This window comes from Schistocerca gregaria, chromosome 1 (assembly GCF_023897955.1).
Source record: "Schistocerca gregaria isolate iqSchGreg1 chromosome 1, iqSchGreg1.2, whole genome shotgun sequence".
Taxonomy (NCBI): domain Eukaryota; kingdom Metazoa; phylum Arthropoda; class Insecta; order Orthoptera; family Acrididae; genus Schistocerca; species Schistocerca gregaria.
The window spans coordinates 382,352,388-382,422,606 of NC_064920.1; the positions used below are offsets into that span (position 1 = coordinate 382,352,388).

Below are 70,219 nucleotides of genomic sequence, written 5' to 3' on the forward strand. Positions count from 1 at the left end.
AGTTGTAATGCTTTTTCATAAGCAGTACACACTGTGTGTGACCAAAATACAAATCTTTTAATTTTTTCCTTACCTCACTTCTGACAAATTGATAGTTTAGATACTTACTGATATGTGAATACTGTGTATTATATCTCTTATCCCAACAGTTATTTATTAAGCATCCTATCTCAGCTTATACAGAAGAGAGTTCCTTCATTATCAGAAGATTCCATGGTAGCTTCCAATTTCTCCAATTGTGGTTCCATTTAATTTTTAAATACTGCAAACAACTCAACATTCTTAGTTGTGACTTGGTCTAAATTATCCTTTGTCTCAACGAAAGCTTTTTCTAATATTTGTACTCAATGTACTAAAATACCTTGTACTGATTTAATAGTATGTAAAAGCTCAACATTGCTTTCCAACTCTTATTTCACCAAGTCTAAATTATCACCTAAATCTTGAACATGTTTTAATCGTAATTCCATTCTCTTTACCAGTTTGTCTTCTCCCACTTAACTGGGAACCTAAGCCAAGCACTTTACTGTCAATGTTAGAAAGTTTCCCATCATTTTGAGGGGAAAAAACCTCTAGTCCATTTGAGAAAATCTTTTGCCTGCCCGATAATATCCTCCATCCATTATTGCTGCCTGGTGAGAAGCCACCAACAGAATTTTTTTGAATGCTTCCTTTCCTTCCATGAGAATCATGGCCATCAATCTCCTCACCCATAATAATCATAAAGAATCACATAAGTGGTATTTACAATAATTTGGAATGTGCTTATAGCAAAAGGTACATGTTTATGTACTTATAGGAAAGGTACATGTTTCTTTATCTGAGTTGCTCGTAAATCAATGAAATTCGCTAAGCAAGTTCACTGTGTAAACTGACATTCATCTCAACAGGTCACTCTATACATTGAAATTAATAACCCGCTGCACAATAAAATGATATCTCAACCAACAGAAATCATCAGGTTTCAATGAAGTGATCCCCAATTAAAATATTCATATGCCAAGCCCGCTGCTCATTTATAGAGGTTGTGGGCACACAATCATTGCCGAATTCCCACTGCATTGGCTGGTCACAATGTGGGGAATGGCTGAGCACATATTTCCAGCAAGCAGGTGTACTATGGTCATTGTGTTCTCTATTGTTGCAGCCTCAAGGTGATCACCTGGACAATAAGCTATTCGTCTATCACTCAGTTAGTACAAGAAGTGTCTACGTATACAGGGTATTTCAAAGTCTTTGCACAAAATGTCTGAGGATGAAAGATCCCAACATGGGGCACAACTTTCGTTAGAGACAGAAATGTTTGTTGATGCTCCCTGACTGCTAGGCATACTTAAGTATTCACCAACCTTGGGATGACTAGATTTCACCAAACTAGGAGGGTCCATTAGTCAGGTGTGCTGAATATACCTACCACAGAAAATTTATAAGCTTGCTTTTCAAAAAGAAAACCTTAAAAATGAGTGTGTCTAAGCAGAGAAACATATTTTAGAAGCAAAGCAGTAACTTTAATTTTGCTGGGCATACCCAATTTCACATGGAGTAGGTGACTGGTTATAGGTAACAAGTACATGCTCTCTCTCTCTCTCTTTCTTTTGCAGACTGCCTACGTCCTGCTGCCTATCAGTGTAATAATGAGTGTTGCTGGAGTGTCAGTGAACATTTCGTCTAACAAAAGTTGTTCCCCATGACATGATCTATCACCCCTAGACTTGCATGCAGAGACTTTGAAACATCCTGTGTAACTCTGACTTTCAGCTTTTGATTCTTCCTCACTTTTCCTGTGCCCCCCTCCCATACATGTACCCCCAACTGTCTGTGTGTAATGTTATTAATGTGAAAGTGAGAAGAAGTTTTCTAAATGTTTGAGAATAATGTAATTGAAGTGAGAGATGGGTACCAGCCCACTGTTCATCTAGTTGGAAGCGGTGCTTTAAAATGATCAGCTATAGGGGAGTGCCCTGTGAATCCAATATTAATTAATGTTTAAGATCCAAATCATGAAGCATTACACAATTTCTTGATCCGTTAATTAGCTGTGAGGCTGACTTCCGATAACTGTAAACATTATATACACATATCCCACACTCCACTGAATCATGGTACTTCAATATCACTTGTAAATAATACTCCAACTCACTTTAGAAAGGAAACCTTTAGTCCAATCTTCAGTTTTATAATAAAACCCAAAACTATCACTAAAGTCTGCAGTTCTTTAGTTTCTGAGCCTTGATTACTGTACTATAGCACTTCCACATGTAATGAATTAGTTTGAATTTTTTAACTTCTTGCAGATTCAGTCTTCTTCACCACTATATCACATGAAAGGCATGAAATTCACAAGAACTCACTATTAAAAGATGTGCATTTTCTTTTAAAATGTCTCTTCTCCTTTCTGAATTTTGAAAAACCACCAATCATGTAATATTTTCAGATCTAGATCTCATCCGTTATCCGGTTTCTCCAGTTACTACAGTTTCATTTTCCAACATTTTTAATTTCCAGTTTCATGTTGGTCTTGCTGTTTTGGTTTCTTACTTTTCTGTTGTTATTAACTACATTTAACTTCCATCATTTTTAAACAACAATGAATTTTTATTACAATGTAAGTACAGGTATGTGGTTTGAGCAATTGCTAAGCTTGTACTCAACTAAAAAGTTTTACAAGAATTCATATTACATTTTTTTAATACCTCCTTTTTTCACATCCATGGAACAAAGTACTCTAAAGTTCTCCTTGGCATTCTACACAGTGTTGGTAGCTCCATACAGCACCTGCTGCAGCATATGGGTGTCTGCTGTCAAACTCCATCTGCTGTACACTGCCCAAGGAGTATGCAAACAAATAATAAAAATAGAAAACAAATATTTGAAAATATAAAGGATATCACCCACAAGCAAATAACATATTTCTCCGACACTTTGGTCCCATTTAATTATCATCAGAACTACAACATAATTAACCATATGCACACTTGCTCATTTATAGATGACATGGGTACAGAAAACGTCTTAATTAAACTAGCCTGACTTCTGTACCCATAACACATAGTACGTGTCATGCCATAAGGTGTCACCTATTGGTTCATAGTTGACCTGAAGCAGTTTGGTTAATATGACATACTAGCAATGTTCACTTTTCAAACATTTCAGCTGGCTTTCACAGCACCCATCTGCATGGTGTTTTGCTATTTCAGTTTGGTGTTTCTTGACTGAGGAATGAGTGTAATTCTTCAACCATTTCTCATTGATCAATGTGTGCAACAGCAGGAGAGGATATTGAGAGAGTGGTAGCAGAGAATGACCCTTTAGTAATGCCAACATTCATGATATATGGCATTCTCAACAGCTTGAGTCAGAAGTCGGGTAAGGATTTCACTTCTGGAGAAGGAAGTTACTAAGCCTCATAGCACACAGTGTTTTGGAATCTTCACATAAGAAGAAGAATTGGGGAGCTTATTTGTCAAAATTTTCATAAAACTTTTTTGTGGGGTTACATCAAGGATCATGTGTATACAACACAAGTCAATGTCACTGCTAACTTTCTTGCATGAATCAATGATGCAGTCAGAACTGTTCAAGCTGCTAGAACTCTAATTACACCTTGATGATGTACGAATGCCTATTAGAACTTACTTTAAAATTCTACAACAGAAAAAAAATTGAGAGTTGCTAAACATTTTACAACAAACCACAATGCTCTAATAGTTTCAAAGTTGTGATTTTTTAAAAGTGATGCTGGAACATTATAGACACCCTGCTCTTAACTCATCTCAATAGGAATTCAGATCCAGCCTTTTTACAGCCAAAGCAGTTGACAGCTTGGTAACAAAGGTATAAAACTCTTTTGAAAATAAAGATATGATCTGTGCAACTCTGTCAGATCAAGAAATATGTTTAATATGGTCTCCTACAATATTTTTACCAAAAGAATCCAGTACTATGGAGTGAGAGAGAATTCTCTATACACCTAATGCAGTCGTACATGGGCAACTGAAAACATTTAATGAAGATAACTAATCAGAAGTCAGAATGTCTTCCAGTTGTAAAAGTTCTGCTTCAGTGATCTGTTCTCAGACCTTTCCTTTTCATTATTCACTTGAATGTTTTACCTACAGTTGTGCCATATGAACAGTGGTATATGCAAATGACACTCAAAATGCTGCAGTGATTGCTTGTAAGATAGTGGTGTATGAGGGAAGCAAAAAGTGTGTAATTACCTACAAATACATGTATTTCCCCTTCAAAAATAATCCCTGAATGCAGGAGCATCATAAAAGAGTCTCCACTGCATTAAAAGTTTCAGTTCCTTTATGTATCCTGAAGCAGTTCATGTTCAACTGTAGTATGGGAGCCACTTTAGTTGTGAGATCTGTTTCTTTACATTTGGCTGTTTTCTTCAAGGAGAGGAGATTATGGCAGATGGAGAGAGTTACTTGTGTTTGCTTAGGCTTTACTGTGGCTATTATTGATATAGAATGAAACAAGTTTACTGTTACCAGTCACCATTTATTCATTTCCACGGTGCATTTCAGAGGTTTAAACCTCTATTAACAAGTGGGTTAATACAGTGTGTGTGTGTGTTTTATGACTTTTGGGTAATCTGTGGCACTATTTATAATGGTCATAGGCTCGTTTTCCTCCCATGCTACATCATATACAACATCAAACTTCGTGTCTGCAATCAGACTACAAGAGAGAGTACTATAAGTTACCTGAAATGTATAAAAGAACACATACATGCCATATGAGTCTACATAAGCCCACCTGATGTAGGTTAAACCTCCAAAATGCACCATGGAAATACATAAAGAAATACTGACTACAACAGTAAAAGCTGTTTCATTCATCATATGAAGTGTCAAATAAGTCAAAGCTCTGTCAGTCTAACATTAGATATTGTGGAGCTGTGGCTGTGCTTAATGATAAGCCTTGATATTTAATTTGGTGGTGGTAATTTACTATTGTAATGGTATGGGACAGACAGGAGTCCAGAGTTGTACTCAAGATGCATGTTGGAGCTAGCCAGTGTATCATTTTGCCATAGTGACAGCTTCTACATCTACATTTATACTCCACAAGCCACCCAACGGTGTGTGGCAGAGGGCACTTTACGTGCCACTGTCATTACCTCCCTTTTCTGTTCCAGTCGCATATGGTTTGTGCGAAGAACGACTGTCTGAAAGCCTCCATGCGCGCTCGAATCTCTCTAATTTTACATTCGTGATCTCCACGGGAGGTATAAGTAGGGAGAAGCAATATATTCGATACCTCATCCTGAAACGCACCCTCTCGACACCTGGCGAGCAAGCTACACCGCGATGCAGAGTGCCTCTCTTGCAGAGTCTGCCACTTGAGTTTGCTAAACATCTCCGTAACACTATCACGGTTACCAAATAACCCTGTGACGAAATGCGCCGCTTTTCTTTGGATCGTCTCTATCTCCTCCGTCAACCCGATCTGGTTCGGATCCCACACTGATGAGCAATACTCAAGTATAGGTCGAACGAATGTTTTGTAAGCCACCTCCTTTGATGATGGGCTACATTTTCTAAGGACTCTCCCAATGAATCTCAATCTGGTACCCGCCTTACCAACAATTAATTTTATATGATCATTCCATTTCAAATCGTTCCGCACGCATACTCCCAGATATTTAACAGAAGTAACTGCTACCAGTGTTTGTTCTGCTATCATATAATCATACAATAAAGGATCCTTCTTTCTATGTATTCGCAATGCATTACATTTGTCTATGTTAGGGGTCAGTTGCCACTCCCTGCACCAAGTGCCTATCCACTGCAGATCTTCCTGCAATTTGCTACAATTTTCTAATGCTGCAACTTCTCTGTATACTACAGCATCATCTGCGAAAAGCCGCATGGAACTTTCAACACTATCTACTAGGTCATTTATACATATTGTGAAAGGCAATGCTCCCATAACACTCCCCTGTGGCACGCCAGAGGTTACTTTAATGTCTGAAGAAGTCTCTCCATTGATAAGAACATGCTGTGTTCTGTTTGCTAAAAACTCTTCAATCCAGCCACACAGCTGGTCTGATATTCCATAGGCTCTTACTTTGTTTATCAGGCGACAGTGCGGAACTGTATCGAACTCCTTCCAGAAGTCAAGGAAAATAGAATCTACCTGGGAGTCTGTATCTAATATTTTCTGGGTCTCATGAACAAATAAAGCGAGTTGGGTCTCACACGATCGCTGTTTCCGGAATCCATGTTTATTGCTACAGAGTAGATTCTGGGTTTCCAAAAACGACATGATACTCGAGCAAAAAACATGTTCCAAAATTCTAAAACAGATCGACGTCAGAGATATAGGTCTATAGTTTTGCGCATCTGCTCGACGACCCCTCTTGAAGACTGGGACTACCTGTGCTCTTTTCCAACCTTCCATTCCTCTAGAGACTTGCGGTACATGGCTGTTGGAAGGGGGGCAAGTTCTTTCGCGTACTCTGTGTAGAATCGAATTAGTATTCCGTCAGGTCCAGTGGACCTACCTCTGTTGAGTGATTCCAGTTGCTTTCCTATTCCTTGGACACTTATTTCGATGTCAGCCATTTGTTCGTTTGTGTGAGGATTTAGAGAAGGAACTGCAGTGCGGTCTTCCTCTGTGAAACAGCTTTGGAAAAAGGTGTTTAGTATTTCAGCTTTACGCGTGTCATCCTCTGTTTCAAAGCCGTAATCATCCCGGAGTGTCTGGATATGCTGTTTCGAGCCACTTACTGATTTAACGTAAGACCAGAACTTCCTAGGATTTTCTGTCAAGTCGGTACATAGAATTTTACTTTCGAATTCACTGAACGCTTCATGCATAGCCCTCCTTACACTAACTTTGACATCGTTTAGCTTCTGTTTGTCTGAGAGGTTTTGGCTGCGTTTAAACTTGGAGTGAAGCTCTCTTTGCTTTCGCAGTAGTTTCCTTTGTTGTTGAACCACGGTGGGTTTTTCCCGTCCCTCACAGTTTTACTCGGCACGTACCTGTCTAAAACGCATTTTACGATTGCCTTAAACTTTTTCCATAAACACTCAACATTGTCAGTGTCGGAACAGAAATTTTCGTTTAGATCTGTTAGGTAGTCTGAAATCTGCCTTCTATTACTCTTGCTAAACAGATAAACTTTCCTCCCTTTTTTTATATTCCTATTAACTTCCATATTCAGGGATGCTGCAATGGCCTTATGATCACTGATTCCCTGTTCTGCACTTACAGAGTCGAAAAGTTCGGGTCTATTTGTTATCAGTAGGTCCAAGATGTTATCTCCATGAGTCGGTTCTCTGTTTAATTGCTCGAGATAATTTTCGGATAGTACACTCAGTATAATGTCACTTGATGCTCTGTCCCTACCACCCATCCTAAACATCTGAGTGTCCCAGTCTATATCTGGTAAATTGAAATCTCCACCTAAGACTATAATATGCTGAGAAAATTTATGTGAAATGTATTCCAAATTTTGTCTCAGTTCTTCTGCCACTAATGCTGCAGAGTCGGGAGGTCGGTAAAAGGAGCCAATTATTAACCTAGCTTGGTTGTTGAGTGTAACCTGCACCCATAACCTACTTCACTACAGGATAAACTACTACTAAGAGCGACAAACACGCCACCAACGGTTGCATGCAATCTATCCTTTCTAAACACCGTCTGTGCCTTTGTAAAAATTTCGGCTGAATTTATCTCTGGCTTCAGCCAGCTTTCTGTACCTATAACGATTTCAGCTTCGGTGCTTTCTATCAGCGCTTGAAGTTCCGGTACTTTACCAATGCAGCTTCGACAGTTTACAATTACAATACCGATTGCTGCTTGGTCCCCGCATGTTCTGACTTTGCCTCGCACCCTTTGAGGCTGTTGCCCTTTCTGCACTTGCCCGAGGCCATCTAACCTAAAAAACCGCCCAGTCCACGCCACACAACCCCTGCTACCCGTGTAGCCGCTTGCTGCGTGTAGTGGACTCCTGACCTATCCAGCGGAACCCAAAACCCCACCACCCTATTGCGCAAGTCGAGGAATCTGCAGCCCACACAGTCGCAGAACCGTCTCAGCCTCTGATTCAGACCCTCCACTTGGCTCTGTACTGAAGGTCCGCAGTCATTCCTGTCGACGATGCTACAGATGGTGAGCTCTGCTTTCATCCCACTAGCGAGACTGGCAGTCTTCACGAAATCAGATAGCCGCCGAAAGCCAGAGAGGATTTCCTCCGATCCATAGCGACACACATCATTGGTGCCGACATGAGCGACCACCTGCAGATGGGTGCACCCTGTACCCTTCATGGCATCCGGAAGGACCCTTTCTACATCTGGAATAACTCCCCCCGGTATGCACATTGGTTTTCTTCCCTTCTCTTGCTGCCATATCCCTAAGGGGCCCCATTATGCGCCTTCCTCAATAGCGATCCTAGTTCTCTAGGCAATGATCAGTCTTCAAGAAGTTTTGATGGCACTGAAGTATGTGGCAGTACTTGCCCTTCACATTAACAAGCCCTCATTTTCTGTATATATATACCCCTTGACCAGCCGAGCAGTTGATCAGTATGGCTTGGCTTTGCATCAATGGCTAACATGTGTAGATCTCTGCCAATAGGTCATTGGGTTGCTGACACTCTTCTGATGCAACTATCATTGACACAACTGATCTGCATCCCAATGACCACTGCCTGACTGCCTAGCCATCAAGTCACCTTTCTTCTGCACCATCTCCAAGAGACTGCCAGTGGGGGGAGGGTTCCTACCTCATTGTCCGATGTACAAAATGAGGTCCTCACAGCTACAAACTGCTGAGGGCTGACACTGCCAGATACAGTGCCCCAACCATCAGTCCAGGGTTTGTTATCTGGAATTCACTGACATATCCTGCTAAAATGTCCACTGACTCTATCACACCATCGTAACTCAACAGCAGCCAGTGGCTTGGAATGTGCTATAGTCGAGACTTCTCAGTACCAGATTTCTCTTCGAGAAACACTTATAACAGTGCGTCCACACCTGTGTACCTGGCTGCGCAGTTCAATGCCCAACATCTGTCATCTAATTACAGCATGCACACTGCACTATGTTTATAGTTAAAAATAAACAACTATTGCAACATCCAGCTGCCTTCGTCACCTAATCATCCAGCCATCTCCTCCATAGAACCATGTGTCTACTCTCTTCTCCCCAATACCATTACAATTGTTGTCAGAAGTTGGATGGCACAGATGGAGACAGAGTGCTGATGCAGACTGAGCTGGTAGTTCAACATGTGTGAAGCAATGAACGTAAGTAGCAGCAACCTCTTATATCACTTGTAGAGTCCTTGCACTTGTCCTCTTCCCATGTGGTAATCATCTGTCTGGGATCAACTCAGTTATGGTACTTGGGTAGCACCTGAGGGATGAACCAATGACACCAAATGTGTGTAAGCAATGTTATTTTTTTGGGCATGCAACCCCATGAGCTGAATCACACAACATGGTGCTCAGACAGAAAGAGCATTATCCTAGGCAGTAAACTGGAAGTCTGTGGCTAAGGTGAGGAAGGCCCTGCATACCGAGAACATTTAGGTGAATGCAAATAATAGGCAAATACAAGCAAGGGTAGTTTTAAATAGGGAAATAGAAATTTAGTAGTCTGTTCTAGTGGATATGATATGTCTATCTGAAATAGAATGAGTGCTATAAACAGTTCAAGTTTGTACTAGGAAACAAAATAACCAATAGCTTATCTAGAGCTAATAATCTGGTAGTACGACAATCATCACGATATTACTTAGCGAATACTGCTTAGTTCTAATAAGGTAGATGTGTTTACATAAAACAACATGGATCAAGTGTCACAACAAAAATGTTTAATGTTTCCTGTCTTTGAATCATGTGGCACTGACTCAAAGCAGCAAGGCACTGAGATATAAATGAGTCTTTGGTCATGATGTCATCAGTTAAACTACTCCAGGTCCTTGAGTTACAAGGAGCATGATGGCAGAAAATCCACCTCATATATATGTCCAAGTCCAGGAAATGACATCATGGGGGAATGCTTCAGATATTACGGGAATAATTATGAAGTATTGACAACAGCCTTGCTGAAGTCATAACAGCGGTTTCCTTCAGATCGCAGGAGTTAATTGCTGTTGGGCGTGGTTATCACTTGGACGGTTGAGCGTCCAGGTTGGCTGAGCACTATTGGCAAGGGGAGGGGAGGAGGGGTGCTCTCAGGCTGATGATGATGATATGACACTCGGTCAGAACCGTTGGGCCTTCTGAGGCCCATTTGGATGGGGTTAGTTGTTATACAGTATCATAGAGTGCACAGGAGGGAGTTGTTGAAAAGCAGCCCCCAAACAGTAAGTCATGTAGGACAGTACACTGGACAAGTGTCTCTGGATGAGAGGTTTTAATACATTGAAATTTTTGTAGTAATATGAGCCACAGAAATGTGGAGTTTTGATAGTTTCCCGGTCATTATGTCTGAGAATTTGACCATAACAATGTTACCAAAGACTCCTTCTTTCTGTAACTAATAATTACCCTTATTTGTTATAAGGCACAACAGGGCACTGTGAATATGGGTAAGTTTGTTCAAGCGAAGACATGCTTGCTTTGACCTTGAGTGCTGGAAGATTGCCAAATACTGCTTACTTAGGATAGCACACGGCATGGCTCTAGAAGACATACACTATGTGATCAAAAGAATCTGGACACCTAGCTGAAAACGACTTACAACTTCATGGTGCCTTCCATCAATAATGCTGGAATTCAATATGGTGTTGCCCCACCCTTAGCCTTGATGACAGATTCCACTCTCACAGGCATATGTTCAATCAGGTGCTGGAAGTTTTCATGGGGAATGGCAGCCCATTCTTCATGGAGTGCTGCAGTAAGGAGAGGTATTGATGTTTGTCGGTGAAGCCTGGCACGAAGTCGGCGTTCCAAAACATCCCAAAGGTGTTCTATAGGGTTCAGGTCAGGACTCTGTGTGTAGGCCAGTCCACTACAGGGACATTATTGTCATGTAACCACTTCGCCACAAGCCGTGCATTATGAACAGGTGCTCAATCATGTTGAAAGATGCAATGGCCATTCCCGAATTTCTCTTCAACAGTGGGAAGCAAAAAGGTGCTTAAAACATCAATGTAGGCCTGTGCTGTGATAGTGACACACAGAACAGCATGATCACACCATAACACCACCACCTGTGAACTTCACTATTAGCACTACACTGCTGGTAGATGATATTCACCAGGAATTCATCATACCCACACCCTGCCACCGGATTGCCACATTGTGTACCACTATTCGTTACTCCACACAATGTTTTTCCACTGTTCAATCACCCAATGTTTACGCTCCTTACACCAAGCGAGTTGTCGTTTGGTATTTACCGGCGTGATATATGGCTTATGAACAGCTGCTCGAGCATGAAATCCAAGTTTTCTCACCTCCTGCCTAACGGTCATAGTACTTGCAGTGGATCCTGATGCAGTTTGGAATTCCTGTGTGAAGGTCTGGATACATTACGACTTTCTTCAACTGTCAGTGAACAGACAAGGTCGGCCTGTACACTTATGTGCTGTATGTGTCCCTTCACATTTCCACTTCACTACCACATGGGAAACAGTGGACCTAGGGATGTTTAGGACTGTGGAAACCTCATGTAAAGACGTATGACACAAGTGACACTCAATACCTGACTATGGTCAAAGTACGTGAGTTCCGTGGAGCGCCCCATTCTGCTCTCTCATGATGTTTAATGACTATTGAGGTTGCTGTCAGGTTGAGTACCTGGCAGTAAGTGGCAGCACAATGCACCTAATACAAAAAACTTATGTTTTTGGGGGTATCCGGATACTTTTGATCACATACTATATACATTACTCTGCCTTCTTAGTGGTACTCAGAATAAGTGATGTTGAGAATGGCACTAAAAATGTGGGTATTGTTAGCGAGGTTAAAGTGATACAATGCCTCCAATTCTGATCCCCCCTTCTTACAAGGTGGAACAACAGAGTAGCTTACCGGGTTAAAAAGGGAGTGAGAGATGAAGCAGGGTAGTGTAAAATAGGACCCAAAGACTCTGTGTCTGTGCCTCGTAAGAGTGACACTCTGAACATAAAATAAATACAGAAATGGAAAAGAGACAAAGTTATAGTTTACTCAAGCATGATTCCAGTGGACTCAAGTAGAAGAATGCATACTGCTCTGGGTCTGATATCACTAGGAACAGTGCAGCAGCTTTCAACCCAGTGTTTGTCATCCAAATGTCACGACCATCTTTCACTACGCTATTCAGCAGGCTGCATTAACCCAGCCATCAGAGCCAAGACAGTGTCACACCATCCTGACTCAGCCACAGCTGCCTGACTGGAATACACTAGTAGCCAAGGCTGTTCACTATCGAACCACCTCTTTGAGAAAACACATACAACAGCATATCCAATCCAGTACACCTGGGTGCAGGGTTCAATGATTGTCGTCTGCTTAGTGTAGGCGCACTGCACTATGTCTGTTTGTGGTTAATAATAAAGAACTTTGACAAAATTTGGCTGCCTTCATCATCTCTGGCTCCACCCAGCTCTAGCAGAGAACCACTCACTCACTCAAGTCTAAACAATACCATTACATTAACATATGCATTCTTTCGCTACTCCGTGTTTACCTAATGTGAAGATTAATGTTTCTCTAACAGTACATTCAACTTTCACTGTTAACTTTGTTCAAGGCAAATTTGGATGTTTAATACCCACAGATTTGCCAAATCTCACCCAGCCTTGATCGACCAAGTTCCCTAATGTGCTCCCCACCTGCATTATCTATGGAACACACAGAGCTTATGAAATGTTATAGATACAACAAGCATTACTCACTCTTCTCAAATTATAGCTATTATCTATTAATTTGAGTCTCTATTATATTTCCAACTTTTGTGTAATAACATTGGTAATTTATATTCTGACCATGCAAGTAGTAAAAATGCCTTGTCATGAGGCTTTTTTCTTACACAAAATGCCTGTGGTAATAAACAGTATGAGAAACTTCCTTACACATTAAAATAGTGTGGAAGATCAGGACTCAAACATGGAACATGTTCATCGCTACGAGTATGAAAATTCAGCTTACAGGGGAAGCACAAGACAACTGATCTGAAAATTCTTTGAAGCTGCTGACTTACATCGCTACGAGTATGAAAATTGAGCTTACAGGGGAAGCACAAGACAACTGATCTGAAAATTCTTTGAAGCTGCTGACTTACAGCACACAATACTCACGACCTTTGGAAAAAAAAAAATGCAGTTGATAGTGCCTTATGGTACTCCCTATTAATGAATGAAAGCATATTTCATTTCTGCACTAACCTGTACCACATTTCTGCCGCCCCTTCATTTTTAGAAGAATGAATTTATGCACACATTGGCACCTGAAGTACAGAGAGACAATCTATGTGTTGTTGATGCAGTAATTTTGCTTAGAACACGGTGTGCAAAAAAAGACAAAACAAGGGAGGAAAAAATGGTAGAGACTGTAACACATATAAATTGATTGAAATACTACACATATACTAGACACTGCTCTGCTCCAAATACACTTTATTGTGAAGCACGTGAACACCACCACGATAATTTAATTTTTTAATTTTTTTATTTTTTGCACACACACACACACACACACACACACACACACACACACACACACACACAGAGTTAAAATTGCATCTCATTTACAAACCCTCTGAACACATGTTTTGCTTGGTACCAGTGCATGTCATCAAAATTCTTATCCACAGAGTTCTTTTTTAGGTCATGTGATACATAACTGTTTCTATGTAAGGGATTATGTCCTTCACTGTAAGGAAGCCTGAACTGTTCTTCACTATCTTCAGTCACTAAAGCACAATCTGGATAAATCTCTGCCTCTTGACCAGTATCATTATCCACATTACTGCTGATAGACTGTTCTTCACTAGTAGAACCTTTCAATGAAAATATAATATGTTGCCCCATGTTAGGTGGTTCATACAATCTTTTGGGAAGAAGCCATGGACTATTCAGCCCAGCTCTCTTTTTCACAAACAGATAGGTGTTAGTAGTGCTGAGTGACTTGGTAACAAAGTTCTGCAACTCTTCACAAGTCATAATGCCCCTGAAAATGAATAAGAAAAAGTGGTTTCAGAACAACTGGCATACAATGTTGAGATGTCTTTAATATTTTAAATCTGTCTATTAGTTTATGGTAAACATTCAGATTTACTCTAATCAGTAAATGCACCGGACAGCAAATTAAACTATGTTACTTAAGTAATTTGTGAAATAATAAAGTTATTTCCAAAATAGAAGTTCAAAACATAGAATCACAACAATCTTACTAATAATAGGGCAAAAGCAGGAATCACATGAATAGGTGGTGATCACAGTGCATGAATCCATAGACTGCATTCATCACCACAGGACAAAAGGCTTGGGGCTACCACTGTGGCAATGGTTCAAATATTTTTCGGCTGTAATCCTGACGATTTCAGATAACATGGCTTTTCAGAAGGTGTAATATCAATATGTTTGACACATTTTGATCCAATATAATGGTGAATCAGATAATTGTGATGACAGGTAAAGCATCACTCAGTGTGAAAAAAGTTGATAATTCCCAGGACAAAGAAACCAATTTCTCTGTTTCTCCTTAAACATTAAATTTCTGTAAGAGATTTGAAGCTGATAAAGAATTTTTAAATGCTGATCACAATGTACAGTAAGAAAATCAGCATTTTTTATCAGCTAAAGAAAATAAAACATTGTATGGGTTTTTACTGATACAACTGAAAGAGGGATAAAATTAATTCAAGACTTCATCTACAGTTTGATAATAAATGAAGAACAATGACAGTTTCTTTAACAGGCTCTCTAAACATAGACAATTTTTGCTGAATCTTCAAAAACTATCAAACCAAACCCATTACCAACTTAATCACAAACGTTTAACTTACATTGATTTAATATGTATACTGTACAATTTAATAATTCATTAGCAAAATTAATTTGAATGCCATTACTTATTTTATAACTCCCATGCTCCTCTTTTTTCCTATTTCCTTCATTTATAGTTTGTACATAGTAAAACTTACTTTTGTAAACTTTTCCAATTAATGATTTTGGACATACAAAATGAAAAAAATCTAGAGAGCAAATGCAAGTGGCTGATGTAATGGCATTTTCCCTTCCTAAGTCAATTAGGAATGTAACCAAAAGAAAGCGCTGGGAAGTTAAATGAAATGGCTGGAGGAAAAATGCAATGAAACAGGAAAGGAAAAGGTTGTCAGAACAGATTTAGCATATAGAACAGTCGAAATGAAATTAAGAGCAAAGTTGTCAACACTGAGAGTGTAAGAGGAATTATATTGTGAAATACACAGGATAGAGCAAAGATAGGGAAAGAGTGAACTGAGAGCTCCTGCGAGGAGGAGGAACTATCTGCTGACAATAGAACAAGAAATGGATGTTTCTCCAGAGGACATAGGGGAATCTAGTACTAGAGTAAGAGTTTGGCAGAGCTTTAGAAGTCAATCAAATAAGACAGAAAGTATAGAAAACATTAATACAGAATTGGAGAAATTACAGGAGAAAGTGTCAACCAAATGATTATTCAAGATAGTCTGTGAGGTGTATGAGACTGGAGATGTACCATTGGGCTGTAGAATACCATCATTCACTCAATCCTGAAGATACTCAATGGAGATAAATGTGATACATATTCCACAGTCAGTTTACTAGATCTTGCATCCTCATAAGAATAACCTACAGAAGAAAGGGAAAGAAAAATCGAGGAATGGAATGATCAAGTAGCCTCGATTGTGGGTAAAGCAGGTGGTAGGGTTTGGTTTATTGGTAGAATACTGGAGAAGTGCAATCAGTCTACAAAGGAGGCTGCTTATAAATCATTCATGCAATCCATTCTAAAGTATTACTCAAGTGTGTGGGACCTGTACCAAATAGAACTAACATGGGGTGCTGAACACATACAGAGAAGGACAACACAAATGGTCACAGGTTTGTTTGACCTGAGGGAGGGTGTTTCAGTGATGCTAAAAAAACTGAACTGGAAGACTCTTGAAGATAGATGTTGACTACCCCACAAAGTCTACTAACAAAGTTTCAAGAACCGGCTTTAAATAACTCTAGGAATACATTACAACTCACTATGTATTGCTCGCACAGGGATTGTCGAGGGCAAGATTAGAATAATTACAGCATGTGCAGAGGCATTCATTCAATCAATCATTCTTCTTGCACTCCATACATGCATGGAATTTGAAGAAACCCTAATAACTGGTGGATGTAGATGTGTTACATGACAGTTAGCTTAGCTTTAGGCATGGTAAAAGCGCCAGAGAGGCAACCATGATGATGTGCTTTTATTGTTGAGACTAAACTTTATAAAAATAAAGAAACAGTCATAAGAGTTGTCAACACAGGAAAAGCTTCAATAATGTAAAATGTTGTAAAGTGTTTAAATTCTCAGAAAAGTAAGCATAAGTTATAAAGAAAGATGGGTAATATACAATATATACAAGAACCAAGAGGGGGAAAATATGAATGGAAGACCAGGAGAAAAGCGCTTGAATTAAAAAAGGCAAAAGTTTTTCTCCATTACTGTTCAACTTGCATGCAGAAAAAGCAATAATGGAAAGAATGGTCCAGGAGGGGGAAAAAACTGAGAGTGAGAGAATATCAATGATAAGATTTGTTCATGATACTGCTGGTCTCAGTCAGGCTGAGGATGAATTATAGGATACATTGAATGGGATGAAGAGTCCTCTGAGCACAGAATAAGGACTGAGTAAACAGAATTGGGTACTACATCAAAATTGGCATCACAGCTCAATGAGTATGAATACAGACATTGTTACAGATCATTTAAAATACACCATGGAAGGACAATGCCCTTTTTCAAAATTTGGGACCACATAATAAAGAAAATAAAGAAATTCTACTAAACTGGAAGCAAAAGATCACACACCAAAGGAATCTAGTGGGAAGATGATGCAGACTAGCAGAAGAAAAAAAAAAAAAAAAATAGCATTCCTCGATGCAGACTAGCAGAGAAGAGAGAGCATTCCTCACTTCAAGAAATCTACCTGTATCAAATATAGGCCTTAATTTGAACAAGAAAGTTCTATGAAAGTGTTTTTAGAACACAGGGTTGTACAGATGGGGGAAAACAAAAAATAAAGATAAATGTGGTGTTACAGAAGGATGCTTAATATTAAGAGCAGACCAACAAGTTAATATTTAGCTTTTTCTTTGTTTTTTTCCTAGTTTAATTCTTTAAATTCCGTGCATGTTTTTCTATGTAAAAGCTGGAACCTCATTTTTTGTAACTGTAAAGTGTAGATCTGTGCAGTCTGTAGGTGAGTTTTCACTTCTTTTGAGCAACCATTTACACAGTTCAGTAGGAGTCAGCTGCCATTGGAGAAATGTCAGGAGGGCAGCATGTTGTATATCTACATTTCTCTCTGTACTTTTATAGTAAACTTCTCCAGTTAGTTTTACTAGGATGGGAAAGAGGTGTGCATGCTGTGTGCAGACCCAAGAGGAGCTGGCCATAGTTTGTAACAGCTGAATACATTTTTGGTTATGGTAGCTGTCTTGAAGATAATGCCTCAATATGTAGTTGTGGCAAAGAATCTGGTACATTGCATGTGACAACTCAGGTGTCGGCCTTATCAATGTACCCAATGCTGTGGATACACCCTCACAGCAGGGTGGGTGGCAGCTAGTAATGTGTTTGCGCCACTCAAGACGGAGGGTCAATGTGGAGACTGGCTGTCTGTCCTTGCCCATCCACTCTATGAATGGACAGGTGGTCACTCCTTCAGCAGTGTGTGATCAAGGTTGGTTGGTTGGGTGTGGGATTGAAGGGACCAGACTGCTAAGGTCATCGGTCCCTTGTTCCACGATAAAATCACACAAAATAAAAACTGTCAGTCGTTAAAAACGGAGAACTGAGAGAAGGGACGACACAATACAAGAAAGGCAGACAAAGACCAGACAAACGGAACTAAAATCGCACCGAGTGTGAAGGTGGTTGGCCGACCATGAAAATAAGGAAAAGCCAACCACCAAATGACATTAAAACCCACAGTTTAAAACCACAGGCCAAAGGCCCAAGTCAATACAGGAAATAAAAGGACAAACACTCAAATCATACGATAAAAACCCCCTGCCCGAATAAAACTCAACACGAGGTCCGCCATAGCATCGTCATCACATAAAAGGGCAGGGAGGGTATCAGGCAGCGCAAACGTCTGCCTGAGTCCTGTTAAAAGCGGGCAGTCCACCAAAATGTGGACCACCGTCAGAGCTGCCCCGCAGCGACATAGCGGTGGGTCCTCCCGGCGCAACAAATGGCCGTGCGTCAGCCACGTGTGGCCAACGCGCAGCCGGCAGAGGACGACAGAGTCCTTCCGAGAGGCCCGCATGGAGGAGCGCCACACACCGGTCGTCTCCTTCACCGCCCGAAGTTTGTTGGGCGTGGGCAGGGTGCGCCACTCGTCACCCCAGGCACCAAGCACTTTCTGGCGCAAAAGCGACAGGAGATCACACTCCATAAGGCCGAGTTCCAGAGCCGGTGAACTCACTGCCTGTTTAGCCAGCGTGTCAACCCGCTCATTGCCCGGGATGCCGACATGACCTGGGGTCCAAACAAAGACCACGGAGCGGCCGCAACGGGCAAGAGCATGGAGCGACTCGTGGATGGCCATCACCAGACGGGAACGAGGAAAGCACTGGTCAAGAGCTCGTAAACCACTCAGGGAGTCACTACAGATGACAAAGGACTCACCTGAGCGGGAGCGGATATACTCTAGGGCGCGATAGATGGCAACCAACTCGGCAGTGTAGACACTGTTCCCGGGTGCCAGCGACCGTTGCTCACAATGATCCTCTAGAGTAAGAGCGTAACCAGTGCGACCAGAGACCATCGAACCGTCGGTATAGGTCACGGCAGATCCGGGAAACTCGGCAAGGAGAGCAACATAGCGGCGGCGGAGGGCCGGAGGAGGGACCGAGTCTTTCGGACCCTGTGCCAAATCCAGCCGAATGCATGGTCGGCGCACACACCAAGGGGGCACACGGAGATTGGCCCGGAAAACAGGCGGGAGAGGAAAAAACTCAATCCCACACAGTAGAGCCCGGATGCGAACCGCGATCGTACACCCTGACCGGGGCCGCCTGTCTGGAAGATGGACGATCGAGTGCGGGAACAGGAGACGGTAGTTGGGATGCCCTGGCAAGCTACAAACGTGGGCAGCATAAGCGGCCAGAAGTCGGTCGCGCCGGATCCGCAATGGAGGAACACCAGCCTCCACAAGTAAGCTGTCAACAGGGCTTGTCCGAAATGCTCCTGTGGCGAGTCGGATCCCGCAGTGATGGATGGGATCCAGCAATTGCAACGCTGATGGCGACGCTGAACCATAAGCCACACACCCATAATCAAGGCGGGACTGGATCAGCGCTTGATACAGCCGGAGAAGGGTGGACCGATCGGCACCCCATCCGGTGTGGCTAAGGCAACGGAGAGCGTTTAAATGCCGCCAGCATGTTTGTTTAAGCTGCCTAATATGAGGCAGCCAAGTCAGCCGGGCATCAAATACCAGTCCCAAGAACCGATGCGTCTCTACCACAGCAAGAGGTTCACCGTCAAGGTAAAGGCGTGGCTCAGGGTGAACCGTGCGACGCCGGCAGAAATGCACAACGCAGGTCTTAGCGGCCGAAAACTGGAAGCCGTGCGCTACAGCCCACGACTGCGCCTTGCGGATAGCGCCCTGCAGCTGGCGCTCAGCAACTGCAATGCCAGCGGAGCTGTAGTAGAGGCAGAAATCGTCTGCATACAACGAAGCTGCGACGGACGATCCCACCGCCTCAGCGAGCCCATTGATCGCAATTAAAAACAGGGAGACACTGAGGACAGACCCCTGTGGGACCCCGTTCTCCTGGACCCGGGAGGAACTATGGGACGCAGCAACTTGCACGCGGAAGGAACGAGACGACAGAAAATTCTGAATAAAAATCGGGAGCGGGCCCCTAAGACCCCACCCATGAAGTGTGGCCAGGATGTGATATCGCCAAGTCGTATCGTACGCCTTCCGCATGTCGAAGAAGACGGCATCCAGATGTTGGCGGCGTGCAAAGGCTGTACGGACGGCAGACTCTAGGGAGACCAGATTATCGACGGCAGAGCGGCCTTTGCGGAACCCACCCTGAGACGGAGCCAGAAGGCCTCGAGACTCGAGGAGCCAACTCAACCTCCGGCTCACCATACGTTCTAGCAACTTGCAAAGAACGTTGGTGAGGCTTATGGGGCGGTAGCTGTCCACCTCCAGCGGGTTCTTGCCAGGTTTCAACACGGGGAGGACGATGCTTTCTCGCCATTGAGACAGGAACACACCCTCAACCCAGATGCGGTTGAAAACATCTAGGAGGCGTCGCTTGCAATTCACAGAGAGGTGTTTCAGCATCTGGCTGTGGATGCGGTCTGGCCCAGGAGTCGTATCAGGGCAAGCAGATAGGGCACTCTGGAATTCCCAGTCGCTGAAAGGAGCATTGTACGACTCCGCGTGGCGCGTGTGAAAGGAAAGCCTCCAACTTTCCAACCGCTCTTTCCGGGAGGGGAAGGCCAGTGGGTAATTCGTAGATGCGGAACACTGAGCAAAATGCGCTGCTAACCGGTCCGCAATCGTGTCGGAGTCAGGACACACCACTCCATTCAGCGAAAGCCCAGGGACAGAGACAGGCGGCCGATAGCCATGGAGTCGCCTAATCTTAGCCCAAACCTGCGATGCAGAGGTACGGACGCCAATGGTGGAAACATTGCTTCCGTTGGCGAATAAGGCGTCGGGCACGGGCACGGAGCTGTTTAAAAACGATGAGGTTCTCCAAGGACGGGTGCCGCTTATGGCGTTGAAGAGCCCGCCGGCGATCTCTAATCGCCTCTGCGATCTCGGGCGCCCACCAAGGCACAGTCCTCCTCCGAGGGGACCCGGATGAACAGGGAATCGCAGATGCCGCCGCAGAAACGATGCCGGTGGTGACCGACTGAACCACCGCATCAATGGTGTCAGGGGAAGGAGGTGCGATAGTGGCGAGAGAGGAGAACAAGCCCCAATCAGCCTTATTCAGAGCCCATCTGGAGGGGCGTTCAGAAGAGTGACGCTGTGGTAGTGACAGAAAGATGGGGAAATGGTCACTACCACATAAGTCGTCATGGACACTCCAGTGGATGGATGGTGAAAGTCCGGGGCTGCAGATAGAAAGGTCGATGGCCGAAAATGTGCCATGGACGACGCTGAAATGTGTCGGCTCTCCCGTGTTTAAGAGGCAGAGGTCAAGCTGCGAGAGAAGAGTCTCGACATCTCTACCCCGGCCAGTAATCGCGGCGCTACCCCACAGGGGGTTATGGGCGTTAAAGTCGCCCAGTAACACAAAAGGAGGAGGCAGTTGTGCTATCAATGCAGCCAACACATGACGCGAGACATCACCATCTGGCGGAAGATACAAACTGCAGACAGTAATAGGCTGAGGCGTCCACATCCTTACAGCGACAGCCTCTAAAGGTGTGTGAAGAGGTACACATTCGCTGTAGACAGAGTTAAGGATGTAGACGCAGACTCCACCAGATACCCTCTCATAAGCTGCCCGGTTCTTGTAATAACCCCGATACCCACATAGGGCAGGGGTCCGCATTGCCGGAAACCAAGTTTCCTGTAGGGCAATGCAGAGGAAAGGGTGACTGCTGATGAGTTGGCGAAGCTCAGCAAGGTGGTGGAAAAAAGCGCTGCAGTTCCACTGGAGTATTGCTTTGTCCATGTCTGAAAAAGGCGTGAAGGGGCCGAGGAGGCAGATCACGCCACTGGGTCACCTGCTGCCACCGATGGAGGACCAGTACAATCTGCTTCCATGGCGTCTGAGGGTCCGGCGAGATCCAGGTCCTCAGCGGACGCCCGGATCTCCACCTTATCCCCGGACGCAGAGCCTGTAGGGAGCAGTGGGGTGGATGCCACCGCGTGGTCCTTGGCCTTAGAGGTCTTCTTCTTCGTCTTGTCTCTCTGGTCCTTGGGTTTCATTGGCTGGGAGGGCTCCAGCGAGTCAGTCTCCGGGACGGAGGAGGAGCGGGAAGCCCTGCGATCAGCCGCTGGTCTGCTTTTCTTCCATTGGCTGACGTCACCCTTCCCAGAGGCGGAAACCTGGGAAGGAAGGGACCCAAGGGACCCTTTCCGTGCTATTCGAGCAGGGGAAGTTTGAGGCTTCCCCAGCTTAGAAGTGGGGACTGATGTCCCCGATGGTTGGGGGGTTGCTGCTCCTGAGGCAGGTAGTGCAGGAGCAGCAGGGAGTGAAGTGCCCCCCACCATCAAGGGGGCAGGTGTAGCATTCCGGCTCTGAGAGGTGGCAGTCTGAGGGAGAGCTAATGGGGCCATAACAGTAGTAGCCGCGGCGTAAGAGGCAGGCATTCGAACAGGATGGAGGCGTTCGAACTTCTGCCTGGCCTCAGTGTATGTCAGGCGGTCCAGGGTCTTATAATCCATGATTTTGCGCTCTTTCTGGTAGATCCTGCAGTCCGGCGAGCAAGGTGAGTGGTGCTCTCCGCAGTTTACACAGATGGGAGGCGGAGCACATGGAGTATCGGGATGTGATGGGCGTCCACAATCTCGACATGTGAGGCCGGAAGTACAGCGGGAAGACATATGCCCGAACTTCCAGCACTTAAAGCACCGCATCGTCGGGGGAGGGATATATGGCTTGACGTCACAACGATAGACCATCACCTTGACCTTCTCAGGTAAAGTATCACCCTCGAAGGCCAAGATGAAGGCACCGGTGGCAACCTGCTTATCCCTTGGACCACGATGTACGCGCCGGACGAAGTGAACACCTCGCCGCTCTAAATTGGCGCGAAGCTCGTCATCAGACTGCAATAGAAGGTCCCGATGGAATATTATGCCCTGGACCATATTAAGACTCTTATGGGGCGTGATTGTAACCGGAACATCCCCCAGCTTGTTACAATCGAGTAACCGGCGGGACTGGGTGGAGGACGCCGATTTGATCAAAACCGAGCCCGAGCACATTTTGGACAAGCCCTCCACCTCCCCGAACTTGTCCTCTAAGTGCTCGACGAAGAACTGAGGCTTCATGGATGTAAAGGATTCACCATCAGCTCTCGTACACACCAGGTAGCGGGGCGAGTATGGTTCGCTGGCATCCTTAGTCTTTCGTTCCTCCCATGGTGTAGCCAGGGAGGGGAACGATTTGGGGTCATATGTAGTTGCGTTGTATTGAGCCCTGGAACGCTTAGAGACTGCTGGCGGCTGGCCACCAGCAAGAGATGATGTACCACGCTTCATTGCGGGTCATCCGCCCTGATGCCACCTACTCCGACCAAGGGCCCTCCCCACGGGCGCCACCCAGCCTCAGCAACGACCACCTGGCAGGATGGCCGTTGCCGGGAGTCCCAATGCCCCAAGGAGATAGGCATCTACTCCTTGGCATACGTGGGGAGTTAACGGCGCTGGCATCAGCAGAGCGATCCCTGTGTAGTCAGGGGGCTACAACCAACAGGGTACATGGCGGCCCCACCACAACGGACTGGCTACCGTGCTGGATTTCAGGTGATGTAGTCCAATATCGTCATTGGCGCATAAAGCGGCACAGCATAGCAGACTGCAAGAAACCGCACCCAAGAACAAATCCACGCCCAAGAGATGGTAGGTGAGCGGGACTGCTAAGCGATGACGACAAACCTGGCTAGAGATGGTAATGCTTGATGGACACATCGCTCCTTGTAAGGCGCCCTTCCCCAATCGGCTCGCTCTTCGGAAAATTTAGAAGGATGGAGGTCAAACCCGTTAGGGGACCATCTCACAAGGCCAAAACGTTTGAGACTCCTTTTAGTCGCCTCTTACGACAGGCAGGAATACCATGGGCCTATTCTTACCCCCGAACCCACAGGGGGTCTGTGTGATCAAGCACACAAGGGCAGGGGCTTGCTAGTTATTGGGAGCTAAGCACATTATGGAGCCCCTTAAGCAAATAGCATTTGCGGCCAGAAAGAAAGTCAATGCAAACTCAGTATGCCTACTGGGTGGGGGGTGGGGGGGTCTCATCTGCGATGTGGAGGTGGCCTTGCCTGTGGCTATTGAGCACGCAGTGGGCAGTTATCTGCAAGTTATGACTTATATCATCACCAATGACACCTGTTGCTTGGGTTCTGAGGCCATCCCCAGTTAATATGAGTGGCTAGTGGGCAGAAGTGGTGATGGCTGTTAGTCTTGCCTTGGTGGGGGGGGGGGGGGGGGGTGCAAACTAAGCTCGCAATTTGCACTATGTCATTCTTGGCTGCAGGTTTCTGGATCAGCATGATCGGATGGAAAACTATAGGACTCCCCTTGACAGGTCAGGGATGCATTACCCACAGGGCAGCTTGCACATGGGTCTTTTTTAGCTATGTGGTAGGCTGAGGTATTGTGATGAACACTTACCAGTCAATACTCAGATAGTGAAATCAGACCACATTCAGAGTAAAGACACTTTGATTGTTAAAATTTTATCAGCAAACTGTCGTTACTATTTGTAATAAAGTTCATGAATTTACTGCCCTCCAGGGAATATACCATGGTCAAATTATTCTCGAGACTGAGAGCTGGCTGAAACCTTAAGTAGAAAGCTGAGAAATATTTAGTGACTCATGGAATGTACAGCGGGAAACTGATCAGATGTCATAGGAGGGGGAGTGTTCATTGAGTCTACAAAAAATATTCTCTCTATTGAGATTTAATTTGAGTGTGACAGTGAAGCTATCTGGACATGTACAGCAGGGTTAGGTGAAATCAAGCTAATTGTTGGATGTTTTTGCCAGCCACATGACCCCACTGCGGCAGTTTTAGTCATTCAAAGAAAGTTTATGCTCAGTGGTGTGGAAATGCCCAGACCATGCAATGTTAGTTGGAAGTGACTTTAACGAACCGAGTATCGACTGGGACAGGCAGCCTTGTGGAGTATGTTATAACATATCTGGTAGAAAGAAATTAGAATTATATTAATACCTTCAGCTGTTAACGGGCGTTGATATATATCAACGGGGACAGGTGAAAATGTGTGCCCCGACCGGGACTCGTACCCTGGATCTCCTACCTACATGGCAGACACACTATCCATCTGAGCCACCGACAGCACAGAGGATAGCGCGACTGCAGGGACTATCTCGCACACACCTCCTGTGAGACCCACATTCTCACCTTGTATGTTCACACACTACATTCGTACTGTACCACCCCAACACACTCATTACTCGTGGAAGACATGCTTACCAAGCCCTGTAAGAGTTCGGGGAATGTGTGTACATGCGCACAGGACGTGGTCATGGCCGATGTTGCCAGAACTATATATTTATATGGCTACAGCCACAGACACAGAATTCGTGCATCTGTAAAAATATCAATGAGCGAAGCATACAACTACCACTATCATACATTAGCAAAAGATGTTGCTAAGATCCTGAGAAAATTCTGGTCCTACATACAATCACTATGCAGGTCAAAGGCTTCTATCTAGTCACTCATTGAGCCATCTGTTGTAGCAATACAAGATAGCAAAATGAAAACTGAAGTTTCCACTTTCACATCTTAAAAAATTGTTCATGCAGGAGTATCATACAAACATACCATTATTTGACCATAGTGCAGACTGCCAAATGGAGGACAAAAAAACAGGCATCCCTGTTATAGAAGGCAACTGAAAGAGTTCAAAACAGATAAATTACCAGGTCCACATGGAATCCCAATTTGGTTTTACAGAGAGTTCTCTACAGCATCAGCTCGTACTTAGCTTCCATTTGTCGCAAATTTTCTGCCCAGCACAGAGTCTGAAGTGAACAGCTCAAGCAAATGAAAAAAAGTACAGGGAACTCTTGTATATAAGAAGGATAAAGAGCAGACCTGCAACATTGCAGACTGATATTCTTAACATGGTTTTCTGCAGAATTCTTGAGCGTATTCTTAGTTCAAAAATAATAAATTTTCTCAAGATGCGAAAGCTTTTGCCCACAAATAAGCGTGGATTTAGAAAGAATTGGTTGCACAATACTCAGCTTTCCCTTTTCTCACATGATGTCCTGTGAAACATGGATGAAGGGCAACAGGCAGATTCCATATTACCTGAAAAGTGTTTGACAAGATGCCCCACTGCAAACTATTAATCAAAGAATCGGCATATTGAGTAAGTTCCCAGATATGTAAGTGGCTCGAAGACTTCTTAAGTAAAAGAACCCAGTATGCCCCACTGCAAACTATTAATCAAAGAATCGGCATATTGAGTAAGTTCCCAGATATGTAAGTGGCTCGAAGACTTCTTAAGTAAAAGAACCCAGTATGTTGTCCTCAATGGTGTTCATCAGAGCGAAGTGTATCAGGAATGATTAGAGAAGTATGGTAGAACCACAATTATTTCCTATATACATGAAAGATCTGCCAGACATGGTGGACAGCAATCTGTGGTGGCTGGCTGATGATGCTGTGGTGTATGGGACGATGTTGATATTGAGTGACTGTAGGAGGATACAAAATGACTTAGACAAAATTTCTAGTTGGTGTGACGAATGACAGCTGGTTCTAAACGTAGAAAAATATACACTAATACGTATGAATAGGAAAAGCAAACCCATGTTAGACTACAGCATTAGTAGTGTCCTGCTTGACACAGACACAACATTTAAATATCTGGGCATAAAGCTGCAAAACAATGTGAAATGGAATGAGATGTGACTGTGATTTTCACATCTCATCTAAAATTCACTCTCATTATTAGCCGCAAAGACCATTTTGGGAAGAAATGCATTTGCCCATAAGTGAAAGAATCCTTATGTCCCTAAAGAGGCACCTGCAAGATATTCAGTTATCAGTTTTAAATAATACTGTTATTGCACACTTCTGTAGATTAAACACTTTTTTGACCTTAGTTGGACTGTGTCAGGTGGTTTCGACGATTATCACCTAAAACAAGTTATATAATCAATTTTTCGTTTGCTTGCTGATACATGTCTGCAGTCCTGGTACACATTGAAATCCCTGCACCACAGTAATGCACCACAGCAGTCCAGATGGCAAAACAAAATGGTGTAGTTCTTTAGTAAACTAGAGTATCATTTAGTAAGTTACTTTCTACATTTGAAGGCAAACAACACTGCAACAGTCCTTGCCAAGTTTGTGGAAGTTTGTCAATGCCGCACAACCATGTAACAGTGTTTAGCTGACACAGACACTTCCAGTGTGATCAAACAAATATGAATAGGGATGAACCAACTGGTAAACCATGTATCTCTGGAGAACTGGGATTTACAAGAGAAACCACCACTTGTTGTCACTCATTAGTAATGTTAAAATGCCAGATCACTGAACCACCGAGACTGTTGCCCCTGCAACTACTGTAGAGACTGCTGCCTCTATTCAGAAATCCATAGTTACCTTCTGTTGTTGTTGCATTTAAACTACGGCTATCTGTATCATTTAGGTGCACAAGCCATGCTGCAAGACCCATGGTTTGTGTGGGTATCACAGTTATTTACCAAGATATCTACTCGTTTCCCTTTACTGGACTCACACTTGCCAAGACTGTGTCTGCAACTGTACATTCAACTGTTAGAGTGAGAAAAACCATCTGTAAACAGTATATAAAATTTATAAATCACAATGCACTTAGGAGTATAAGCTCCATTTTCAGATGGGGAATTTGAATACTGGATCATCCATAGAGCGCTAAGGTTCTGAAACCTTTATTGACTGATATATAAAAATTTTAATTCCTGACTATGAGGTGTTTTGTTAGGGTAATGCCCTTAATCTGTCCTTGACACTGAAGCAACATTGCGTAAATCTCTATAAAAATTTAGCTCAAAGGACAAATCTCCTCCCAAATTGGCAAGAAGGAACTGTGCTGGGAAGCTGCAGATGAAGTGTCCAGTGCGGTACTTGCCTGTGAGGGTCATGCTGCTAAATATGCACTCCTGTGTGCCCATACAGCTATGTTTAGCTGAACAGAACTATGAGTGATAGTCTGTGTTAAAAGTACCACCATCACAGATCCTCAAATAAAAGATATCAAGGTAGAAATGTTAAGGATGGTAACTTCCTGTGCAGATGTATATTTTTATAAGACCTCACAATACACACAAATTAGCTTTGGTGAATTTCAACATCAAATGTTTCAATACGACAAGACAACTGGTAGCATATCGGGATAAACATCCACCCTATTACGTCCCTATGATTCAGAAGCCAATTTAGAAGGTTAAGTAAAGTTACCCTATCTGACACAAATGTTCTAATCTCAACCAAGTCAGTAGTGGTCATGGTAGATGTTCTGTAATGAGGAGATTGGGTATTCAATAAAGTGCTGGTATGGGTGTTGCGCAGAGGAACGGACACTGTACAACAATGTCCACACCATTCATCTGATGATGCTCAGAGATTTACATGAGGTGATACCAATTTCTGAAACCTGGCAGTGAAACATGATTTGTGATTATTCTGTAATTAATTTATGTCATCAACATAGCTATGTCCAAGCATGTTTTGTTAACTCACTGTGAAAAAAACAGATTGGGCCATTGGACTGAATAATGACAGGTGAGATAGTATGGGGCACCTACACTACTAAACAACTGAAAACAGTCTGTCCCAGTATAAGGTTGCTATCTTACGGCCCTTGGGCAACAAAAATCTGATTTTAAGAATATCATACAATTACTGACCAAATTAAAAAAAAAAAAATAAAATGCTTACATAATCTACTCATTAACAGGTCTAATCTTACAATAAAGGTTTAACACAATACATCAAGCATTGAAATTAAAAACTCTGTTTATGTCTTGATGCTGTGTAACTCACGACATGCAAATTACCACTATATTCATTCAGCATTTAAGAATGAGAGCACTTAGTGACTTTCAACAACATTTTCACTGTTCATGCAGTAAAACTTGAGCATCAGGCATGACATTTAAATTTATTGTTTCTTTACTATTAACTCTATTTGCAACACATTTTGCAGACAGTTTCCACATATACCACTGAAAGCAACTGCAAAATAATATTGTTGTTCGATACACAGTTCAGGAGATATCATACCATAAACAATGAGATGCATGAAAAACTAGGTTTTCCTAAAATGGAGTGTCTTCAACCATAAATGTTTTACATGCTTAATATCAAGATTTAACACATTAATTCATTTGTAGAGTAATCAGACATTTGAATATGTTCTATACATGGGACTTTGATTCTTTAAAGAATCAGAGTGGAGCTTTAGCGTTCACCTGATATTTGTGACAATTAATTATTTACTATGTGTTTGGCTTGTATGGGCTCCCAATGGCAAGGTCATCAGCATCCTTACAATTATCAGCACAAATAAATGTGCAAATGAACTAAAACTGTGTACCTGTGTGCACTCGAGATGGCCACGTAGTCACTCTATCTCACATGCAATGAAACCAATTAGGAGGGAAGGTAGCTAATCAAGAAATTAAAACACAGAGAAAACGAAACACAGAGGAGCTAAAAGAAAAGCACAGGGAAATGTGACTGGCTGACCACCACTGAGCCAGCCAACCTGTTGACACATTAAAAACATCTCCATAAAATCTTGTTAGAAATGTTGGGCAATTCACAAAACTTTAAAATTCAAACCACATTTGTTTCATCATTACATAAAATACACTGCAGGTCCATTGGAAATTCTTCTGAAGACAGCTGGTCAGCAAATAAAATACAGCCCAATAAAACGTAGCACACCATTACCTGCACACCACAAGCACCATACATTGGAGGGTCCTCTCACCGGAGTAAGAAGCCATATGTCTTAGGGCTGTTGCCTGTGTGAAGACGAGTAAGAAGGACCTCATCCCATCAACATGACTGGAAGGAAGTACTCCATGCCTGAGTTGTGGGCTTGATGACACGGAGCTTGTTGTCAGTCACTTCCAGCCACTCATCTTCCCATTGACACATCACTTTGTACCTCAACAGGGAGGTGATAACTTGCAGGAGGATAGCACTCCGAAATACTTGAAGATCACGACAGGCCTCCTTGGCTGCTCGATCTGCCAATTCGTTCCCCGCAATCCGCAAGTGCCCTGGTTCCCAGTAGAAAGACACCTCCTTCCCCAGTTGTTGTAGTTGGAGGAGGGCATCCTGGATATTTAAGTTTATTTTATCTGCTGGGTACAAACACTGGAGGGAGTAAAGGATGCTCAGAGAATCCAAACAGATGAGAAACCTAACACTGGGAGAACGCCTTATCTGCTCCAGGGCCCACAAGATCACATATAATTCTGCGTCGAAGATATTAAATACTGGAGGAGTCTGACGTCAAAGACATGATGTGGGAAAACAACAGAGCAACCAACGGAGTCCCCCTGCTTAGACACATCTGTAGAAACAGCTACATGGTTGTGGAGCTAAGATAAAATGTCTGAAAATGTCGAATTTTAAACAGGAGAAGTAGTGTAATCTCTCCCGTACTAATCCATATCTAAAATCACTCTCCAGTAACCAGGGTGACAGACCGTTAAAACTCTGGATTTGGCTTCACATCGAGTGACTCCAGCACATGTTCCATACGGATCCCAAATGGCATCGTGGCTCATGAACAAATAGAAGAAAGGTGCTCCAGAGGCGGACAAACAAGAGTATGGTGTGCGGGTGAAGTTGGAGCTATGAGGAACTTATGCGCCTGACTCACCATGAGGAGCTGGCACTGGATGGCAAGTGGTGGTTCTCCCTTCTCAGCACAGAGGCTGGGTATGGGACTGGTCCAATAAGCACCTGTGGCCAGCCGAATCCCTGCATGGTGCAGTGTCACTGACCCACAAATATGAGGGTCTCGCTAACACTTACACCATGCACCCGTAGTCCAGTTGTGAATGCACGAAAGCCCAATAAAACTGGAGGAGACGCACCCTGTCCACTCCCCGAGACCTGTGGCTAAAGCACTTGATTATAATCAGTGCCTTTACGGTTCTAGCTTTCAGGTCTTGCAAATGTGGCAACCAAGGCAATCTGGAATACAAAATCAGGCCCAGAAACTGCACTGTGTCTGTAAAATGTAGGATGGTGTCCCCCATAGTCAAAGCAGATAAATTTAAAAAAATTGACGATAACAATTAAAATAATGAATACACACACACACACACACACACACACACACACACACACACATATACACACACACTTCTCTGCAGGAAACTGAAAACCCATCTTTGCAGTCCACTCCTCTAACCTCCACACTGTAAGTTGCAACACTGGAGAAGCAAAAGAAAACAGCAAAATCGTCCACAAATAAGGAGTACTGTACAGGACTCCTTACCATAGATGTGATACTGTTGATGACTATGGCAAAGACGGTAACACTTCCTCAAAACACTGCCCTGAGGAACACCATTCTCCTCCTCAAATCGATCAGACAGCGTGTCACCAACTTGGGTCCTAAAAAACCGCTGAGACATGAAAGATGGTATGAAGATGGCAGTTGTGCGAGAAAAGTGTCTCCAAGTAGTATTGTATGCCTTACTTATATCAAAGAATATGCCGATACATTGAAGCTTATGGAGGAAAGCCTGCTGAATAGCTGCCTCTAGGAGTGTCAGATTGTTGACAGTGGTCCAAAATCTTCGGAATCCACACAGAGAGGCTAAGGGGTTGCCTGGTCTTTAGCAACCAGACCAGTCGACGGTTAACCACTTGCTCCAGGCTCTTTCCTACACAGCTTGTTAAGGCGATATTCCAATAACTGCTGGGATATGTGCAGTCCTTTCCTGGTTTGAGGAGAGGGATCAGAATTGCCTCCCTCCACGAGTTGGGGAAGTTGCCTGTCTGCCATATTAGATTAAAACATTCGAAGAGGATTTCCTTTGCACCGCTGGCAAATGTCAAAGCATGTAATACAAGATTTGGTCGTGAACAGATGCAGTGTCATAGTCTCAGTCAGTGCTGATTCAAGCTCCCACATGGAGAAAGGGGAATTGTAGGCCTCAGAACTGTTGGACCTGAAGTCCACCTTTTCCCTCTCTAAAGTCACATGGTAGAGACAAAACACCAGATCCTGGCTGGCATTGGCAGTAGTTTGTGCAAAATGCTCGGCCAGCATCTGAGCAATATCTCTGGGTGTTGTTTGGAGGCACCCCTGTTTCAGCATTGCTACTATCAGTAAACGGCTTCATTAAACGGCTTCGTTTACCGGAAATCCTTTGGATGGCTTCCCATACTTTTACAGAAGAAGTGGAATGATTGATAGAGTCCAGGAACACTTGCCATGACCTTTTCTCACTCTCCCTAATGATGCGTTGAGCCTTGGTCCTCACGACTCTTAAGGCCCAAAGGTCGCCTGCTGCCGGTCAGCATTTAAAATGTTGAAGAGCACTATACCCTTCCTGGATCGCAGAATGGCATTCACATGTCCACCAAGATACTAGTCACCTCCTAAGATGACCTGAGGACTGTGGGATGGACAGGTTAGCAGCATGATGATCACCCATGTGATGTGGTCCACCCATCTGTGGAAACTGCCACAGTGTTCGAACACAGCCAGCTGTCTGAAATGCATCCAGTTAGCCCTGCTGATCATCCATTTTGGTGGCGTAACTTCAGGTGGTGAGCAATTTAGTAGGTGACGGCAGACTGGGGCTGGTCACTGGAATGAAGTCTGTCAATGACCTCCCACTGAACAGAGTCGGTGAGGGTCAATGGCTGAGAATGGCCCAGTAGCAGTAGAGAAATGTGTGTGAGTACTCGTGCCGAGGATGCACAGCTCATGAGATGTCATGGGGGCCACCAAAACCTGACCCCAATCGCAAGTAGAGATTAAGTCCCACAGGACATGATGGGCAGTGAAGTCTCACAGGAGGAGGAATGGTCACGGGAGTTGTGTGATAAGATCTGTGGGAGCCTCAATGTCTATTGCATCTTTCAGAAGTAAATGCAATGAGCAAACAGTGATCCTCCAATACACATGAATTTGAACTGCAACTGCTTGCAGCTCAGTAGCCAGGGGGAGAGCAGAGGAGTGGTGCACATTAGTGACAAACACTGCGACACCTCCCTTGGCCTCTCCTGATAGGTCATCATTGCGGTATAGTGTGTATCCCTGTAGCACAGGGATGTCTGTATACAAATACAGGTGTGCATTTCTTGTAAACATAAGCACAAGGGGCGTGCCTGTGCTATGAGTTTCTGTTCCTCCATATTAGTCTGGAACCCATTCATGTTCCATTGTAGTATGGAAGCCATGTCATCGGTGTGGTTTTAAAATACCCATCTTAGTACCAAGGAGGTGAAACTTGAAGAGTGAGGGGAAGTGGAGGGGCTGCCTAGATCTGAGGCATCTAACTCCATGATGTCCTCCTCATCAGCCAAACAGGAAAGAATGGCGGCTGATGGTGGTCGGGACAGGTTTTATGAGACTTTCCCTGCAACCTGCCCCTTCGAGGATGATGGAGAAAGCGAGCATTGAGAGGCATTCTGCTATTCTTGCACCTTCTGTAAGCTCGCTGCAGACTATTATCGGTCTTTCCTGGTGCAGCTGCCTGGGTTGCTTTGTCCTTACTCTTTTCTCCTTGACATGTACATGTCAAGTAAAGGTGCTTGTAGTAGATACAAGCACACTTAAAGATGTCTGTGTCGAAGCAGCCGCCTTGGGAATAGGTTTGTTTTCCATGGAAGAATATGAGGTGGCAACGACAAAGGCTTTCATTGCCTTACATTCTTTTTTGGCTTCAGCATAAGGGATCTGCTTGGTTACCTTTATCTCCTGTATTTTGCGTTCCTCAGCAAAAGCAAGACAGTCTCAGCTCCAGACTGGGTGGTTCCCAGAACACTTGATGCAGGTTGCTGGTGATGGGCAGTCGGTCCCAGCGTCATGAGCGGTTTTTCCGCTGTTCCCAGAGATCACTTCACATCCACACTCATGGTCGTATGGCCAAAATGCTCGCATTTATAGCACCGCATAGGGTTTGGAACGTAAGGCCAAACATTAAGTCAACGGAACCCCACCATACAATGTTCAGGCAGTGTCGAAGAATTGAATGTGACAATAAAAGTGGCAGTCTTTTCAGTAGCTCCATTATTCCTGTGTGTTCATTGCTATACATCGACTGTTCCCTGGGATACCCATTCTTGCTTCAGTTCCGCTATGTCTATGTCCATGATATCTAAACACCTGCCCTTACTGAAATTGAGAGACGTGTGCATCTCAACAATAACATCACAGTCACCCAGTTTCTGCAATTTCTTAAGAAGTTCCACTTCCTTTGACTCGTTAGTTTCGACCAACAATAGGGCATTACGCAATCATTTCATAGATTTTAATGTTCCAGCATGGCCTTTAAAACCCTTAAGGATATAAAAGGAGAACAGTTTTTCAAATGTCCCCTCCTTCCTCTTTACCACCAGAAACACACTGTTATTCACGAGTCCATGAGCCCTGTTACTGCAGACCAAAGTATTCTTATTACCAGGATGACTAGCCTCTCTCATTCTTTTGGATGAATGGGTGTGAATACTCCCAGGCAGTACACCCTTCCCACTGAGAGAAGAAAATGATGATTTAGAGGCTTCCATTCCGGTCCCACAAGCAGCTAGGAGAATAAGGGTCCACTCACACAGAGCCCCGTGTGCCTGAGTAAGACTTATACAACTGAGGTGCGGCAGGTTTCCCAGAGGTTGCCCGCTAATGACTGTGCCACCTCAACAGCCATGCATCCCATCAGTGTGAAGCACACCTGAAGATTTAGGTTTTTTTAGAGGTTTATTCTGTCCTTGTGATCTAGGTGGTCAAGCCAAGATCCTCGTTCCATGAGACACACAACGTTCCACCGCTGCGCTGCACAGTGGTCACTGAAGTATGCCCAGAGCTTACGGTGACAAGGGCTGGCGGCACTTATCAGTCCCCAGCTGAGGAACCCCAGGGTCGCCAAGTCCGTATCTTGCAAATGAGAATGTTGAGACCCTGAGGGGTTTATTATTTATTGTCATTACTCTTGTTAGTAACTGCTGCTTCAAGAGATCAGATAAGTCTATATCATTATTGCTTTAACTCACGTCTGATAATACATTTAAAAAAAGGAACTGGGCTATAAGCTGTCTGGGAATGCTTCAGTGTTCTACATGCTACACAAATACTGTTTTGCTCCTGGGCTACTCATTTACCAGCCTCATCATCATCATCATCATCATCATCATCATCTACAAGAGCTGTTCAATAAGTAATACAAGACTTTTTTTTCCTCAGCCAGTTTCAGTCGAAGCAAAGTGAAGTTTGTTGTGGGACAGCATGGAATATTCCCATTTCAGCCCCTATGATTTCATGAAGTTCCAATAGGTGGCGGCGCTATATGTAGCCTTCAAATGGCATCTGCAACAGAGGTGCATTCCAAGCACAGAGCTTTTGGTAGAAACCAGAGCATCGCAGATATTTACAGGTGCTTGAAGAACATCTGCAGAGACCTGGTAATGAATCAATGCATGGTGAACCATTGGACGAGGGATCTGTCATCATCACATTGAGGTCACACAAACCCGTCCGATCACCTGTGTGCCAACCTGGAAGTGTAAGGCATCCTATCTCTGTGGAAGTTATTGATGAAGTTGCTGTTGCTGTAACTGACCATGTAGCAAAATTCCAAATTTGCTCTTCGGTTCACTCTTCTTTGAAGGGACTTGTGAGGTGTACTGTGACACCTGCACTTTATCGAGGCCTCCTTGTATACAGTATGTGATTCCTGTTTTGGAAGAGTGCAACTGTATGGAAACCACTGTATTCATGCAAGATGGAGCAACACCTCATGTCACTCACACAGTGAAAGATCTACTTAATGCAACCTTCCAAAAATGCATTACCTCCAGATGTTTTCCAGATAAGGTCATCTGATCTTAATACATGTGGCTCTGGGGTTATCTAAAAGAACATGTTCACCAGGAACACATTCAGCCTTTGGGTGATCTGAAGTCCAGTATACAGGAACATATTGCTCCGATCCCACTGGAACTGCAGTGAACAATTGTTGATTGCATCGTTCTATGGGTGTAGCATCTCATTGACAGCTTGAAGGCTCATACTGAACAAATTTTGTAACTGGTTGTTAGTAATAAAATCAAAATTATGACTTTCTCACTTGCTTCACATTTCCTGCTTACATCTTGTTCCTAATCCAATACATACGGAAACATTTCTACGCCTTTCTCACAACCACATAATCAGAATTGCACTTGTTGACCAACTGGAACTAGTTTTTTTTTCCAGTGTAAATCAATTCTGCATTACAAGATCTACCAAGTTATGCTGCCATCGATAATTACAAGCCAAAGAAAACCTCTGTAAGTAGCTTCACTTTTATTATAACCACTCGGTACTTGTGTGGGGCAATGTCATCTACATCCCCTGGCAACAAGCTGATTCTGGACGAGATGGTTGCAAACGGGTTATTGTCGTCATTGTCCAACACTGAAATAATGGCAGTCAATTTGACTTGATACTGTGGTTTGTGAGAACCCCAATATCTGCCTGACTATAAAGAGGGCTTGACATGGTGGCTCGTAAGAATCCCTGACTCCAGACACGAGCTTTTCTATATGTCAGACACCCACAAACTAACTACAACCAAATGCATTGATACAGTGTGTCTTGTGCAACTGAACTTGGCTGTCAGATGGTCAGCACAAAGTATGATGACATTCCAGCCCTGTGATGTACCAAACTATACTCTTGTCTCTGGACTGGAGTACCCTCTCCAAAACAAGTGTGTAACAGTACAAAGTTTTCTGATTATTAACTCTTTGTAGAAAATGGTGTTTTCTGTCACAAATATTTCCATTTCCTTTCTGTGATTATCTCCAGTAGCAGTTAACTTTGGATAGGTGTACTTCTGGAGGTTGCTGTTGGCTAAGATGTTTGTCCAGTTATTGGTATTACGTTCATTTAGAAATGGAGACAAAGAAATATCATTTTGTGTTATGTGGTTTTAAATTTAAAACGATTCATCACATGAAATGCATTACTTATCTGCAAAGTAAACTGCTCAAAGAGAACTTTGCACAACTGTGAATGAATATGGGCTGTGATTCAAGAGGAGCAGGAATGAAAGAATAAGCTTTATGAAGAAAAAAAAAAAAAAATCTCTACTTTGAAATAAAAATTAAAGGCAGTCTGTCCAAGAATGCACATCTTTGAACTAAACCACTGCTGCTCAGTAACATTCAATGGAATGTTGATCAACTCTGTGCATTGTTACATACTTGGATCCTCCTTAACATGCTGCATGGAAAGATGGGCAAAATGCCATCGTTCAATTGTCCCCCCCCCCCCCCCCCCCTCTTTGATGGCAGCTCATTTGAGATCATCCAGTGAGTGGTGAATGTTTTTGTGAGAATGCACTGCAAGTTTCAACTGGTCTCAAGTACATCCAATTGGATTGCTGTCATCTGATGCAGCAGGCTATTCCACACACCTGACCCTGCCTTTTGGGGGAAGGTGTTCACAAGGCGGGCATGAAGTGCTTGAGGACTACTGCCTTGAAAGATCAAGCGATCAGCAACACACTGACTGCAGGGATGGATAGTGGCTTGAAGGATATGGTCCCTATGCTGTACAGCCTCCAACATTACCTCTATTAGCAATGGATTGGGTTGAATTGGGGAAGGAGACCAAACTGCAAGGTCACTGGTCTCATCGGATTACGGAAGGAAGTCAGCAATGCCCTTTTGCCTGAAGAGATTTAGGGAAATCATGGAAAACCTTAAACAGGATGGCCGGACGTGGGATTGAATGCGAGTCCAGTGTGTTAACCACTGCGCCTCCTCACTTGGTATTAGCAATGAAAGGCATCGATACCTGTATGTTATACCAACCCAAAACATAACTGACCTATTTCCCCGCTTCATATATGGGAGAATGTGCCTGCGACATGCAACGATACTGGCAACCTCTATGCCCTTCTATGACAATCATAAGGCTTCATACAAACCCCATACGTTTTGGTAAAGTAAGCCACAAACTGTAATTCCATTTCAGGTGTTTCCTTGCCCATCTTCTCCACACCCTACATTGATGGAGTTTGTACAGATGTTCACAATGGGTGTCCAGAGAGCAGGCCTGGAAACAGATTAGTACTGTCTAAGTCGACTAAGCACTCCCAGCTGTACCAAAAAGAGAATGTGCAATTCCATTGTATTCTCTTTGGGGGTAACTAAGAGTCATAATTTGTAGGTTGCAATCATCAGTTGGTACAGTTGATTACAGGCATCCAGTAGCTGTTTTCTGTGGTCAAAAGAATATTGAAAAAGAGGTTTTTGATTGAAGAAACACTAACATGCAAGTCTTGATGGTAGTGTTAAACTTTTTTGAGCAGTTTACACGAATAACAATAAACGACAATAAAATCAGTCATCAGCTGCTCAACTGAAATATTTTAATGTACGCAACCAGTTTCAACAGATTAATCACTCATCTTCGGGAATCTACAAACATAGGAAAATACAAACGACTTCCTAAATTTTGTAGACTTCCGTAGCTGACAGATTAATCAATCGAAACCAGTTATGTGCAACAAAATAATTCAATTACGTAGCTGATGACTGATTTTATTCTGAGAAAATTATACCACTGTTGCTGCAAAAAGTGAACAAAGTCAATAATAATAACACACATTTAAAGAATTATCATACCTGAACATGTGAAAAATATTAGTTTTCGGTGCTATGTCACTTGTTGAAGAAATTCTTGAATGCTGAGGCAAGATGATTCTATAAACTTCTTTTGGGCTCATTGGTGTGGAGCCAAGTATTATCATCACTTCAGGCACTAAATGGTTGTTACACTGGTCAAGTTCCTGGCGCACATTCTAAAAAATAAGTATGATTCCCCTTAAACTACTTTTCATGTAATTGTAGTATAGTTCATTACATTTAAACATTAGTTTGACATGTAAATTCACACTGTAACCTCTATGTACTGTAAAACCATACAAAATTAGTAGTCATGAACGATAGAAGGTAACAGTTTAATGACAGTGCTGACAGGATGATAGTGGTGGAGGGCTGTATCGTTTGGAGCAGGATAAGGAGGAAATTTCCACTTGTTTCAGTACACACTTTGTGAGATTCAGGGAAACCACAGTAACATTAAAACTAGGCAGTCATATGGGGATCGACTCTGTATCCCTGGATGAATGTTGTTCATGTTGTTGGAGTGTCATTTGGGTTCTTTTAATGGCCACTTATTTCATGATTCCATCACTGCACAAGTTTCGAGTGGTAGGGATGTGAGGAGAAAAGGACTGTTACTTTCGTATACGACATCGCTTCACAAAGAAACTTTATAAATGCTAAACAAGGGACATTAAATCTCTTAAATGAGGAGAGGTAGTGGTATATTAAAGATAAAATCTGTGAACATCTGGCAGGTGTGAGATCACCTCCTCCAAAGGCACATAAGTATTACAAAGCATAGAATCTATCTGCATCAGTATGTGCACAGCTACCATTTCCACTTCCAGTAAAGTACTTTAAATGTGTTTTTGTGGAGAAATGCACAAATTCCAGTGGATGCCCTCGAAGTCTCAGTTCGATATTTGTAATAGGCTTTGCAATATCTACCAAGGAACCCCTTGAGTGGTCACAAGCATTGATGTTAGGTTTAACACTAATCTAATTTCTCCACTTCCCACTCTTCTTTTGGTATACTTAAATCCATAACATTTGCTCATCAGACTATTCATTCCATTCAATAGGTTCTGCATTTCTTCACTTTCACTAATGACAGCAATGTCATCAGAAAAGCGTATCATTGATACCCTTCCACCCTGAATTTTAATCCACTCCTGAAACCATCTTTTATTTTCATCATTCCTTCTTCAATGCAGAGGTTAAACAGTGGGGGCAAAATATTCCATTCCTGTCTTACAACTTTTTTTAATCCAATTCTTGATATACCATCTTAGTATTCCCTTTTTTTTCTTGTACATATTGTATATTACCCTCCTTTCCCTATAACTTACTCTTATGTTTCTCAGAATTTCAAACATCTTGCACCATTTTATGGAGTCGGATGCTTTTCCTAGGGTGATAAATGCAATGAATGTGTATTGATTTTTCTTCAGCCTAGCTTCCATTAGTAACTGCAACATCAGAAATGCTTCTCTGGTGCCTTTACAGTTTCTACAGCAAAACTGATCATCTAACAGATACTAATTTTCTTTTCCATTCTGCTGTAAATTATTCTTATCAACAATTTAGATGCAGGAACTTTCAGCTTATCATGCAATAGTTCTTGCGTTTATCTGCCCTAGCTATCTTTGGGATTGTGAAACGATATTCTTCCGAAAGGCTGACAGCATGCTTCAAGTCGCACAGATTCTACACACCAACTTGAGTAGTCATTTGGTTGATATATCTTCCAACGATTTTAGAAATTCTAAAGGAATGTTGTCTATCATTATTTGCTGCCTTATCTGCACACAAGTCTCTGTTAAACTCAGACTCTAATACCTATCACCAACCTAGTGCAGTGGAAAGTTTAGTGACTGTTCCTGGCACAACACAGATAATGTAGTCAGGTAGCATGGGGTACTTCCTCTTTCACTGGAGAGACTTGTTATCTCCATCACTGATGTTGAGAAAACTGCTTTCTTCAGAAATGGAAAACTGAACTACAAATGAACAATTCAAACCTATATAAAAATGCACATTTAATAAAACTGACATTTATGTATGGGTAATTTAAGTGTGCATTGTCTCTATATGTGTCTAGGCTGTTGTATTTCGAAGATAATTACTTTAATTGCAGCACCCTCACATTTTAATTATTGAAGGCTTGTAGCAAACATTGATGGGTTTGCCTTTCTAATTTGTAATCTAACAGCCATCTAATCATCTTTTTGATACAAGGAACTTTTATATAGGTTATTCAAATAGGAGGCCTACTGTAAATTTTAAATTGTATGCTCATGCAGAGAACCATTTTAGTTGGCAAAGCGGAGATTGTTCATGTGTGTATTTATGATTTATGGATCAACTTTCATGGTTAAATAGAGCAGGACAGGGCAAGTAAACAAAGGGTCAAGATGTCAATCTAAAGACAAGTTTAGTGCCCTGGAATCTTTTCTGAAATAATAAATCTTTAACATCTATGCACGTACAGTGTGACTGATAACTTTATAGAATATGTAAATAAGGTACAGATATAAAAGAAAAAAGTCAGTGATTTATTTGTAAATATTTTGGCAGGTGCAGTTTTGCATCAGCCAAACTATACTGTTACAGTCTGAGAGAGGGAAAACTTAAATTTATAGAGTTATTTACAGTAAATAGATTGCAGTGTGTATAAACATAACATATCAGTAATAGAAAGTGTGTACTCTCACTTCAAACTGATCACACCTGGTAGATCGTAAGGTTTATTATTTACTGTTCGTATAGTAAGTAAGTGATATGTCAGGAATTAAATGTGAAGGTATGTTACAGATGTCACCTCTGAAAGTAGGCAGAACATAACAACAACACTTTGGAACTACCAAAAATGAAGGTCTCAATACATCATTCAGAGTGCCTTTTCATACAAATCCACTGTAACAAGGTTCTGTAGTTGATGGTAGTCAAGTATACAATAGTCTAAATATGCAGACATACTTTGCTCTCTTTGAATACTTCAATAAATTCACTTAGATATTTTTTCTTTAAATGTGTGTTCACACAGCACTGACACCTTGTCACTGATTAAATAATTTAATTGTATAGATAAAACAGCTACTCCTCACCAAGCAGCGGAATAGCACACACATGAAAGAGGCTGCAATTAGGTAAGCTTTTGGATCCAGTGGCTCCTCCTCCAGGCCAAAGGGAAATGAAAAGGAATGAAGGAAAGGGACTGGAGAGGTCTAGGAAAAGCGGTAGATTTCTGAAAAGCCACCCAGAACTGCAAGCCTGGGAAGATTTCCCGCAAGGGATGAGAAGGAAATTATTTTGTCAAAAATTATTTTATTATTTTGTCAAAAATTGATTGTTTTCCTCGTTAATGATTAGTTCAATGCAGCTCTCCACAATGGTCTGTCTTGGACAAGTCTTTCTATGTCTGCATAACCACTGCATTTACATCAGCCTGAATCTGCCTACTGTAGTCAATCTTTCCCCCCCCCCCCTTCCTATATAACTTTTAATCCCCCCTCCCCCAAATTACCTACTATTCATGACTCAGGAGTTTACTAGCAATCTACCCATTATTAAAAAAAAAAAAAGTGTAATGCGTCCTTTTCTCTTCAATTTGATTCAGTACTTTTTTATTAGTTGCTCAATCTTCGGCATTCTTCTGCAGAACCACATGTCAAAAGCTATTTAAAATTATATTTGATGTTAACGCAATCTTTTCCAGAAAAGACTTTCTTGCTATTGTCAGTCTATATTTTGTATAGTTATTTCTGCTGCTGTCAGTTATTTTGCTGTCCCAGTAACACACACTGTCTAATACTTACATTGACTCATTCCTTATCTACTTCCCTAAGAATCACCTGATTTAATTCAGCTATAATCCATTACCCCTGTTTCACTTTTATTTACATCTTATAAAATCCTTTTAAAACACTATAATTCTTCTCACCTTATCTTCCAAGTGCTTTGCCAAAGGTGTTTCTGACAACTGTATGTTTAGCAAAGTGCAAAGCTCTTATATCTTCTTTGTTAACTGAAATTCACTTTTCAAAATTTTCCTCATTTCCTTCGCTGCTTGTTCATGTACATATAGAACAATAGTGATAGGCTTCAATCTTGCATCACTCCTTTCTCAATTATTGCCTTCCGTTTTGTCCTCTGTATCTCATGAGAGCAGTGTGGTTACTGTACAAGCTGTAGGTAACATTTTTCTCACTATATTTTATCTTCCCTACGGATTGGCTTCTATGAATCATTCCATCACCTGTGTTAGTATTTTACAACCATACAAGAGTGGATAAAAAATAATGCCTCCAGTACCACAAAAAAACAATAAAGATATAACAGTGGAATTAGTACATGTCATAGTCTGAACTAACTTCTACACAACACTATCATTCAACATAGTCATCAGGTGTTTTTATACATTTGTGGTATCACTGAACCCAGACATCAAAACAAGTTTTGAAATATTCACAGTTTTGCTTCTTGAATATGATTTTAAAGCTACTTTAATTTCATCTATGAAGAAAGTGTACAGAGATGCTTTAATGGATGATGAGTTTTGGTGACAAACAAATGGACATAAACCATGCAGCAGCTGGTCAACATTTGCCACAGATATTAACTGAGGATCTGCTGTTGAAGGGATTTGAGGAGAAGACTAACTAAAGCTCACAAAGAACTGTAAAACTTATGTAACCACACTTAAGAAGCTTAAGGCTGCAATAATACACACCCTTACATATTAACTGTATTTTTCTTACTTGTCACTTCTTCTTCTGCGTGTTTTTGCTTTTAGGAAGCTTTAATAGTCGAGTGCTATTAAGTGTTCCATAGATTTCGTGTTTGTTTTGAGTACAGTCAGAGAGTCCCTTTAGTCAGCCATAGTGCTAGTAGTGCTAGTGTTTGTTTTGAATACAGTCCAGAGACAGGTAGTGCTATTTTCCTTGTTTTCTACAAGGAGTGGTTAGCAATCACAGTTTAGTCAATAATCAACCGCCTTTAGTGAATTAGCAGTCTATTTAAAAGTTTATTAACACTCTATAGTAAATTGATTTCTTAGGATGGATAGGATGTGTGGCTGCTGTGTACGGACGCAGGAGGAGCTGGCCACTCTTCGCGAACAGCTGAGCGTGTTGATGGCCGCGGTCAGCCGTCTTCAGGCTGCTGCCTCGGAGTGTAGCGGCAATGGGGAGTCTGGTGTTACATGCTTGACCCACTGTCCCTGCTGTCGAGACATCTTCGCGGCTACCGGGCGCGGTTGGGCCACCCTCTCCCCAAGGGGAGTGGCGGGTTCAGCGGCGTTCGCGGCGCATGAGGCGGAGGGTCAATGTGGAGGCTGACCGTGAGGCATCGCCCGCTCTGCCTGTGAGTGGACATGTAACTGCTCCTTCAGCAAGGTCCGAGCAGGCACATGGGGGGAGGGGTTTATTAGTTATTGGGAGCTCCAACGTTAGGCGGGTGATGGAGCCCCTTAGGGAAATAGCGGAAAGGTCGGGGAAGAAGGCCAGTGTTCACTCTGTCTGCTTGCCAGGGGGTCTCATCCGAGATGTGGAGGAGGCCCTACCGGCGGCGATAGAGAGCACTGGGTGCACCCGACTGCAAATTGTTGCTCATGTCGGCACCAATGACTCCTGCCGTCTGGGTTCAGAGGTCATCCTCAGTTCGTACAGGCGGCTGGCAGAGTTGGTGAAGGCGGAAAGCCTCGCTCGCGGGGTGGAATCAGAGCTAACTATTTGTAGTATCGTTCCCAGAACCGATCGCGGTCCTCTGGTTTGGAGCCGAGTGGAAGGCTTAAACCAGAGGCTCAGACGATTCTGCGGAGAGCTGGGGTGCAAATTTCTCGACCTCCGCTATCGGGTGGAGAAATGTAGGGTCCCCCTAAATAGGTCAGGCGTGCACTACACGCCGGAAGCGGGTACGAGGGTAGCGGAGTACGTGTGGAGTGCACATGGGGTTTTTTTAGGTTAGAGAATTCCCTCCCTAGGCCCGACAAGACGCCTCCTGAGACGCGGCAAGGCAGGAGTAGGCAAAATGCAACAAGGAATAACAATATTAATGTGCTTATAGTAAACTGCAGGAGCGTCTATAGAAAGGTCCCAGAACTGCTCTCATTAATAAACGGTCACAACGCCCATATAGTACTAGGAACAGAAAGTTAGCTGAAACCAGACGTAAACAGTAATGAAATCCTAAACTCGGATTGGAATGTATACCGCAGAGATAGGCTGGACAGTGAAGGGGGAGGCGTGTTTATAGCGATAAGAAGTGCAATAGTATCGAAGGAAATTGACGGAGATTCGAATTGTGAAATGATTTGGGTGAAGGTCACGGTTAAAGCAGGCTCAGACATGGTAATTGGATGTCTCCATAGGCCCCCGGGCTCAGCAGCTGTTGTGGCTCAGCACCTGAAGAATAATTTGGAAAATATTTCGAGTAGATTTCCCCACCATGTTATAGTTCTGGGTGGAGATTTTAATTTGCCGGATATAGACTGGGAGACTCAAACGTTCATAACGGGTGGCAGGGACAAAGAATCCAGTGAAATATTTTTAAGTGCTTTATCTGAAAACTACCTTGAGCAGTTAAACAGAAAACCGACTCGTGGCGATAACATATTATTAGACCTTCTGGTGACAAACAGACCCGAACTATTTGAATCAGTTAATGCAGAACAGGGAATCAGCGATCATAAAGCGGTTACTGCATCGATGATTTCAGCCGTAAATAGAAATATTAAAAAAGGTAGGAAGATTTTTCTGTTTAGCAAAAGTGACAAAAAGCAGATTTCAGAGTACTTGGTGGCTCAACACAAAAGTTTTGTCTCAAGTACAGACAGTGTTGAGGATCAGTGGACAAAGTTCAAAACCATGGTACAATATGCGTTAGATGAGTATGTGCCAAGCAAGATCGTAAGAGATGGGAAAGAGCCACTGTGGTACAACAACCGAGTTAGAAAACTGCTGCGGAAGCAAAGGGAACTTCACAGCAAACATAAACATAGCCAAAGCCTTGCAGACAAACAAAAATTACGCGAAGCGAAATGCAGTGTGAGGAGGGCTATGCGAGAGGCTTTCAATGAATTCGAAAGTAAAGTTCTATGTACTGACTTGGCAGAAAATCCTAAGAAATTTTGGTCCTATGTCAAAGCGGTAGGTGGATCAAAACAAAATGTCCAGACACTCTGTGACCAAAATGGTACTGAAACAGAGGATGACAGACTAAAGGCCGAATTACTAAATGTCTTCTTCCAAAGCTGTTTCACAGAGGAAGACTGCACTGTGCTTCCTTCTCTAGATTGTTGCACAGTTGACAAAATGGTAGATATCGAAGTAGATGACAGAGGGATAGAGAAACAATTAAAATCGCTCAAAAGAGGAAAGGCCGCTGGTTCTGATGGAATACCAGTTCGATTTTACACAGAGTACGCGAAGGAACTTGCCCCCCTTCTTGCAGCAGTGTACCGTAGGTCTCTAGAAGAGCGAAGCGTTCCAAAGGATTGGAAAAGGGCACAGGTCATCCCCGTTTTCAAGAAGGGACGTCGAACAGATGTGCAGAACTATATCTCTAACGTCGATCAGTTGTAGAATTTTGGAACACGTATTATGTTCGAGTATAATGTCTTTTCTGGAGACTAGAAATCTACTCTGTAGGAATCAGCATGGGTTTCGAAAAAGACGGTCGTGTGAAACCCAGCTCGTGCTATTCGTCCACGAGACTCAGAGGGCCTTAGACACGGGTTCACAGGTAGATGCCGTGTTTCTTGACTTCCGCAAGGCGTTTGACACAGTTCCCCACAGTCGTTTAATGAACAAAGTAAGAGCATACGGACTATCAGATCAATTGTGTGATTGGATTGAGGAGTTCCTAGATAACAGAATGCAGCATGTCATTCTCAATGGAGAGAAGTCTTCCGAAGTAAGAGTGATTTCAGGTGTGCCGCAGGGGAGTGTCATGGGACCGTTGCTATTCACAATATACATAGATGACCTGGTGGATGACATCGGAAGTTCACTGAGGCTTTTTGCAGATGATGCTGTGGTGTATCGAGAGGTTGCAACAATGGAAAATTGTACTGAAATGCAGGAGGATCTGCAGCGAATTGACGCATGGTGCACGGAATGGCAATTGAATCTCAATGTAGACAAGTGTAATGTGCTGCGAATACATAGAAAGATAGGTCCCTTATCATTTAGCTACAAAATAGCAGGTCAGCAACTGGAAGCAGTTAATTCCATAAATTATCTGGGAGTACTCATTAGGAGTGATTTAAAATGGAATGATCATATAAAGTTGATCGTCGGTAAAGCAGATGCCAGACTGAGATTCATTGGAAGAATCCTAAGGAAATGCAATCCGACAACAAAGGAAGTAGGTTGCAGTACGCTTGTTCGCCCAATGCTTGAATACTGCTCAGCAGTGTGGGATCCGCACCAGGTGGGGTTGATAGAAGAGATAGAGAAGATCCAACGGAGAGCAGCGCGCTTCGTTACAGGATCATTTAGTAATTTCGAAAGCGTTACGGAGATGATAGAGAAACTCCAGTGGAAGACTCTGCAGGAGAGACGCTCAGTAGCTCGGTACAGGCTTTTGTTAAAGTTTCGAGAACATACCTTCGCCGAAGAGTCAAGCAGTATATTGCTCCCTCCTACGTATATCTCGCGAAGAGACCATGAGGATAAAATCAGAGAGATTAGAGCCCACACAGAAGCATACCGACAATCCTTCTTTCCACGTACAATACGAGACTGGAATAGAAGGGAGAACCGATAGAGGTACTCAGGGTACCCTCCGCCACACACCGTCAGGTGGCTTGCGGAGTATGGATGTAGATGTAGATGTAGATAATCTTCCACAACCCAAATGATTGTGAAAATGGGCTGGTTAATGGTACTTCATGCACTCTACCAGACCTGATTTGGGCCTTTCTGGTTTCTATCTGTTTACTAATTCAATTACTTGGATGAGGTTAAAACAGTTTTAAAATTATGGGTCAAGAAGAAAAACTGCTAATTTTTCCAAATTGGTTTTGAAGCCTGGGTTCAATGATACCACAAATGTGCACAAATTCATGGTGATTATGTTGAACGGTATTGGTGCTTAGAATACAGTGCAGGCTATGATCTGAGATAACTCCACTGTTATATGCCCATTGCAATTTTTTAATGGTACAGGAGGTATTACTTTCTGATCCAGTCTCATAGAGCTGTTCATGCAGTAATGCTGACTGTTAGTATCTGCCTTATTTAGGGTTGAGATTATTGCATTGCTGATGTGTGATTGTATTTCATGTGTGTCATATACGGTACACAACCAAGGGAACATTTGTGTTACTGTTGCTTCACCCAAGAATCTTCATAATGCTGAAGGAATGTTGTCTACTCCAGTTGTCTTATTTTGAGTTAAGTCTTTCTCAGCTGAGGCAAATTCTTCCTGCAGTATTGCATTCCCTGTCTTATCTTCATTAATTAATTCTTCTCTTTTTGAGTAATTTTTCTTTATATAGCCCTTCCAAGAGTTCATTCCACCTTTCAGCCTTCCCTTCTTTGTTTAGTCCTGGCTTGCTATCTGAGCTCTTTTTTGTATTTACAGCTGCTTCTTTAATGTTCCTGATAGTGACCACCTCTCCTACAGTCAAGCATATGTTTACATGCTTTTCATTTCTTCTCTAATCATTCCACATTGCTCTTCCTGTCAATGACATTTTTAGGTGAATATATTCCATTTTGCTTGTTTTATTTGCATTTTTACACTTTCTCCTTTCAACAATAAATTTTAATCTCTCATGTGTTATCCAATAATCTCTCCTAGGCCTTGTCAAGTTTTTACCCTATTGCCTTTACTACTACTACTACAGTTCTCAAAGCTGTTCATTCCGCTTCTATTGTATTCATTTCCTCGGTCACAGTTACAGTCAGAATCACTATCTGTGATCTCTCTAAAGCCCTGGATAATCAATCACTGGTTGTAACACTGCCCAAACCACCCAAATAAAAACATAAATCAGAAATACTGACAGTATATGATGGTCCCCTAAATTAAATCTTCATACACATTAACAAAACATTTTTTTTTCTTTAGCTCACTTCCTGTAGGTATTAACTGGTGAGATAATTGCAGCAAACTTTTCAGTATTTTCTAACACTCAATGAACCAAAAGCGCAATAAGTGTACCCAAAATGTTACAAATCAGTGAAAAATTGGTGCACCATAGTGATGCAGCTGTTTTAAGTTTAACAACTCCTGACATGTAAGGAAAATTATGTAATACCAACTTCAAAATTTACACTCATAATTACTTTTAATTTTGGGCCTACCTTAAATATTTCTTCCAACATTTCAAATGATTCAACAATTTTTTGATATTTTTTCCACTGGGTTCTGACGTCCCGAAAGTGAACACCACGCCCCTGTGGAGGGTGGAAAAAAAAAGTTATTTGAGTCTTACCACATACATTTGATACTAAAGATCTCTCAGTAATGGTAATAACATTAACCCTAGTTCAGACAAACTGGCTACAATTGTGTACATTAATTTTTACTGTGTCTTAACTGCAACAGAAATATTTTTGCACAATAGAAACCTAATATACACGTTTGTCAATGTTCAACCTTTTCATCGCACTCAAGTGCTGCCACCTGTTGTGCACCACTATAAAAATATGAACAAATGAATGTAGCAGTGCACAGCAGCTTGGGACCGTGAGAACAGATGGAAATGGTTGATCAACTAATAAAATGAATGTTGTTATTATTTTACACAGTGATTATTGAATGATCAGTTCATTTATTACAACAGCGAAATTAATTATTTCAGTCCACAGAATGAAGCCAACTACTTCTATGCACACAATTGTTACCATGAGATCTGAAGCACAACATGTGATACAACCTAAAACTTTTACTTTTACTTGATGTGAAGTGGTGTTCCAAATGTTTAATTGTTATACAAACAATTTTTAATAGTTTTCTTTGAGACTTCTTCAAAACAGATATGTCTGTTGTATTACCAGTAATTGTTATAATGAGTTACAACTAGGATGATTACTATATCATTCAAGCTTCAGTTATCGCCAATGCGGTTAGATCTTTGGGGTCATTCATCCTAGTGCGACCGAAAGTCTTTGGCATGAGCGGTGTGGAAGCTCTTTGGGACAGCATAATATGGTTTTAATGCAAGCTGGACAAAGAGACTGACTATAAGCTCTGTACTAGTTCTCTGTTTAATAAACAATATTGTTGTGATTGGGTGTGTAAACTTTACTTCTTACAATGGTCACTCCACGTCAAACGTGAATAAGTACAAATTTGTCTTCAGACTCAATTGTGCTTACTACATGGTGAAAATGTGGCCACTGTACACGACATCACTGGGCACAGTATCTACATCAATGAATTCTGCTCACAGGAATATAGTGCAGGATCAGTGTGGACACTGTGTGAACCAGACTGTGAAAATTGAATGTGCAAATAATCCATTTTGTTACCACTAACCAACAGTGGCACAACATAACAATGATGGCAGCATACAATGAACCCATTACCTGTCTTAAATCCAGTGAATTCCACAGACTCCTTTCAGTGCTTTCTAGATTCTAATCATTGCTGCAATGCCATGTTCACATCACCCGCATCTTTCATGCCATGCAGTGTTTTTCAAAATTTGCCATGCAACAACTAATTATACATGAATAATTGGCAGCCATCTTTCCTCACTTCACAGGCACAGTGCAAAAACCAGTAAAATGACGTGGTCGGGAGGCACTCAGTTCAAAGTAGCACTTTTCGACACCAAGAAACCTAGCTTGAGGTTCATCATCATATAGTACATTTTTCAGACAACTGGCAATTTCAATGACCAATCAAAGTATATGCACACAATCAGCCACCTGGATCTAATTTATAATATTATCAAGTTGCCTCTGGCAGGGGATAGATACGAGATGGCCAAGGCAATGCTGTTAGAGAGAATCCCATATGCTGGAACAGCACCTTCAAGAGGTCATGATGGATTCGAACTGGGTGATAGTACATCACATCTCTCACACCGCTTCCGCACCTCAGCCTATCGTGCTCTTATACCGGTCGCCATGCTGTGGGCTGTGTGGTTGATCAAGATATTGACACACCTACAGCTCACCATGCTCATGAATGAGGCAGAGATGATCACAGGGCACTGGGCTATGGCTGACATAATGTTCACTGTAATTCACTATAGGCAAAAAGTAGCCATGTTCCAAGATTTGACTCAGTAACACATACAACAGACCCCACTCCCAACACCACACGACCACAGCTGATGGGACAGAAAGTGCCACAATCACAGCAAGTAGCAGCACTTCTCGCTGCCTACACATGTCAACAGCATCATCCAGTTTGCACCCACTCCAGGTCCTGCTCCCTGCCAGTATCATATGCAATTCGGCAATGCTGTATGCAAATGCCTGGATCCTTACTGGAACCCAAACTCCGTAAGTGGGTCATAATAGGCATTTCAGTCTGAAGTGTCTCAACAAGTCACCTCCAATTCACCAGAAAAACTCACAGACACATCCACCTCAGCTGTTGCACATAAATGTCTTGTCGACTTGGACAAAGCATCAAATCAATACCTACTAACAGACATGGGTTTCCATGTTAGCTCACTTCCATGTTCCAACTTTTGAGCCTACAACTACTCTCACATTTCAGGCTGCCAATATCTCCAAGATTACTATACAAAGCACCATTGCAAACAAAGTTTACCTGTCTGGCACATTCCAGTGTCCATAGGCCTTCCTGGTTACCAACATGGTAGAACCACTCACCGGAATAAACTTTTTACACCATTATCAGCTCTCCCCTCACGTCTTACAGTCCACGTTCATTCACCACAATGAGTATAAGCTAGCTACTGTAGTGCCCCCAGAATTTTACAAAAGTCTGGAGACACTTGTGTTCCAGCCGTTTCGAACACGCGTTATTTTAAAGAAGGGCGTAAGGATGAGCATGGGATACTGCACCCATTTATTGTTTGTGCAGGTGAAATTGGAAGGGAGATAGTTTGTCAGCACTGGCAAGTGTTCAGCGCGATCTGCGAAGAATAAACACATAGGGCCCGGAAGCTCCGTGGCTGGCTGCAAAGAGTAATGTAGCTTTGTATTTTTGTAAAACAAATGGAGTGACTCGAGATAGTGACTGTTTTAGAAGACGTTGAACTGCTGTTGAGAGTATGTGGACTGGACGTGGATAGTCAGTCACGATAAAAGCTTATGTATTAATTGCGTTCAAAAATGTGTAATTAACTGATCTTGGGTGCCTGGTAATGTGTGGGCTTACATTATAAAGTTTAGTTGTTTTTTGTACGAAGTGAAAATAAATATGTTCTGGGGCATTGAATGATATTCCACGAGTAGCATATTTTTAAATAAAACGAGAGAGAGAGAGAGAGAGAGAGAGAGAGAGAGAGAGAGAGAGAGAGAGTGAAAATTTCCCCTTCCTAGCAGTGAAATCTTCGGAGAATCGTCCGGTGCTAGCAGAAGAGATCAGCGCTGCAAGAAAGCAGAACCCACATTCTTCAACAAGTAAGTCCACGAAAACGCTTAACATTACACCGGGCCACTGCACTACATCTCTTCCATGCCTCCACAAACAGCACGAGTTGTGCTCTCCCTCAATCACACTGTCCCTGGCATTCTCCACTAATGCGCCAAACTTTCAGATGACTTTCCCATACAAATCGACACTATACCGCTTGCAATGTGCAGACACAACCGCTCCATACATAAAACGAGAGCTTCAACTTCGTACTGCTGCCACTGCCATGGCCCTAGCAGCTGCACATGAGCAGCTGGACACAGCCCAGCCCAGCCCAGCCTCCCTCTCCAGCACACACGACACCAACACAGATGCTGACAGTGATTCCAGGATCAGTAAACTACAGCGCGCACGGTTTGTTAACAGTGCTACCGAACCCACCACCTCGTGCAGATACACATGTGCCTGTGTTGTTAGTGACGAAACCATACACTGATTAATAACCATAGACAGACACCCAGTTTGACACAAACCAAGACTGTTTGCACCAGCAGATCCACAATTTGCCAAAGACGCAGAAAACAAACTCCATCAAGCAGGAATTTTTTTCCCGTCAGATAATCCCTGGGTCTCCAGAATCAAACTCATTCCTAAGAATAACTGCTCTACCAGCTTGTGCGGCAATTACAGGGTCCTCAGTTCTCATCAGACAGCATATGGCAGCTACCTCATTCGCAACATACAGAACTTTACATATGCCCTCGCAGGCGCTACAATTTTCAGCATGATCGATTGCTAGCATGGCTACCTACAAATATTAATCTACCCCGATGACATCCAAAATTCCGCCATTACTGCTCCGTTTGGATTGTTTGCGTATCTCTTTACGCTGTACAGGCTTGAAAATGCTGCACAGACTTTTCAGTGGTTCACTGACTTTCTCCTATTCCTCTTCACCTTCTGCTATATGTATCTTGACAACACACTCATTTTCTCATGTGGCGTAAACAAGCTCTCATGGCACCTGGAATAAGTTCTAGCCACACTGCAGGAGGGCGGAATGGTCATTAACAAGGTGAAATCATAACTTCAGCAGACTGAAGTCACCTTCCTTTGGCACATTCTTACCACCACTGCCATCAGACCAACAAATGAATGTATACTGCTGGTGCAAGACCTTCCTCAACCAGAAACATACCACGGCCTACAATGATTCTTCAGGATTCTCAACTTTCACCTCTGACACCTCCCACAGGCAGCTGAGTTGCAGATCCCACTAAAACACTTTGAAAGGCAAAAACAAACAGAGGAAGAGGAAATTACCTTGGCCACAGAAATGAAGGGAACTTCTGCCACGCTAAACTGCTCAAACTGCCTCATTCAAACTGTTACAATGGTGCAGCCACAACTGGATGCTCAATTGACACTTACACTGGACATGATTGGAGCAGTTCTTCAACAGACTGTTAATGATATGCCACAAAAACTTTGATCTTTCTCCAAGAAACTCTTGGCTACACAGTCAAAATGGTCAGCATTTGACAATAAGCTGGTTGCAGTTAACCCCATTGTGCCTTATTTCAATGAAGACATCGAAGGTCGCCTTGTAACAATATTTATAGATCAGAAGCCTTTGACTGATGCCATTCGCATGTCATCCACAGATTCTAGGCCCCCAACATTTCCGTAACTTGGATCTTATTGGCCAATACATGAACAATATTTGTTGTGCGCACAGAGCTGATAATAGCATCACTAATTATTTTTCATGTCTTACAGCAAACTCCGTTCAGTACCACTACAAATGCATGCCACAAGAATTAACAAATGATTCTGCCATTCAACTGCTTACTGATGGAAACACAAACCTTCTGACTGAACAACACACTTTGCCTTTGACAACCACCACTTCATTTTGTGATTCTCTGTGGAAACCATGCCCACTGGGACCCCTCAGCATCGATGTGAAGTATATGATAGAGTTCACAAGCTCAGCCACCCTGGTGCCAATGCAATGCAATAGATGATTATGGAGCATTTTGTGCGGCCTAATGTAAAACATGACCATTGCCATTAGACACAATGCAGTTTACCTGCCAAAAAAGCAAAACTGGGTGTCACACTCAACCTATATTAGGCAACTTTCCCGTCCTGACAATGCATTTCAAACATGTCTACACTGACATCGGCACAAGACAGCCCGAGTCCAAAGGATTTTGTTATTTCCTCTCTGGCATTGATAGAATGGCTTGCTGGGTGGAGGCAGCCTCCTCAGCACACTATAGAGAGGGCTTTTGTCGAACTACAGGTTGCACGCTTTGCATACCTGAACTTATGACTGACAGGGGCAGACAGTTTGACACAGCCCTTTTCCACACCATCTGCCACCACTGTGGAATCAACCATATGCATACCACTGCTTACCTTCCACAAAGCATTGGCCTGGTGGAGAGGTGGCGTGGAACGATGAAAGCGGACTCGTGTGCCATGGGGACCTATGGGCCGAGGTACTTCCATGGAGGCTACTATGCATACAGAGTGCACATAAAGATGGCCTTAAGGCTTCGCTCACCAAAGAGGTGTATGGAGAACCGCCTGCACTCTCTGCAGATTATACTCAGCCTACGTCCAACGTTGGCGAGTTTGATCTTCCACAATTGGTAGGACTCATGAGAAATCATATTTATCACAAACGAATCCTGTGCCGTTGCCACACTCCACAATGAATGTATTCATTTGTGGAGATCTCTAACACTGTGACAAGGTGATGCTGCACAATAACACCACAAATCCCACATTGCGAACTCCTCATACCAGGAACCCATACCTTTGACATACTGATTAATGAGAAATCTACCACTGCCTCCCTTAACCGTCTTAAGCCAGTGCAGACACTGCAAGACAGACCACCTCCACTGTCACTGAATGTGGAAGATGCCTATCTCAACAAACACAACACTCACACACAACGCTTTACTTCGGCCGTCACAAGAGCTATGCAGCACTGCTGTGTCTCTGCACAATCTGACTAACCCATCCACACCTCCAACGTCATGGTAGTCATGATACGGTCACACTAGATGACCACCGCAGCACCCCACCCCCCTACGACACGTACAGCTTCTGCCGTGCTACATCTTCCTCTGAGAGAAATTATCTGATTAAGCTTGATGCAAGTGCCGGCCACAGTGCGATCAGGCACATATAATCCCACATTCTCCACAAGAAACAGCACAGTCAGACCCCCTGCAGGCATCACACACGGGTACGCGCACCTGCACCATCACAAACAGCAATGCTGCCTGGCACTCCTGCACCTTCACCGTACCCCACAGTGCTTTGTACTCCCAGTGGGAGGCTCTGTGGGGGCATTTGTCCTAGTGTGATCAAACACCTTTGGTACGAGTGGTCTGGTAGTTCTTTGGGACAGCGCAATGTGACTTCAGTGCAAGGTGGACAATGCGATTGACCAGATGTTCCACACTAGTGCTCTGTTTAATAAATAGTACTCTTGTGATACGGGTGTGTTGTCTCTGCCGGCAGCTTACAAGTGCTGTAGTATACGACTTTCTACAGGTCTACTGTATATCATTATATACACAAAAGTACTACGATTATTGTTTGTTATTTTATAACTTTTAGGCTCCATTTATCATGTCAAAGATGTTGTTTTAGAGATGGTAATAAATGGTGAGGTTTCAATTTATTGTTAGCTGATGAATCACATACTGATCTAGAATCTTTCTGCACTTCCAGGAGAAAAAAGAAATGAGAATAAGTGCTGGTAAAGTAAATTGGAAAGAAACCAATGCTCAGACAAAATCGGATAATGAAAATGATGTGTATAATGACAATGACAACAGTGATAGCAATATTCAAAAAAGTTATATATTTACCGAGAATGAAATTAGGGACATAAAATACATTTTATCAGAAAGAAAGGACATCAAAAGGCATTGTTATCTGATTTCTACATTGGATTTATATTCGCAGTGGGAACAACATATTAAAGGGTTACTTTCTCCTTCAATTTTTTTCAGAAAATACATTCCCAATGACCTCTTCAGCACAATGGCTGATATGGCAAACACACATGCTTTGCAAAGCAGAAAGATTTGCAATTTTAAACTGACTATACCAGCAGAACTCAAAACACTATTTGGAGTTCATAGATTTAACGGAAATCTAAAATTTCCCAGAGTTCGACTGTGTTGTGACACAACATTGAAAATGCCATTATTCTTTGACAGCGTGTCCACAGACAAATCTTTACAACTGAGAACAAGTTTTAACCTTGTTACCAGCATGGCTTTATCAGTTGAAAATAAAGACAGGTTTTACAAAGATGGAACTATCTATACTGCCCAGTGTAACAGATGTATTGTTACCTGTGGAGCTGGAATTAGTAGCTGATGAGGCAATGATCCTATATACAGGACAGCTCTCTGTAAAATAGGATGTGAAGTATAAGACAACTCAATGGGGTATCAAGAGTGTACATGTTATGTGGGAATAGTGGACATGTTAAGGATTTTATTCTTTATATGGGAGCACCAACTCAATGTCAGAAATCTTCATTGAATGCTTTTGGGCATGGACTAAAGGTTGTTTTTTTGGTTAGTGCAGAGAATGAAAAAAGAAATGAGGCAGAAGATAAATTTTGCTCAGTTTTTCCCTCCATACAAACTTTTCCAAGCAATTAAACTAGAAAACATTTGTGTTGTTGGAACTGTCAGAGTCAAGCGTTCTGTTAATTTCTCTCTAATAATGGATAAGAAGGCACAGAGAAAGGAAAGACAATTTTTAGAAGTATTGGAGCACAGATGACACAGCACTGCTAAAATCAATCTACAACAAAACAGTAATTCCAGGTTCAAATTTTATTGAGAAAGTGACACAGTCAAATGCTGGGACAAGAAAAAAATGGTATAACATTTTTTTTGCAACAAGGTTATTAGAGATGTGTCACAAGCTTCAATTTAGGAGGGATGTGGAAGGAGCTCGGTAACATCCATTTCAAAGGAAACATCCTGGCATTTTTCTTAAGTAATTTAGGGAAACTACAGAAAAATTAAACATGGATGGGAAGCTGGAAAGCCTTCTTCCGAAATCCACGTCAAGTGTTTTCCCACTGTGTTCAAATTACCATGTATTACAAAAGTTATATTTCAGCAATTATTACACGTTCCTTCTACACAAAGGGCTATTGATGAGTTACAGTATGCAGAGGGATCTGTAACAGAGCTATATCAGTACACACATTTAACACTTCTGTAGACCACTTGCATTAGTGACCAAAACAGTGAAACATTTTATTGCACGAAGTGATCACAGTCCCAGAAGAATTCTCAGTGAAATTAGGAATTTTTAACTCAGGTGAAATCCTTAGTACCGTTACAACCAAGGGGCATAACTAATATTTTCTGTGGTCTGTGACAAAACAGAAAGCTGGAATTATCTTTTAATTACGCCTATCAAAATAAATTCGCAATATATCAATACAAAGGGACATCATGGGTGTGTTACACACCTTGTATTGCAGAAAATTCTGTACTCAGAGGATATATAATGAAAGACAGTACAACTACATCTACAAGCTGCATATGGAACTTAACAAAGATTGTCATTTCTCGAAGGGGTTTTTATGGTAAACCATGAAGTGCATCACAAAATAATTTTCAGTTATCTGTAATGAGTCATACAAAAAAGTGTTTTAATCATCTAATTACATAATCATGTCCTATCATCATTAAGAGTTAAAAAATTAGAGAGTTTTACGTTCTATTTCCAGACCCTGAGAAAGATGCAACTGTTTGGGGATATTGTCGCAAATATATTGCGGTTTTTGCACATTATCCCAACTTCCCTCAAAAGTTCATCACGATGAAACTGCATTACGGGCATTTTCTGTATCAGTTGAAACGTAAGCTTCAGCCAGCCCCCCGTTTTCCATAAGTGGAATTCTGTGGTCAGTTAATTTTCATGTACAGTATTTAGTGTAATATACGGGCATGCAACACGGAACAAGATTAAGTACTTTCGAGGAGAAAAGGTAAATACGACAGAAAACATTCTCACTTTCGTTGGCGCATCTCAGAGGCGTTAAGCAAATGATATTACATCTATAAGCAGAATGAAATAAATCAATGAAAATTTCCAAGGAAAGGCACAAGCATACTGGCTTGTAAAATATAACGCGCCAGCACGACCGTTGAGTACGGTAGCAACAGACAATAAATATAACCAGGTTTCGCATTAAATTTAGATGAACTCTTGTAAAGTCAGTACTTACTGCACCCTCTTTACTTTTTGAATCATTGAGTACTGCTTTGCCTTTCAAGGCGAGGTCCATTAAAAACTCGTAAGTGAAAGGTATTTGCTGTCGTTGATATAGTATATATTTTATGGTTTTTATTACAATAACGGAGCTTGGTTCATGAGAAGGTGTCATAATATTGACCGTAATCGGTTTACATAAATCATTAATCCGCGAACATCGCGTTTGAGTGGCCATAGTTTCACAAAAATGACATTCTGCTCTCTTCACTGACAAACGGAGACACTCGTACTTTTCAATCCTAAATATTGCCGCCTTTGACGTGTACCAAAGATACAGTTGCCTTCATTTGGTTCCAATAAAGGTGGCTGTGGTCCAATGATCTCTACAGAGATCACTGACTGTATGGGTACGTTAAACACAATAAATAACACACAATCGGAATTGCTGTATCAGAACAAAATTTATTTTATAGCTTGCAAACATTTACACAACATTAAATCGTGCACAAAACATGAGTGAATATCAGAGCCAGTGAACTGTTCTGATTGGTGCAAACAGCGATCTACAATTTAAACCACAGGTACACATTACACTCGAACACAGCAGAATGGATCGCCAGGAATGTAGGGGAACTGGTATCGAAATCGACGTCCGACCCTAGCGGCAGTAGTACTGATTTCTGCGGAGTGTACTTTCGAGGTGAAGCTGGCGGCTCTTGGTACGGTGGGGGTAGTGGCAGCGCTGAAAATGGATATCGCTGACCCTGCTCGTCTCATTTGGTGGCAGGGGAGTGGGGTATCGAGTGAGTAGGCTGTCAGCTGGTAGCTGATACATTGGCTTTATCTTTTGAGTGACACAGTCGTAGGTTTACATCTATAAGAGCTGCATACATGTTCATTGTGCTTCAAAACGTCTTATCGGCGAGTGTAAGGAGGTTTATACTCTGCTTCTCCGACCGAGAAGAAGAATTACATTGGTAAAAGGAAATATTTGAGAATATAGATATGTGGACTCATTGTCCGCTGCCAGGACAACAGCCTCATAATTTCTAATTCGCGTCCGCGTAAATATTAATTATTGTAGATTCTGCTTGGACGTCGGACTATGTAATGAAATAATAGCTGCTGCTCTGAAAAGGTTTACTACTGCCAGTAGCAATCTGCATGAGAAGTAGAATATGGCAGACGAAACTTCCTGTCAGGATAAAACTGTGTACCGGACCAAGACTCAAGTCGGGAACTTGCCCTTTCGCAGCAAGTGTTCTACCATCTGAGCTACGCAAGCACGACTCACGACCCATCCTCACAGCTTTAATTCCACCAGTATTTCGTCTCCTATCTTCCAAACCTTCAAAAGCCAAAGGTCCCGAGTTCGAGTCTCAGTCTGGCACACAGTTTTAATCTGCCAGGAAGTTTCATATCACCACACACTCTGCTGCAGAGTAAAAACTTCATTCTGAAAATGGTTGATAATTGTCTGTCAGCAAGATGTTATTCTGGAAAGCTTTACAGGTACTTACAGAAATTGGAAGCTTTTTAGCTGGTCAGCTGTGAGAGCAGTAATTATTACTTTTAAAATAAACACAAGTACATAATTTTCAATCAATGCACATATCATTAACTAAGAATTACAACTGCTCACATAAGCGATGACCAAGGCAGAAGAGAGTAATCTAACTGGAGAAAAATAGAAAAAAAGAATTAATCGAAAACAAATCATGAATAACTTACAAAAATTCAGACAGACAATTTTGTTGATTTTTATCACAGTTACTGATGTACATAGGAAAATAAATCAATGTATCGTTACAAGTTGTAGTGGGAAGTGGGTAACGTCTGTCCTTAACATGTGAGCAGGTCTTCAATTATTATGAATGAGATTGTTGGCTTCTCTGTGGCGGTTTCGGGTGAAGCTTTCAGTTTAAAGTCTTAACTTGCTGCAGTAGGAACAGTGGTTTGTGCATGGAGAGGGATTGTTGTGGTAAGAAAAACCCTAACGTCAGGTTTCCACATGTAAGTCAGCTCACATATGGGAGCATTCCACTTGCACACTGTTATGCCAATTATCCATAAGATGCTGAAATTAACTGTGTTTAACTTTATTGCACAATGTTGCTTCCACCAGTCATCGTCTGTAAATTTCAAAAACTGCAGCAGTGTGGATCTATTCTCATTCTGCTATCGTTGTTGGACGGTATATGTCTTGAATCATTTGTTTATGTGTTTGAGCAGTTAGTGTCCTGAAAAAATTATTGGCTTAGTATCCAAATACCATGATAGAATCACATTCTAGCCCTCAGAAATCCCTTGCAATTACTTATTTGTAATAAAATATCATGCCATTGTTTTAAATGACGAACTGGATAATAAAAGTAATTTAGCTGAGTGTGTGGACTTGACGAGGGTCATGTTACTGCAGAATGACCTCTACTGTAAAAGTATGTTATATTTTAATATAATGATAATAGTTTTCTTGCTTCACTCATTGAGTTTAAATGTGATGGTGAACTTGAAATACAAAATTAATTTGTGCCTTTAGAGAACGTTATTCTTGACCATAATTATCCTTATGTAAATGCAAAAGTGTCTGCACTGTGGCAGTCATTGAGTAACAATTGTTCTGCACATTAGTACAAAGTTAGGTTACAAAATAAGTACTGTACCAGTAAAGGTTACGTTTGCAGCATCTGTGACCCATCAGAATCATGATTAACTCTAAAAATAAAAACGAAACACAACTTTTGAGAAAAAAACCTTACTTTCTGGTGTATCTTCAGTGTATTGTAGACAGAATCTAAGTATTTACAACAAAAAATTAGAAGTAGCGCTCTATGGAATGCAATGCTTGTACTGAAATGATGATTGTCTACAGTTGACAGATACCAAATGTTACTTGTACTTTAATGTGGGCTGACACAGAATCTCCCATGAGTCTAGCATATTTTTGTATAGAATTAGAAATGTGGCCCAAAAGGAATTCAAAATTGATTTTACACACTCTAAAATGATCTTCGTCTCTGGCAGATGGCTCTGTTATTAGTGTACTGAATATCACCAGATGATTTCTGTGCGGTGCCCTTTTCCTTAGCCAACTTCTGTGAGTCTGTTTTTCTTAGTCAATGTTAGTGCAAGCACTTCAGCTAAAAGCTGCACGATCATATTGTCTCCCCCACGCATAAGGAAGAAGCAATATTCATCTGAACCTTACTAGTAAACTTCAGGTTCTCCCAATGAATAACTTCACTTCTCTCCATCTTGTAAGTTGGGTAAGTAGCGTTTCCAACTTCAGTATGCGGGAATGCTAACTTGCTTGTAAGGGTAGTGGGGGAGGAGGAGGCAGGAGTCACATGTAAGTAATTCATGCCTGTGGAAATCTGACTTAATGGAAGCTGCAGTGTCTCTACACAAACCATTTCATGCTGATGTCGTGATTGATAGTGGTATGGACATCAAGAACCACTAGTGCTAAAACTGCTGTCCACATCGTGTCATGAGATACGAGTGCAGCTGTGAGTGTCCTGTACCAGCACTCTACCATCCCATTGCTGGATAGGTGATGACTTGTGCTGAGATGGTATTGGAATCTACTTAATTTAGCGAATTTGACAAGTAGAACAGGCTTGTACTGCTGTCCTTGATCGGTTGTGACATGTACTGGGCAACCGAACTGGACAGACCATATAGCATAGAATGTCTTAGCCATTGTTTCCACAGAAATGTCCTTGATTAGTAGGTTCAGCTCAATCGGTGTGTTGGTTAATAGCCATGAACATGTATCTGAATGCTTCAGACTGAGGCAGGCAGTGAATATGATAGTTGATGGTATAGGAAACTGGGCTTGGCAACTATGTTACCCTTACCTTTTATGTGTCTTAAATCTGTTGTAAATTGACTGGTAACTTCTAACTGCCATAGGAAAAAAGATTCCTGAGGCCTTTTGATGGCAAAAGTTATGAGTTTGAGATCAGTGTAAATGGCTTGCTTCCAACATACAGGACAAAGTGAAGGATAGCTTAGAATATTGCAAGCAACTCCTGATCATAACCTGGTCTAAGGAACAAACAGATTACGAGAAAAAAGGAATCTAGGGGTTGTCATGTGTCGAGTATCACACAAGTTGCTAGCTAACTAGTGTCCACAATCACAGCAATAGAAGCCGCATGTGTGATGTGTACCAAAAGAAGCACTTCGTGTATGCCAGTCTCCACGATCCTCAAATGATTTTTTGGCGATCTGAGCCACATTATATTTCTGTAGTCTTTGCTGGTGGGTGGCGACCGGTGGTATTTTGGCCCACGACACCTGCCATCAAGGGTGCCTGAACTGTGACTGCAACCAGCAAGTGTCACCGATGAAGACTAACATCCCTAAGATTCATTTTAGTTGTGAGAACACGATAGGGCGAGGCATGTTTTTTATGGTGTCGACTTTCTGCTTAAGAGGACAGATGCTAAATCGCAGAAAATATGTGACCTAAGAATTGTGCTCGTTTTGTCCAAAGCACAGACTTCTTGTCATTCACTATCAAACTGTACTCTACTAGTTTATTAAATACAGTTCTTAAATGTGCATCTTATTCCACTGCTGTTCATAAAAACATCGGTACATCGGCCAGACAGGCTAAACAAACAGGTAATTCACGCAGTACTTCGTCTACAAATCTTTGCCAGGACTGTGTAGCGTTTTTTAGACCAAAAGGCATTCGTAGGTATTCGAAAAAGCCAGCATGCTGTCTTCAGAACATCCTGTGGCCCACCAGAATTTAATGGTAAGCTTTCTTGAAGACTATAACAAAGAATATGGTCGCTCCCACTACTAGAGTTGTAAAATTTTTAATATTGGGATCGAGGTAGCAGTCAAGTACAATTTCAGCACTTAATGTATATTACATGCTAGATAGTCTCCATGTTCCATCTTTCTTTTTAATGAAGTGCAGTGGAGGTGCGTAGGAGCTGCTGGACCTGTGGGTTATTTCTGCCTGAAACATTTCTTTGATTGCCCAGAGCTAAAAATCAACATTTCCGGGGACAGGTGGACCAGGTGTGGTCTCAGTGCGGTGCAATGTATTGCGATTGATGCCGTTATGCTGTGTTGGCATCCGTAAATTGGTCAGAGATTGCAACTCACGATCCTCAAATGATTTTTTGGCGATAAACACTTTCATTTTCCCATCTTTCTACGAAGGTTGAATGAAAAGTAATGCCTCCACCTTCGTTAATTGGGTTTGGATGGGAATATTTTAATAAATCAGACACTCAGATAATCCTTAGAATGTGATCTTTAATTACCAGTATTCACTTTTCCACATAATTACCAGGCAATTGGATACAGTTCTGCCAACGATGAACACGTTCTCTGAAGTCATCATGGAAAAAGTCGACACTCTGCTTCCGCAACCACAGTCTTGCAGTTCTCTCAATGAATTCATCAGAAGCATGATGATGTCCCCACAGATTGTCTTTCATTATCATGAACAGATGAAAGTTAGACAGTGCTAAGTCTGGGCTGTATGGAGGATGCCATATGGTGTTGAGATTCAGTCTCTGAAGTTCTGCTGTGGTGACGAAGTGTGTTGTTTGGCATTGTCATGCCACAGGAAACATTTCCCTTTTCCTTTCGGACCCTTGTTAGCCGTCGTTTCAGAATTTAGAGCGTTGTGATGTAACGCTCTGAATTTATTGTTGTTCCACGATCAAGGAAAGCAACATGGATAACACCATCTGCATCCCAGAACACTGTGGCCATGATTTTTCGAGCTGAGAGCTGCGTCTTGAATTTCTCTTTCTGGGACGAGTCTTTGTATCGATATTCTATAGACTGGGGTTTGTCTCCGGTTCGTAATGGTGTACCCACGTTTCGTCTCCTGTCACAATCGAATGGAGAAAGGCGTCATCTTCATTCTTGTGACGCCAGAGGAGCTCCCGGCAAATTTCAATTCTGTGCGCTTTCATTTCAGGAATCAGCATCCGAGGTACCCATCGTGCACAGATCTTCAGATAGCCAAGCAAATCAATAATGTGATCCACACGTTCTTGTGAAATGCCGATTGTGCATGCAAATTTTCTTTGAGTGATACGACTATCGTCCTGAATCAGTCTGTCAACATTTTGCTTGTGAAACTCAGTGGTTGCTGTCACCGGACGTCCAGCTCTTTGTTTGTCACGCAGGTCTGATGTTTCCGCCTCAACATCTTTAAACTTACTCACCCAACGACGGACAGTACTCACATCTACACAGTCACTGTAAACTCCTTTCATTCTTTGATGAATCTCCTTTGGGGTGACACCTTCTGCTGCCAAGAATTCAATGACTGCACGTTGCTTAACTCGTATTGACTGACCGTCTGCGCAGGGTTACATACTTTACACTGTAACAACACAACTGTTCAGTGCTAAAACTTTCCGCCAACTGCAGCTGTAGAGAAGAGGCTACGAAACAAGCCAGTACCTACCGCATACCAATGCTTCCAACTGCTGAAGAGTTACGAAGATGGAGGCATTACTTTTCAGCCAACCCTCGTAGTTTCATTTTTGCAGCTTCCGATTCCCTTTTTACAGAATACAATTCTTGGTTTTCAGCATATAATTTTTCTATTTGTTCTTTAACTCACTTAGCTTAGATTTCAAAACATGGAAATTATCCTTTACTTGCGAAAGGTCTTCTAGATTACATTGTATAGGATCAGATTTCACCTCGAGCAAGTCTAGCTTCTCTGTGTCTGTCTTTAACGTACTGGATGAGGTGCCAATGTTTCCTTTGTTCTTGCTCACATGTGATGTCCACTGAAGATTACATGAGAAACGCTGCTGTTTCTCGAAGCCTTGCCTAATTGCCCAATATCATCTTGGTCTCCCTCTGAAGCTGTGCAGTGTATAGACTGATTTCCAGTCCACAATCACATAAGACATATGCACCTAACTTAGGTTCATATATACTAGCCAGCACAAAATTCTTTCCAATGGCCAATGAAAAGCAAGCTCCACCATAATTTTACAGTCCTTGTAAGTGGAACTACCTGAACTGTTAGATGCAGTATGACATATACATGCCTGAGTCTCTCCATTTCTGCTGTGTGACCAGTAAGGTGCTCAATTCAGAACTTCAGCCCACCAGTTTTGTGAATATATTGTTGTCATTTATGTGCAGCCGTCGGAATTCTTCAAAAACACTAGCCTGTTTATCGTAGATAGGCAAACCATGAGTGACCACAGGGCCAATGTTTCCTGTATATGGAACACATTAGCGAGTAAAGAAACTGGCACTTGACTGTTTTGTTTTGATGGCTGGCGAGTAGTGGGTTTGATGTGGTAATATTGATGACATCGTGTGCCCTGAAAATTGGCGCTTGTACACTGTGCCTAATACAGATTGCCGTTTGCGTTAGCAAGGTGTGATGCAATCCATAGCCCAAGCTCAGAAGCGGCTGATACCAGTACACGAGTGTTGCTTCATGTACTGTTCTTTTACCGGTCATGGGGCCCAGAGGGGTGGAGCTACAGAATTTTTACAGCTTCTTGTGTGGCATAGGCTCATGACTTGTCTTCCTTCTCGTTAATCTCTTGTTTGAGTCCATCCAGATTGTGTTGTGAAGTCCAGGGCTGCCCAGAAACCGTTAGCTAGTATTCCTTTTCGATGGCAGAGACTGCCACCATGTTGATGCCATCTTGGGATTTCGTCATCGTTCATACTATTTCGTGCTGAAGCATGCGGCTTAATTTGTTTGCAGTCTCTGTCTGTGAAATAATGTAATTTTTATTGCTTGATATAACTGTATTTTGAAGGGTGGTGGCAGCTGGTTGAGCGCTGCAAAATGTAATGTTGACTATGTCTGTATTTTCCGACACAACAATAGCACATACGATCACCAAAACTCAAATGGCGCTTTTCACTAATTTTCTCTTTGTTTAACACCTACTGAACGCGCTGAACCTGTGATTTTCAGATCCTTTTTACTAAAGTACTTTTGAGATTCTGGTGACTGTCCTGCACTTGCTGTTTTTAATTATATATGGCACCAACACTAATGTATGAGAGCCTGAGGTGTTAACTGGCAGTATAAACTGCATCTAATCACTTGAAACATTATATGCAGCAAATTAAAGTTCCAGCATACGAAAACTTAATTATGGGTGTTGTAGTAAATATGACGAAATTTCCATTTTACTTCATGGTGCTGTTGAAACATGTCGAGTGACAGATATGCGAAAATCCCGAACTTTGTGGAAATAATGTCCTACACTATTTGAAGTTGCCTGGAATTTAAAGTCACTATTTGCTCTGTGTTTGGCTGCATGGTGATTTCCGAACAAGGTCTCGACATAATATTGTCTGTTTAGGCATTGTTGGTTCACTTTTAATTTCAGTTCTCCTTACTGTCCATTTTGCTTCTCAGGTCAAGAACTACGATAAATAACACACATTCGGAACTTCAGAATAACAAAAAAATATTTTATAGCTTACAAATATTTTGACTATGTTACACTGAGGTGCCAAAAGTCATGGGACACCTCCTAAAATAGTGTTGGACGTCCTTCTGCCCAGCCTACTACAGCAGCTCGACGTAGCTTGGGCTCAATAAGTTGTTAGAAATTCCCTGCAGAAATATTGAGCCATGCTGCGTCTATAATTGCGAAAGTGTTGCTGTTGTAGGTTTTTGTGCACAAACTGACCTCCCGGTTACGTCCCATAACATTCGATAGGATACATGTTCGGCGATCTCAGTGGTCAAATCATTCTCTCGAATTCTCCAGAAAGATCCTCAAATCGAGAACAATTGAGGCCCATTGAGACAGTGCATTGTCATCCACAAAAATTCCGTTGTTGTTTGGGAACACAAGGACCATGAACAGCTGCAGATGGTCTCGAAGCAGTCGAACACAACCATTTTCAGTCAGTGATTGGTTCAGTTGGATCAGAGAACCCAGTCCATTCCACGTAAAAACTGTCCACATCATGATGGATCCACCACCAGGTTCCACAGAGCCTTGTTGACAACTTGGTTCCAAGGTTTCATGGGGTCTGCGCCATACTCGAACCCTACCACCAACTCTTACCAACCGAAATCGGAATTCATCCGACTGGGCCATGATTTTTCCAGTCACCTAAGATCCAACCGACATGGTCATGAGCTCAGGAGAGGTGCCGCAGGCGATGTCGCGCTGTTAGCAAAGGCGTCGCGTCGGTCATCAGCTGCTGTGCACGCTATCTTGGCGGCTCGCGCATGCCCGCCCAGACGCGTTGCCAGTTGCTTGCGCCAAGAGTAGCAGCGCCATACTATACTTCTATACTTCGCAAACTTACGTTTAGGTTGGAGCGCGCAGTTTATGAAGTAAAGCCACCACGGCCGCATTAACCATTTCGCTGCTTCAATGACGTGCTCCACGCACCACACAACTTACACTGAATGGCTTCCTTCTCTACACCCATCATGTGTACAGGTTTCTTTAAGTTCCCATGGCCTGTCATTCCTCCTACCAAGATATTGGTCTGTTTTCTGTTCAAGCTCAGAATTACTGAGCTTCTACTAAAACATGGTTTTGGCAGCATTAGCTTGCTATGTTTTTGTTTCTGGATTGTTGTTCAATATTTTACATGCTGCCTTCTGATCTAGTTTCGTAGTTTTGTTTTAACCATCGCCTTATTGATGGTTAGGACTGTTTCCAGTCCAGTAAATGGAATCGTCTTGTCTGCCATGGCTATCCTATCAGCTTGTTCAGTGCCACTGATTCCTTAGTGACCAAGGATCAACAGCAGGTTTACACTATTGCTCTCTTCTAGTCTCACAAGGAGTTAGTGACTTTCAGAAACGGTCTTTGATCTCATTACAAGGTCTGATAGAGATTTCAGAGCTTAGCTGTTTGAATAAATATAGCCGCTACAATCTTTGTAACTCGTACACACATTTTCCTTTATACACACTCGATAGCGGATATTTCCGCCTGAGATATCATAGCCAGTTCCCTAGAGAGACTGAGTTCTCTAGTTTAGGCTGTACCCCATATAACCTGGAAGTTATTGTGCAGTCAGCCTACATTTTCCGACCGTTTCTATATTTAACACATTCCTAATATTGGTGTGGGATTCAGGATTTCCAGTTGTTAGCCTGTCTGCCCCTTCCACTGCCGCCATTTTAGCCCACAGATGTAATGGGGGCACGTCTAGCATTGTCTTCACCCCAGCAGTGGCTGCACTGGTAATTCCGCCCGTTATTTGTAATCAGTCCAGTCTCCGCACTTTGTCAAGCTCCTTAGCAGCCACCTTCAGTTCTGTTTCTCCATACTGCAGCCCAATAAATCATCGATCTTATTACAGTGGCACATATCCAGTGCATACTCTTGGGGTTTACACCCCAATTTTTTCCTTAGGCTCTTCCAATTCTCGTAAGAGTGAATACCGTCTTGGAACATACATTCCTTACATGTGGGATTGATGATAGACTCCCATCCAGGGTTACCCACAGCTACTTCACTGAAATGAAATGTCATGTGGCTAGGGCCTCCCGTTGGGTAGACTATTCGCCTGGTGCAAGTCTTTTGAGTTGACGCCACTTTGGTGACTTGCGTGTCAAACACCCAGTTCCTGAACGGAGAAAATCTCCAACACAGCCGGGAATCGAACCTGGGCCCCTTGGCATGACATTCTGTCATGCTGACCACTCTGCTACTGAGGCGGACAGCTACCTCACTAACCCTTCCATAGGTAGTTTCATCGAGAAGCTTAATCTAAGCTAATGTAGCGTCGCTACTCAGTTTGTAGTAGAGCTTGTAGGAAAAAGGACTGCAAGACAGGCCAGGTGAGCTTGGCGAAACCTACACCATTCACCAGTAATAGCCAAAACAGGCAGGAGGACGTCACCATATCATGGCAAGACTCACGTTGTGAGCTACATAACCAGGGAATGGCTAATAGTGCAACAAATACCTCAGAATCGTATAAATAGGTGTGAATTTTGAGGCAAATTCATTCGGAGTACAACAGCACGTCAAATCTGCATTAGACAGTGAGACAACTGGGCACTACCAACTGCATCCACAGGTTTGAGACCCATTGCAGCAGAAGTAGGAGAGTGCCGCAGACGTTAAGGCCAATGCTTAACACGTGTGTGGGCATCTCTTCACTGAGGCAGAAGCCAGCTGTCTGCAAGTTGATGCCAACCAGGATGCCTGGAGCCATCGCAACATCGTGCCGAACGCACACAATATGTCACTGATGAGGAAGCCAGGCAATCGTTAATTGATCAGGTAGCGCGGTCAAGGGCAGCGAGTATATTTGTGAATAATAAGCTGGCAGAAAAGTATGAGGAATTGGTGCTGTTGAAATCACAGAGTCTGTGATAGATTCAGCTGTTGAGAACCTTTTTTCTCTCTTTTCTGGTAGGTCATCTGAGGATGTGTTTTCATTTATAGAAGATCTCTTGTCATCAGCTGAAATAGGGGGTTGGTCAGCCAAACAGTTGTTGCAGATAGCAAGAGTGAGCCTGTCAGGTGAAGTGAAGTCGTTTGTATAGGTCGATGCACTGGACAAGGTGGAAAGTTTTGAATAATTCAAGTAGGGATTTGTTCAGAGATATAGGAAGCAGAATGGTGCATAGGTTTTCCATGAACAGTTGAGTATTATTTTCTAAGAGGCGTAATGAGGCCAAAGAGGCTTTTGAGGACTTCTTTAGGAAACTTAACGTGCATACTAGTGGGTTGATGCAGAGTGAT

At 42.5% G+C, this 70,219-nt stretch overlaps 1 protein-coding gene across 1 annotated transcript; it reads right to left on the bottom strand.

The window, feature by feature from the left end:
• Nucleotides 1-13,558: 13,558 nt before the first annotated feature.
• LOC126348287 (MAD2L1-binding protein) lies at nt 13,559-58,835 on the bottom strand. Its single transcript, XM_050002342.1, has 4 exons — nt 58,528-58,835; nt 49,037-49,129; nt 38,742-38,917; nt 13,559-14,128 (listed from the first exon to the last, which is right to left on the bottom strand). The coding sequence occupies exons 1-4, from the start codon at nt 58,747-58,749 to the stop codon at nt 13,690-13,692; spliced, it is 930 nt and encodes a 309-aa protein (XP_049858299.1). The 5' UTR covers nt 58,750-58,835; the 3' UTR covers nt 13,559-13,689.
• Between the last annotated feature and the right edge of the window lie 11,384 nt (nt 58,836-70,219).

Bases quoted from the DNA above. Each gene is read 5' to 3' on its own strand.
- LOC126348287 (XM_050002342.1), bottom strand. From the start codon at position 58,749: ATGGCCACTCAAACGCGATGTTCGCGGATTAATGATTTATGTAAACCG. The intron at 38,918-49,036 runs GTAGGCCCAAAA...CTTATTTTTTAG, and splicing joins TGTTGGAAGAAATATTTAAG to AATGTGCGCCAGGAACTTGA. The intron at 14,129-38,741 runs GTATGATAATTC...ATTCATTTTCAG, and splicing joins AATATTTTTCACATGTTCAG to GGGCATTATGACTTGTGAAG.